Below are 72,089 nucleotides of genomic sequence, written 5' to 3' on the forward strand. Positions count from 1 at the left end.
GACAGCTCGTATGATCTGGTGATTTTCATCCAGATATTAAGAGAATATTTTTCCTGTATCAGATTGAAGATTCAGTTCCTGATTTATTTAAGCTTTTAACTCCTATGTCCCTTATGACATAATAGTCCTTCTTTTTGAAGCTATCCTATTTTATGTAAATACTTAGGTGTTCAATAAACTAGGGAAAGGCAAATGGTAGCTAGACTGCCTAAGAGGTTTAAGGCTCTCAAGTTCAGAGTTACTCTAACCTTCATGCAAAAAGGCAATTTTTAAAATGTTTGTTTCCTACAAGTTTTATCAAAGGATTCAATTTGTCCTTCAATGTGTTTTACCAGTATTCTCCATAAATTTTCCTTTGTCATATTTTAGATTGAAAACAATTTACTGGGGTAGCCCTATCCATTGCAAGACTGTGAGAATACATCACTACAAAATCCATTTTTCATTATTTTGTATTTTTTGAAGGCAGTGGGGAATAACATACTAATTTTGTTTATCTTATATACTCCTTTTGATACTCCTTTAGAAGGCATATATGAAATTTCCAGAAAGGACTAGAAAATTCAAAAATAGAATCCTGCTGCAGAGTAGCTAATAACCTGCTGGTCAGAACATCCTGCTATAACTGGATGACTGAGAATCATTCTGCTTTGATAGCAGAGAGACTCAAAACTGATTCATTCACAACCTAGGTGAAGGCCTTGTTATCTGACCTATGAGGATAGAGCCTTTTCTTAGATCGCCTCTTCCCCTATTCAAATACCATTTTAAAATTACTGAACATTTTCTATTGCAGACAAATGCCCTCCACCAAGAAAATCTAGATCATTTGCCTAGATAAATCTAGAAATGGCTGTTTTTTTGTAATCTTGAATAACGTTCTTCACTCTAGAACCTGACAGCACACATAATATTTATAGGGAGCCGCTATTGTGAGTGCCACTTCATCTAATCTTAACAGACTAGCAGCTGTTTGCAGGGTTCAGAGGACAGTGGTATAATTTGGACATGAATGGGATTAACTTCACTTTATGGCTTCTTCTTTAGTCAAGGAAGCTCAGACATAAAATGTATAGTATACTTAATGAGTTTAGGTCAATTTTATTTATTTTTTTGTTCTATTGAAGCACTGAGGATGGACTTTATAGAGTACAACATTCAAATGCCTCTAAGTGTAGTTTTTTAATACATCTTGGAGGTGTCTCAACCAAATGTTGATGTAACTCAGCACAGTTTAATGCTTTGGCAAGTTGGTTATATTGCCAAAGTCAGATTGTCTGCAGTAATAATAATGTAAAATAATGATGCTGGTGCCTATTATGAATAATTTTAAACATAAAAAATAAATAAAACTACTATCAAAACCCTAAATTCTTGAATTAACTTCCAGGATTGCAGTTTCTAAGGACTCAAACATTCCAAGTTCAGAGAAATCTGGCTATTAATTTTCTTCCTGGTTTTGTGTCAAAAAATTATACATAGCAGAACTATTTGTGTAGAAATCTCTCTTACTTTTGAGATTTTTATTTAGTTTTGTTCTGTTTTGTTTTTGAGATCAAGGTTTTCAAGTGGTATTAGTGAGAACAGTAGCAGTTTAAAATAATTAGTAATCTTTAACTAAGCAGAAGTATCACATTGATTTAAGAAAGTGGTTTTGATCTAGATTTGGCAAAGGGAATAGCCATCTTTGGTATTTTTGTTTGATTTTGACTTACCACTGAATTATTTAGTAATTAAATAGTTTAGAATATTCAGCAAAAACACCAAAAGTTCACCAGAGAAAGATAGAATAAGATTTACAGATATTTGTTTTTAGTGTTCATTGTAATGGGAGTTATGTGACTAAACCCCTTAGTAATCTTGTGAAATTTTAAGTTCTAGGGAGCCAGGGATTAGACTTTTAGCTAGTTCTGGGTACAGACTAGAATGATTTGTGCCAAAAACTGTACATATGACATATGTCATATGACATCTGGAATAAGTCCCAGAAAACTTTGATTGATTGTAAGACTGTTCCAATCTTGAATTCTATCCTGAATCTACTCAAAATTCAGAATCTATATAATATTCAATATTCAGGATATTTCAAAATCCTGAAATAATTTTGATCTAGTCCATGTAGATTCAAGTAGTTTTGAGACTAGTTACATTATACTGAAAATTAGAAGAAATGGGGGAAGTATGTGAGGATTGGGTAGAGAAAATTATTGACAATCAGTAAAATAACTAACAATTAATATCATGTTGTATCTTATGAATGATAGGCTCATTTTTGCCAGAATACCTTTCATATATTCAAGACATTTATGGCTTATAAAATTAGGTAATAAAGTAATAGGTTTTCCTTTGTAAGTAATATTGTACCAGAAGATGGAGCTGAAGAGCTTGTAATCAAGATATCTGCAGCACAAGAAGTTTAAGTTTAATATTGTTCACCTGAGTTTTGTAGTCTCCATTGATGAGATAAAAGAAAAAAAAATTTTGATTGCAGCAATTTTACCATTTTATAGCCCTGTAGCCTTAAAAACATCATTAAACAATATAAAACCGAAAATAAAAACAAATTAAGTCAACCTAAGCAGTTAATGAACACATTTCAATGGGAAAAATTCATGTGGTAATATTTAGATTTTTTGTGTGTGTATGTAATACAAAGTCATTTTACAATCTTGTGGAAGAACTCCTCCCATAGATTCACCTTAATGGATTTACATGTGTATAAGATTAACATGTGTATAAGATTATTTATACCTAAATATTTATGAAATCAGGACTTTGTTGTTTTGTTAAATTGTGAAAACTAAGGAACTAAGGGATACAAGTCTGGAAATTTTGCGTAGGCAGACCTCCTATAGAAACTGGTTCCAATGTACTATGGAATTTTAAAGGAAGATAACTAACACCAATTAGCATCAAGAGCTAATGCAAATTTTGATACTTTAATGGGTGGTCCTTGTGGTCAGTATTTTTTGCAATGCTGTTTTATACTTTTGTTACAAAGTTTTACCAATGAAGTGTGTGAAATATAAATTTAATTTATGGAGTTTCTAAATAAAATATAATGTGTACACTTTTTTAAACACAAATGGCAGCATTTTAAAAAGAATTCTAGTCATTTACAAGCATAGCAAGTTCCCCCTCTCCCTCCCACTAATATTTCAGTCAATAAGGATCTAACTAAACCTGCAAAAATAATACCACAGGTTGAAATAAAATTTAATTTCATTTTTATTCCTCTGTAGCAACATTCTCCAGCATGTACATGTTGCTGCAAATTACCTACTTACTGTAAATATAATGTAAAGAACAATAGTTGGCACATCAGACTGGTTAGAAATGATTTAAGTCTTTCACAAGAATTTAAGTCTTTCACAAGAATTTTCTCTGCTTTTCTATTTTCAGTATAAATCTTAAATGGTTGAAAAGCACTTTAAAGATAAGAAGTACTATTTTGATATTTAATTTGAAAAGTACTATATTCTGTCACCTTAATGCAAAATCTACACTGACTTAAGGACTCCCTAGGGAATTTAGTATTATTTAGCATTAATTCATTGTTGGGTGTCCGAATTTCTCTCCTGATTGAAATATCGCTATTGTCTTCTGGTCCATTTATTCAGAGGAAACAGAAGACCCTTCTTTCCTGAACTTTCTACCCTGTCAACTTTACTTTTTATGTCAGGTCTTTTTACTTTCAACTACAGTGCAAATCCTGCTGCATCATTCTTTGGCAAATACTAAACTCCTTCCAGCCTTTTGTATTCTGCCACCCCCTGTCCAAATGCCAGCCTACCCAAATTGTGAGGCCAGCACATCCATAGCTTTAGTGAGCAATTATCTAATTGAGTTCCTCTAATGGATAACAGTTTGATACAATACTTACCTTCCTTTTGTCAGTGATGTTTAACAGTTCAAGGTTCATGTGCTCTTTTCATCAACAGAAGCTAAGATCATAGATATTCTGACATTTTCCAAGCTGCTCGTAAAAAGGGCTTGGGACTGTATTGACTTGCGGAAAACTGACTCCACAATCAATAAGATTGTAAAGTAGGTATGTTTAAAGTAGGTACATAGAGGGGTAGTCCCACCAAAGTCGTGCACGCCTCTAATGCAACAACTTGCTTCAGTTATATGCAGTAAAGAGATACATATGCATGAAGGTTCACAATACGCCTATACATATTCATAACCTGTCCCTGCTTAGTATTAAGATTAGCTCCAAGAAGTCATTTCCATCAACTCCTCCCCTCTGCACTTGCGCAGTGCCTTCTGCTGGTGGGTGCTGAGGGTTGTGAGGATGAAGTAAGATGTCTTCATCAGGATTGAACTTTTCACCTCATCTCCTTGCGCATGCTCTCTGACGCCTTTGTCACAATCTGGGCCATAACGTTGGTTTGGTCCAGTACTCAGGGTCCTAGGGGCTCCTGTTATCTCGAGTCCTTGCATGTTTGACATTCTTTATCTTGTCCTTTTGTGAACAATCTTCCTTATCTCTGAGCCCTTGGCCACAGTCCAAACCATAAGGTTGGTTTGATCTGGTTCTTGGGGTCCCAGGGGCCCCTGTTATCTGGAGGCCTGAGCGCACCACAGGTACATCACTAATGTTAAGCAATGAGTGTTGCCTACATATTCATTCTTAATCAATCGCTCTCTGATTTCTAAACCCATGTTTCAGTATCTTTGTTAGCAAGCTGGCAAGAAATGTGTATGAAGAAAGGTTCACATTTCTTGGTCTCTCCACTACACAAAAGTGTAGTGAAAAACTTAAAGAAATTGAGATTTTTGAAACAGTATTCCCTCAATAATTATCCTGTTTACTGGAGAAAACAGCACTTGTAGTACTTGATAAATTTGGAATTGCTACTGGAGTGATAGCTATTTAATCTTTCATACAGGAAAGAGCTCCATGGTTGACTTTTTTTTTTTTTCTTTCTTCTTTTTTCCCTAGAACTTCTTTGTACTTTGTAGTTACTGTTGACACTGTCTCTGAACAATAAAATATCAGTAGTTTTAGTCTCACTGTTTGGTTTCCAAGATTATGACATAACAAGGTGTGAGTCTGATTCATCAGTGTTATTGCAAAGTAATATTGCAAAGATAACTCCTTTGGAATCAGTAGAGTTACCACAATTTGGAAGTAAACTACTGTAGTGATGAATCAACAAGAAAATGAGACAGTGTAGGAAGGAATCAGCATTACTTCCACTGCACATAATTCATAAAACAAACAAACAAACAAAAAACTGTTATAACAAAAATAATTTTCTTGTAGAATTCATTTGTAAATGGAAATACCTGAGGAAGAGTCTGAAAAAGGAAGAACTCTCAGAAGACAAAACTGTGAATACTCTAAGTAGTGTTCAATAAAACATGTCTTAATATTTTTCTAGTAATTATTTGTATATCTTTTTTTTTTTTTTTTTTTTTTGCTATTTCACAGTGTGTTGAAATGTTGTAAAAGGGTGCACCATACTAAATAAAAAATCATATTTACATTGGTCATGTTCTGAAATGAGTCATTTTAAGAAATAATTTTTTAAATTACTTTGCAAAATGACTTGAATGACAGAAATTCTGACAGCAATTCAAACACTGTCTATTTCACTCAGTGATTTCGTGAAGTGCCTAAATATTTTGAGCCTTTCTTGAAATGACTATTTCATTGCTACTACAGTCATATAAGCTATTGCTTTGAATGTTCTGTTGTGGAGATCTTTTGTGAAAAGTAAATGTTTCCATGGAGAAATAAGTACCTCAGGAACTTCTTTCCAATAAGGATATTAATAAATAAATAACAGAGTATGAAAATGATCTTATACCTGTGTATATTTATTTGACTTCACCGTTCTAAGTTTTCTAGGAACTTTTGCTAACCTGATTCATTTAGTAGACCTTATCATTTATTATTTTGGCTACTTCTATCCACTGTATATTTGAGATTGCAGGAAATATTTCTTTGGTAGTGTTCATCTTCTGAGCCTCAGTACATCTGTATTCTTTTTATAATAACTTTTTAGAGTATTTTATAGCTATAGGTACTTGTTTCACATTTATTGTTGAGATCCCAGGCTTAGACCTATCTTTTCTAAATGACTCGCTCTAGAATAAGTCAGATATCCCATTAGTCATGGTCTCGAGTATTTCAGAGCATGCTATGATGAGAACAAGTTCCTAGATCTGGCAGCTTTGATGCTGAGAGGAATGGCTTCTGTTTTGGACATTTTCAAAGACTTTGGACATTTTCAAAGACTCTCATGGACATTTTCAAAGACTTCACAGACTGTAAAAATGCTTTACATGTATAAGGCTCTCCTGAGCTCTGAAGCAAACACTGTGGGTACAGTCTCTGTCCTGTTTGGAATCAGTTTAGCAAAGAAACTTCTGTATCATCTGTCTACTATGGGCTATCATGGTATCTAGTTCTTGTCTTTCCAAGCATCAGCCACCTGCACTTTCCACAGCATCAGACAGAGACTCTGTTCTGTCTGTGCTAATAAGGGTTCCATGCACTTCACAGTTCTCACTGATGACTGTGATTCCAGTAATACACCTACTTTTGATGTTACCAGGGGCACCATACCACTATGTTGAGTGTAAAACATGACATTTCATAGACATGACATTCCAGTCCCTTTGCGAATTTATTTATATTTGTTACTTATATAACATGCACAGATCTGTATACATGTATTGTATCCAACTGTATATGGGATTCTTTCTACATTATTAGAACTCTATATTAAGCCAAAGCTTGATTATTGCAAAGAAATACCAATGCCATGTTATCATTCATGCTCATCTATAAAGCAGTGGATTCAAAAATTAGAGAGAGCATATTTGTCCTTTTTTTTTTTTTTTTTTTTTTTTTTTCCTGAAATGTAAAGCTTGACCATGTAGTCTTTTTGTTTAGTGAACTCTCAGGTAAATCAGAAAATTTGGCTTACAAATGAAGTATAGTTACTGCAAATTTATCCAATAAGTCTGTGATTTACATCTGGTTCTACTTGACTGCCTATTTTAACTGTGTAATACCAATAATATCAGGTTCTTCACATTCCTGGTCCAATTAAAGATGACTAATAAGATAAATACGGTGTCAGGGGATGCAGAAGTCATCCCAAAGTCATATCTTTTTCCTTTTATTTTTGATGTAGAAAATTATTTTTTTTCCTTGCCTACAATTGCATCATATTTTCTAATGATTTTGTTATTACACTAATTCCACTGAAAATCACTAACGAAGTCTCACTCACACTTCTCATGGGTCTAGTTTCAGAATCTTCTGTACAGAGAGAAGTAATGCTCCTCAGCCGTGTGACTAAATGAGTGACTGCTATAGTGAAACATTATCTATACTATCTTTCCTTGGGAAAAAATCATCGCATAATGGAATGTGCTTAGAATGACTGAAGGGGCTTTTAAACCTCTCAGAGCTTTAATACCTTCAGTAGGTTTGAGGTGCACAGAATGAATGTTTAAGCCCACACTTCATGAAAATCTAAAGAAGCTAAGAAACTGGTCATAGTTTTTGAGTTGATAGACATAGTTGGTTGAACTAATATTTAGTGTAAGATACCATATTCCTGGGGATATTACTCCAATATCTGAAATAAGAACACAATTAGCTTGTGACCTCATTATTACTGACAGTTGCATTTGCTGTTTTGCATTTTTGTCATTGAGATTAAATTAAGGGGGGAAAAAAGCTGATCTCAAAGGTGAGTGGATAATAAATCTTGCAGACCATTAATAATCTGCTAAAGCCCACAATGCTTTATCTTATGTACTTTTTGTCAAATGGTCGTACTCTCCCAGACATTTTCTAATTAGCCTCTTTCAATCTCCTTCTATTGGTTCTATCAGTTTCATTTCCCTGTATTACACTTAACGCATTTCAAAGCTTGTATTTTTATGCTAAATGTTTCTGCTGCATAATTAATTTGTCTTAAAAGACAGTGTGCACGAATAAAACAGATTAATATTCTTCCCACTCCTTCACAGTCTGAATTTATTTTGGAATATTGTTAAGAAAGCTTTTCTCACTCTATTTCTGTCCTTGAATGTAATTCCCTAGGCAATATTGAATCTTTTCTACAGAGTAGAGCAAAGACTTCAGCTGTTGCTGCAAACTCTCCCAGAACATCGTGATGCTGTACAATTGATGCTGTACAATTCTCTGTAACCTGACCCTATTTTTAAAGTATAAAGGTTATAAATGGTGCTTTTGCAAAATAAGAAAAAGTGATTTAGTGATTTTAACTTTAAACAATAGAGGGTAAACCAAATACACTTAAGCCAAATGTGCCTATACCTTTTGTGCCTATGCCTTTCCCCTCTACCTGTTTCATCTTAAGTTTTTCCCCTTCTCTGCATGGAGTAAAATAAACATGTAAGTCCTAGTACAATGCCCACTGAAGCAGTGGAGAGTTTTCTCTATAACTTCAGTGACCCAGCTATCCCTTGTCGCTTACATGATCGTGTAATTGCATGAGAGCATTCTTTTAAAAGAAGTGACATATTTTTTGCTTCTCAAATATAAAAAAGCATGAAAATAATTTTCTGTTGTTTTAGTTCTGAATTATTATTTGTATGAAAATTGCAGCTCCTCAGACTTTTGTCAGTGTCCTATCTTGCCATCACATTTAACTCTGAAGTTTCCATTTTAACTCTTTCTTTTCTAATGTGACTCTAGGTAGCAGTAATCCTTTGGTTTGGACTCAGTGATTCTGTGATTCAGTCAAAAAGCTGTAATCATATGACAAATGAGAAGTGATTAAATAATTTCAGAATTATTCAGCCACTCTTGACATAGGGATTTAAATGTGTTTTGTTACACTGTAGTGCTTTAGAATATTTTATTTTGACTTACACAGGCATTAAGTTTATAACCCATAAAACAAGGAAAAGGCCTAATTGCTCTGTGCATGGTTTATTTATAACTCAGTGGTCTATGAAGGAATAAGAGTTCATAAAAAGAATGCCAGAGTGTTAAAAACAATGTTTGCCTCATTTTAATTAGGATAAGAATATTAGCTCAGAAGTTTCAGCAATATTGCCATAAAAATACAATGATTGCATTCTAATTTTGAAACGGAAAGATGAAAATTCAATGTTGATTAACAAACCTTGTGTATCAGAGATGATACATATGGATTTGATAGATGGATGGCGTGGTGAATAAGGAATTGACAGGATGGTTGCACTCGAAAGAGTTGTGGTCAACAGCTCAATGTCCAGGTGGAGACCAGTGATGTTCCTCAGGGATTATTATCGGGACTGTTACTTTTTAACATTTTTTGTCAGAGACATGGACAGTGGGATCAAGTGCACCCTCAGCAAGTCTGTCAATGGCACCAAGCTCTGTGGTATGATCGACACGCTGGAGAGTCCTGGACAGGACACATCCAGAGAGTCCTGGACAGGTGGAGAGGTGGGCCTGTGTGAGCCTCATAAACTCATGATGGCCAAGTGTAAGCTCCTGCATCAGGGTTGGGGCATCCCAAGCACAAATACAGGCTGGGTGAAGAATGGATTGAGAGCAGCTCTGAGGAAAGGAACTTGACTGTATTGGTTGATGATAAACTCAAAGCGAGCTGGCAATGTGCACTTGCAGCCCAGAAAGCCAACTGTATCCTGGGCTGCATCAAAAGAAGTATGGCCAGCAGGTCACAGGAGGTAATTCCCCCCTCTGCTCTGCTCCTGTGAGACACCACCTGGAGTACAGCATTCAGCTCTGGAGCCCCCAGTGCAAGAAAGACCTGTCAGGGAAAGTCCAGAAGAGGACCACAAAGCTGATCAAAGAGCTGGAGCACCTTTCCTGTGAAGACAGGCTGAGGGAGATGGGGTTGTTCAGTCTGGAGAAGAGAAGTCTCTGGGGGAGACCTTATAGCAGCCTTCCAGTACTTAAGGAGGGCCTATAAGAAAGCAGGAGAGGGACTTTTTATCAGGAAGTGTAGTGATAGGACAAGGGGTAATGGCTTTAAACTAAAAGTAGGTAGGATTAGATTAAACATTAGGAAGAAATTTTTGACTCTGAGGGTGGTGAGGCACTGGAACAGGTTGCCCGGAGACGTTGTAGATGCCTCATCTTTGGAAAGGTTCAAGGCCAGGTTGGATGAGGCTTTGAGCAACCTGGTCTAATCTCCTTGCCCATGGCATGAGGGGTTGAATTAAATGATTCTTAGGGGTTTCTTCCAACCCAAACCACTCAATTCAATTCAATTCAATGAAGCCACTAGGCCTTGTGAAATTTATATTTGTCTTTGTTCAAAAACGAAGATTGTTATGTATGCTAAGGAAAGCCACCTTTTGCTTACTTTGATACTTCCTCAGTGGTAAGCAAGAGCTGAAGATCTCAGCCTTGTGAAAACAGATTCCAGAAAATCGGCTGCCTCAGTCTTATTTAGTTCATAGGTTTACTGCCTAGATAGACAGTAATGTGTTCTAGGACAGTGAAGTGGGAGTGTTCTTATGTTTTTGCCATTTGAAAGACTAGAGACAAACAATCCTCTTGCCAGAATCTGTAGTGTTAACTTACTATTAAATGGACTTTTATATGGTTAAAGAACTTGATAAAGGAATTAGTGGCACATTCTATTGTAAAACCTCACAGGGATGTTATTTGCAATTAGAAAGTCCAGCTATTGCAAGACATTCTGTGGCTGTATCTGCCAGACACTAGGTCAAGAAAAAAACTTGTGAAATAATAACCTCAAAGGAGTAGCATTGATTTACTTGGGGAAGGGCAAGGAGGACTCAAGATCTTTTTAACATGGGATTTTCTTCATAGAGTAGCTGTATCTGCATATGGACTCATGGAGACATGAGCAGGCATAACTCCAGTATGCAGAGAGTGCTTATGTCAGCATACCTCACTCTGCTTTTTATCAATTTTATCTTGGTTCATCAGTTATCTTCTCCTCCTTATTGAGCCCATGGATCTTGGCATGCTCTCAGTTTCTGGAGGATGCTAACACAGGCTATACAGGAGCATATTTTTTGTGGAACAATCTTGGACCATAATGTGTTTCAAGTTGGCAAATGGAGGTGTCAAGCATGCAAAATATATTTAATTTTGTTGAATGTGTAAAATATTTCCTCCTGAATTCCCTTAAGTGCCACAATTCAGCCCAGAGTCAAGTTTTACATCCAAGTTGTTATAGCAATAGTGATACCTCAGCCATAAAATGGCTTGAACAGTACTGTTGTAATACACTATTAAAATCACTCCCTAAGGTGATACTAGGATCCATTATCACTTTTGAAAGCTACTATGGACACTTGACACTTAAAGTGATACACCAATACATTAATGGTCATCTTTTGCTAACTTACCAGTCAGTCTAATTTAACTTAGCCCTTTCATGAAGCTACAGCTACTGGTCTATATGTAATTAATAATTTTCTTCACTCATAGTCCAATATCCATGTCTTTCAAAAAGTACAATTCAGGGCACTTGTGATGGGTTTCTGTGTGGGAGGAGTAAGGATGGTGGCATTACCTATATGGGTGCTGTCTGAGGGAAGTTGATGTACTACATTTGTCTGATTTATAGTTCTTGTGAACTAATATTTGATACAGAAACAACAAAACAAAAAAAATACAAATGCATAAGAATACATGATGGCAAGAACTGTACACAGAAAGTAAAAATGAACATTAACAAGATAATATTTGCAGTTGTGCTAGATATGGTGGCAAATTACATTTGTTCTGAGAAACTGAGGTCAAAATAATATGAGAAGTGAAGAGTAACATTAATACTCAAAGGTCAGGAAGAAATAATATATGTCCATTTCCTTAGCAGCATATTTTGATTCTGATTTTACTCTGATAATTGGCAGAACAGCATTATCTATATTTAGTAATGGCAACAATAAATGTATGCCACATTCTGTTTAATAATTTTACCCATACATTAGGAAAGCAATTCTATTTATTAAAAAAAATAGAGGTATAAACGTGAATGGAAACACTTTTCCTTAGTAAAGTGAGTCTTTTTTTAAAATGTCTTAAAAAATAAAACACTGGTTTAGTAGAGGTTCCTATAATGATATACCTATATATTACTAAATGTATATATTTAAATTGTTGGTAACCTTGTTAAATGTATATGCCCATGTAGTTAATAGTGCTCTCTTTGGAGACACCAGGAAAGATTAAGACACTAATTGGATATTTTTCTTGAAAGAAATAATTCAGCTTCAGCAAATTGTCCACCAGTGTTGAAGGTTATCAGATAATACATACTTTCCCATACCTTAAGTACCACTTGCCCTGAAATTACATTTCAAATAATTTTACCTTAAGTAATAGAAAAACTGAAATCCCAGAAAAGATATAACACTAAGGATATATGTGAAATGAGGTTATTTCTCTTCCATTTCTTAATGAAAAATTGGTCAGGCTTTAAAAAGAAGTAAGCCTCTGTACTGTTTTGAAGCTAACTGTAAGATCACTTATTTTTGTAATAAAATTATTATTTAGCACTCTTACATGTGGTAACAGACAGCATCAGGTCAACCATTAAGAGTTAACAGTGCATGTAGAATGCATATTAATTTTAATTTTTGGTGGCATCAGTTTCAGAGGTGTAAAACCTGCAGCAGTCAGCTATATCTGGTGTCTAGTCTGTATGTTCCTTTAGGTTTTGGTTTGATTTACAAGCCACATCTGAGACACCTTCCAAATGTTCACAAAAGAAAATACTTTTTGTCCTTACCAGAATGCACTACATTAAATTGTTTTAGGTATAGACTGGAGCTTAAGCAATCCAAGTGAGAATTTATCCAAGTTCCTCAGTCCTAAATATTGATATTAGGGCAACAAAAAATGTTCCTACAAAGGGAAAGATCCCCTTTGGGGAGTGCATCAGTAGTCTTCTTTTCAAAACAGCAAAGATGGAAAGTGGGGCTGAATGAAGTGCTTTGAGAGTCATTAATCTGTGCATGTGTGTACCCAGTTTTTTGATGCATGTCATGATGGTATAGCTCTTCATATTTTTTCAGGGAATCTAAACAGATTCCACCTCTTCTTGGAAACCCAGCTCTTAAGACTAAATCACAGGTATTATGACAGAACTCAGTGAAAAACAAGCAAAAAAAAAAAAAAAACCAAAATCTAGCAAGTAAAATTCCCATTTCTTTTAAGCTTCTTTTCACTCTTTTCTCTGACCTATGACAGTAGTGTGTCATACGTATTCTAGATGGAAGTTTGTTTCAGACAATAAAGTACCATTTTTTTGTCAGTTTTTCATGTAGAAAACAAATCCTAGGCTGATTGACTTGTACAATTTATGATTCATCCTTGGTTACTGAAGCTTAGAGCAGAGAATACATTCTAAAAATGCCATGCTATCAGTGGATTGTCAAGTCATTTCTGATTTAGCCCCTGGCTCTAACCAGTCTGTCCTGCTTTCCAAGATAGTAATAAAAAGATAAGCCCTGTGAGTTAGGAAAAAAAAAAAAAAAAGCTCATTTGTGCATTTGTGTTCAGATTAGCTATTCTTCCAGCATCTCCTTCTATTTTATCTTACAAAAACTGTCATAGATTTGATCAAAAGCAGAAGAAAAAAAAAAGCATAAATATGAAGACAGGTTAACTGCAGAGTTTCTTATTGTGGTAACTCCAGTAGATAAGTCGTGTACAAAAACATCTTTCCACTCACTAAAATCTAATGTACAGTGTACACTCGATGTATATTACATTATTGATCAGGAGTATTAAATATGACACTGAAATGTCAAATACCTTCACCACAAATATAGGAATTCATTTTTATAAGGCTCCTCATAAATGCTGCTATGGTTCCTTAAATTTGATCACATTTAATAAGTCTCATTTTGGCAACCATTGAAATGAGTATGAAAAATATTTTATTGCTAGTAACAGTTTTAAAGGGATATATGAATGTGATCATAATACATACATTGTACACAATATTTTCAACCATTTTCTCTGATATGCCCCTAATAGTAGCCTATAGAGCAATCTGTTTATGAATATATAAATTATATATATTTATATATATATAAATATATATAATTATATATATAATATATATATTAAATATTACATATTTATATATTATATAAATATGTGTATATATACTTATACTTATATATACTTATATATATATATTATATATATACATATATATAATAAATATATACTTATAATATATAATACTTATATATACTTATATATATATTAAATATTACATATTTATAAATTATAAATATAAATTTATGAGTTTATATACAAACTCTAATAATGCAATGTCCTTGTATGTATTTAGTACAAAAAAGAGAAGATCGTCAAGCAGTATGAAGTTTTTGCTTGCTCTACTGGCCCAAGAACATTCAGTAGCGTTGTTTACCAGTGCTAAGTTTTGGTAGGATGTAGAAATGTAGCTCCTTCCCATGCAGGGCTGACCCTTTACAAAGAATCCTTTAGGCTGTGCAAATAAGATTATGGGCTAGGGATTAGAATCTGGTGGCAGATGGTAAACACTGCTGTTTCTTCCTCTATGACAAACATTTTTGAAGTGAAAGTAGTAACATTTTAGTAACATTTTTGACCAAATAAATAAAACTAAAATTGAGAAGATAAGCACCTTTGACAATAGGTAAATTAAGAACTTAGTTTAAATTAGCTTTCTACAAGATACAAAGGAGATAACCATTCTTACAGGGTTTTATTTTTTGTTTGTTTTTTGAATATGAGGCTTAGCTGTGAATAGTAGAGATGTTTGTACCACAACTTGTAACAGAAAAGAAAAAAAACACAACACACAACAACACAGAACCACCACCAACAAAAAAGCAATTGAAATTTCTGTTCCCAAAGAAACCAGGAGTCTGCTGTACATTACAGCATATTTTGTGACCGTCAGTGGTTGGACAATTACATCATATACACAGTTTTTAGTGGAAGTGAGTTGCATAAACTCAGACAAATTTAAATTTTTATTTTTTTTTTTCAAAGGACTGAGCCACTCATTGCATTTTTTTATGGAGGATCAAAGTTGTTGATTGAAGCCTATTTCAGTAAGTAAATTTTCAATTTGTAAAAAACTGAAAATTGGCAGTAGAACAAAGTTCTGGACTAGACTGAGTTAAATTAACCTCTATTTGTTGTGGACTAAAAGGCCACAGTTTGGTTTCATGTGCAACATGTTCCAGTGCCTCACCACCCTCATCGTCAGGAATTTCTTCAAAATATCTAATCTAAACTGTTTAAAGCCTCTTTCTGTTTAAAGCCATTATTCCTTGTCCCATTACCATATTCCCTGACAAAGAGTCCCTCCCCAACTTTCATGTAGGCCCCTTTTAGGTATTAGAAGGCCTCAGTAAGGTCTGCCTGGAGCCTTCTCTTCTCTAGGCTGAACATCCCTATCTCCCTCACAGGAGAGGTGCTCCAGCTCTTTCATCATCCTCGTGGTCCTTCTGTGGACTCACCATAGTAGGTCCATGTCCTTGTGATGGGGTCCCCAGAGCTGAATGCAACACTCAAGGAGGCTCTGAGTAGAGAGAAAAATCAACTCCCTCGCCCTGCTGGCCACGCTTCTTTGGATACAGCCCAGGATACGGTTGGCTTTCTGAGCTGCAAGCACACCTTGCCCACTCATGTTGAGCTTCTCATCAACCAGGACCCCCTGGTAGGTCCTTCTCATCAGGGCTGCTCTCAATCCGTTCTCCACCCAGCCTGTATTTGCACAGCAAATGGTCTGTCTGTCATATATTGTCCCTAATTATGTAATTTTGGCCAGATGTATTTCATTTTTCATCCAGAATACAGGCAAGGAAGAGACCATTGGAAGATGATGAGAATCATACCTTTGCAACTCTGAACCCTCGCATAACAAACTTTTATTTCAGAAAGGTATATTAGATATTGTTTTCATATACACATACATTAAAACGGTATGTAAAGAACAGAGAGCTTCTGTGGGGATGACTGACAGTCACCTGTAGTGTGTCACAGGAAGGCAGCAGGAAGGATTCCAGCACCATCCATCATATTCTGGGTTGCTATAACAATGCACAGTTTGTCAAATATATTTCTGAGTGGTGGGGAGAGAAGATATAATACTACCTCACTTTAAAAAAATAATTATTATTATATAGTGTTTTAACCATTCTTATGAGAGACCTTGCCCCTTTGCTCCACCACCAAAATATGTTCCTTTCATTGTAAAGTAAGAGGGACTTTTACTAAAGGTGGAGCTTTCCAGTATTAGGGAATGTAGTGCACTAAAAATATTCTGAGCATGTTTTTCACAAGGGCTTATGTACTATACAGAGGCTAAATATATTTGGGTGCAAAGGCTGGTACAGTTCTAATCAGTTCAAAATGAAAACACTGCTTTATATGAGACAGCCATTCTCCCTGTTACTGACTTTCTCTATAGAGAAAGAGTGTTTTCTTTACTCCAGTTGAAGAAAAATGTCTGGAGATGAATGAGAAAATGCATAAAGGTGATCATCACGGGAACTGTTAAAAACTTCAGAGAAATGTTTTTGGTACCATGATACTTTAGAACAATATTCTGTCTTGCAGTTATGACATGCTTTAATTTACTTTATTATCATCCACAGTAAATCCTTTAATATTTTAAAAAGTAAATTTTAAAAAGCTGGAAAACAACTAAACAGAGTCAAAGTATTATTTTTATTTATTTATTTATTTATTTATTTAATTCCCATTTTACAGAAGGTTATGAGAGTCTTTCCCTTACAGTAGTTTTTTCTACCAGGCAGTGCTGATCTGTGAAGTACAAACTGATGGCAATGTGGTCTTGCTACCAGCAGCTACATTGCATCAAAATAAGTAAAAGTATATTTTTTGACTTCTGTGGAAGTACATTCTTTTGACTTTTGTGACTTCTTGACAGAGTAAAGTCCTGTAGTGGCACAGCATATGTGTTATGCTATTATTACGCAGTATGAAAGGATTTGAAATTAGTAGTCATATGCAAATGATAGGTCCATGTATGTAATTAAAGATGAATTCTCAGCACCATCTGTGGTGGGCTGTCAGCTTGGTGACTAGGTAGATGAATCTATCGGTATAAAGTATTTTCACTTAAAGCAGAGTACTGATGTATTTTAAATCACGAAGATAAAACCATGAAGCAATCAAATAACTCTTTCTTTGCCTTTGGCTTCTAGTAATAATTCAAAACATTGACCAAATCATCAGCTATGATCACATTTCCTTTAAAACAAATAAATGCTACTTAACACACTTGTAATATATTTACTTTGAAACAGGTACATATTATGTATATATATGTACATATATGTATATATACATATATATAAAAATGTAGTAGATTTACACATGCAATTTCACACCGAAAAGACCACAGGAAATCTGAAAGTTTTTGTTTCCTACCACTGCTACACTGCTACGTTAATGCTTCAAGGTGTTGCTCTAAATCTATGCACAGATGCCTTGTCATTACAACTAGAATATTTTAAAAATAGCATCTGAGAAGTGTCTTTTTTTTCTTTTTTAACAGACAAGTTAGGCTTTTGCAACAGATACAGACAATATGTGATGCTGGCTGTTTTTGCAAACCATCTTAGAGGCAGATGTTAATAATGCAAACCTCAGAGTGCATATGTCTGCTTAGTAACTTCAGGCTGGATTTAGAAGGAATGATGTTAGAGAAAGGAAGGTCAAGTTTTTTAATTAACAAAACGTAAGACATCCAGATTATCAGGGTCAGCACTGATAATATAAACCAGAGTAAGTCCAGAATCAGGTCCCTCTGTGTGTGTGTGTGTGTGTGTGTGTGTGTGTGTGTTTGGGGGGGGGTGGGGTGGTGAAGTTTAGCAGTTAAATGATATGCAAATAAATGGCTTAGATGTATTGTAGAGTATTGAGCACAAAATTTCTATTTTATACTGTAGCTTAGAAGCTATAGGGGATTCCAGATCTCTGTGTTTGGATTACAACTTTAATTTCCTCATTTTCTATTATTTTGACTTAAAATGTTTTGAAGTGATACTAAAACAAAATAAAACTCTTTGACCAGTACCACAATAAGGCTTTTTTCACATACTAGAAATGATTTTAATCCAGATCAGATATTAACTTCCAGATGAATCTCAAAGAACTGTATATATCATATGTAAGATTGTTGCTGTGCCAGGCTGTTACAGCATATTTTCCAGTGTAAATCTATTCTAGTATTTTAATTCAGCTCAAGAATGTTTTTCAAGCTAATTTACCAGTCATACCTATTTATTGTGCTGTTCACACATGTACTGTTCATGTTTCAGATAAATCTTGGAAACCCAAGTTGCATTCCTGTTAGATAAACAGTATGTGTATGTGTACTTTGTGTGTGTACTTCAGGAATACATGTAATGTGGTAACGCTAATGGCCACTCAGTCCTTGGAATCACAGCATAGCTAGTCTGAAAATAAGTCTCCTGAAACATGTGTAGTATGTCCTCTCTACCAGTCCTGACCAGTGGATCTTCTGTTATTGTACTGCACTACCTGATTATGGAGACATTGCTGGAGACAGCCTGCACAGCTTTCTCTTTTAGATGCACTCTTGTATAGCTATGATCTCAGAACTTCTTTCTGCAGTATGTTTTCTAAGCAATGAATTACATGTTTAATCAGTGTTGGTTATGTTCTCTAAAGAGGAGTGGGAACCCATTACAATGCACAGAATGGAGATACAGTTCTGGAGTCTGGACTGCAGCCTACACCTTGGGAACATTTTTGTTTCTAAGTTTAAGTATTTTTGCAACTTTTGAAATTTCATTCCTAGATGAAAAATATGATTCTAATGTAATCAAGTGGCTGTTGGCACTCTGGGGATTATGCAAATGTTAAAGTTTAGTAATGTTTGATTCTGCATTGTGTTTTAGGAAAGAAACACTTGTGTGGACTGAACTGAGATTAAGGATATCTAGGCTCCACTTTTATTTATTGAGACTTGGAAACATTTCAGTTTTGTGTATCAAACAGTAAATGAAGACAGTGATAAATCACTTCTAAAAGAGTTTTGAGAGCTATCACTATAGAAGTAAACAGTGGTTTCTTTATCTTCCTCTCTCCCTTGCTCCCTCCCTCAGTCTCCCCATAGAATATTTACCTTTTAGATTTTTTCCTTTGACATACACTCAATATACACAAGTGCTTCATTCACCTGAATGGACAGCAATGAAAGTTTAGGTGAACAGTCCTGTGACTTAGGCTTCTGAGCCTTCACATGAGAGTTCAAGAGTAAATAGACTAGTGATCTATGACTTTCTCTCTTAGTCTCTTCTATTTCTGAAAGGGGACTCAATGCATTTTTAATGTCCTCTAACTAGTGTTTTTTTTCTCTGCTCTTTGTGCTCCACGTCTATTCCATTTTCTTCAGGGTATTCTGATATTTCACGTGTGAACGGAATTAAATAATCTGCCTTGTAACCTAGAGCTTGGATGACAAAATAGTTTTAATGACTTCTATTTGGATTACATCATAAAAATTAGTAATCTTTTATTACTGTAGATTCATGTTGTTTTAGAAATGCATCTCAGGCCACAGACTGTCTTTAGAGCAAGTCCACAGCATGAAGGAAGATGCCATGCCTCTGCTAAAGTGGTCTTGCAAGTTCTTAGCTCTGTACTGGTAACTGAAGTTTTCTCTGAGCTTTAAGTGCTCATTGATATGATCATACTGAGGCTAAATTGTAGACTGATGATTTTGTACTGTGAACAAGTGAAAATGGCATTTTGTTACTTGAAAAAGGTTGCTTAGGAAGAAGTCTTGAAATTTGAAGTTTTAAGTATGATCATTTATTTTCTTCTCCTATTTAATGCAGTCTTTATCCCCACCATTTATTTTCTGAGATTTTCCAACATACAGCTCTATGGGTTCAATTTTTGAGGCTACTTATTCTGAAAATAACTGATGATAAACTGGGAATGAAAAATTTCTGGTAGAAATGGTAAAGGGGTCAGTGTTATCAGTTGTGGAGGTAGGACTTACGTGCCATAGAAAAGAGGCTTCCTTATTGCCACAGGTATGATCTACCTTTTAAATTAATGTAGAATAATATGGACTATTCTAAGAATTTTGGATGACTTACATGGACTGAAATTGGTGTTTACATATTGCACAGGACAAAAAAGTGTCAAGAAAATACAGAGCATTTTATTATTGTCATAGGACTTTTTAGATTAACTTTATCTGACACTTTTACCTGACCTTCCAAAGAAAAGCCATGACAAACTAGACATTTTTACTTTTTTTTTTTCATTTTATTTTATAACTTCTTTGCTGTAGGTACTTGTAGGTACTTATATAAGGTGCTTATATAAGGGAAAAAAACTGGCAATTTTCCCACCCTGGTTATTTTTGCACTCTATGCTTGGTGACAATGAAGGCAAATTTATTTGAGCTGCCATATAACATGAAAATTTAAACTTTACTTTATCCAAGTCTCACAGTTCAGATATGGTCAGCACAATGTTAAAACTTTTAGAAGTTTTCCTAATGTAGGTCTTTGGTACTTTTCAAAGTGGCAACATTTTAAACATATGTTGAAAGGTTAAAGGTAGTATATAAAATTAAAGTAAGGCAAGTGATATGTATGTTTGATAACAATAAAAATCTGGGGCAGTTCATGTGAACTGATTATAATTAATCCTGACTAAAGGGTATGAAGCCAAAATGAAGAGCCTGGATTCATTTCAACAGCCCTTCCACATTAGATCAAGTGGCCCCATGGATGCATAGGGAACTGAAGCAGCTTGCTGATCCAATGGGCAGCTAAGCCAATGAAGAAAAATAGCTGTTAGCCTATCATGAGACTTGTAGAAGTGTAACGAGAAAGTACCCCCCCATATATTTATTGTACACTGAGATGTCATTAAAAACATGGTTTTCCTTTTAGCTTATCAGGAGCATGGGTTTTTTTTTGGTTGTGCTCTCTGGATTTCATTTTTCTGGACTTTGTATTATTTTTACTAGCTGATGGCTTCGGTGGCTTACGTGCTGTGACGTAGTAGCTAATTTTATATTGAAATAAATTCTTCATCAAGATGGTCTAAATTTTCCAAAAATTGCACTTGCCCTCCATAGGTAAATTTCAATATCCATGTTTCTCAAATCAGCAGAAAAAAAAAACAACAAACAAAAGCAACAAACAAACAAACAAAACTTCTTTTCTGTAGTTTAATGTTTTGCTTGCTTTTCATGAAAAAGGAAACATTCTTCTTACCCTCAGTTCCATGATTTTCTTACATTATTACTGCCAGAGTTCTGAGCCTTTTCAAGTTCCATGTGGTGAAAAGTCATCACTAAGGAGAGCTGAAGTCAAAAAGGCTCTTTCCTGACTTATTTGAAAAAGTAATTGGCACAGGAAACATTTCTAATCAAATCAGAAACAGACCTTCGATTGTACTCTACATCTGTGAAATAGGAAAAAAAGGAAAAAGAAGGGGAAGGAGAGGGGAAGATAGTTGCCCTTCCTCTCTTTTTAAGCCAGATTTTCAAAGAATAATATAAAATTACAATTGAAGGTTTTTTTTTTTTTTTTTTCTTTCACGTGCAGTCTATAAACTGCAGTTTTACAGGCCTACTTAAAATTTGTTCCATAAAAATCAGTCCTTTGCTTTGCATTTTGGGAGCTTAATCTTCTCAGGCTATTGAAGGCTGATCAAATGCTGCATGCGTTTTTCTTTCTCTAGTACAATTTGTTTATTGAGGTTTGACTTTCAGTCAAAGAAATATATATTTTCTTTTAGCAGTTTGGCAGTTGTAGCATGGAACTCTGTTCAGGTTAATTTACTCTATAAAGATTAGCTCCTGTGAGGATGTATGGTACCTGGCCCTTCTGCCTCATAATATAGCATATTTAAGGCCGGTTTGGGTGTTTCTGACTATTCTAAGGTCTGTAGTGTTCACATGTATTTTTCAGTATGTGTTTTTAGATGTTAAATGTGTCTTAAGTATGATCACTTGTGGAAATGAATAAACTTCGAAGCAACTACTTAACCTAGTCCTGTTCCCTCTCATGCTACCCTGAAGGTAAATTAACCACTTTTCTATGGAATCAGGTTCTATCCTATATGATAATACATAGTAAATCTTACACTGCAAAATGTGTCTTTTGTTCTTGTTTCCTCTTACTCAAATTTTATTATTATTACTATTTTTTAATTTGACAGTAAATTAATTTCTTCAAGTTGACTCTGTTTCACCTGTGAAGGTAATTGGTAAGTGATTTCCCTGAGTTTATTTATCTTGAAGCAGCTTTCTTTTTCATATTATTCCAATTTTCTCCCTGTGTCCTGTGGAGGGGTGAACAAGCAAGTAGGTGTGACTTTGGCTGCTAGCCAATCACAATAACCATGTATACTCGGCCTTACAGATCTGATCAGGAATTTACTATGTTGTTGCGGTTTAACCCCAGCAGGCAGCACAGCACCACACAGATGCTCTCACTTTCCCCGAGTGCGATATTGGAGGGAATTGGAAAGGTAAAAGAATAAGAACTTGTGGGCTGAGATAAAGACAGTTTACTAGGTAAAACAAAAGCTGTGCATGCAAGCAAAGCAAAACAATGAATTCATTCACGGGAAGGTCTATGCTACACTGAGCCTGATGGCACCGGATGGGATGTGCCTCTCTCGGAGAGGGGTAAGGATCTTTGGTCAGGAGTTGGCAGGGCTGATAGATAGGGCTTTAAACTAGAGTCGAAGGGGGAAGGGGCTAAAACCAGGCACGCCGGTGAAGACGTAAGGGATGGTATGCTAGAATCAGAAGGGCTGTGTGCCAGTGAGGTCCTTCGGTCAGATCCACAAGGTGCTGAGTGTAAGGAGACGCACCTGAAGTGCTTCTACACGAACGCACGCAGTATGAGGAATAAAATGGATGAGCTAGAAGTCCTGGCCCAGTCCCGCAACTACGACATCATCGGCATAAGCGAAACCTGGTGGGATGAGTCCTGTGACTGGGGTGTTGCGATAGATGGTTACAGGCTCTTCAGGAGGGACAGGCAGGGTAGGCGAGGTGGTGGGGTGGCGATGTATGTGAAGCAGGGCCTGGACTGTGTGGAACTTCAGGTCAGCAATGGCAAAGTTGAGAGCCTCTGTGTAAGGATCAAGGGACGAATGAATAAAGGGGATGTCGTAGTGGGAGTCTATTACAGACCGCCTGGCCAGGACGATAGCGCCGATAAATTATTCTTTACAGAACTAAGAGGGGCCTCAAGATTAACTCCCCTTGTCCTTATGGGGGACTTCAACTTGCCAGACGTTAACTGGGAGTGCCACACGGCTGACAAGAGCAAGTCCAGGAGGTTCATGAAGCACCTAGATGATAACTTCTTGGTGCAGGTGCTAACGGAGCCAACTAGGAAAGGTGCCCTCCTAGACCTGTTGCTAGAAAACAGAGAGGGTCTGGTGGGAGATGTGGTGATTGGTGGCCGCCTTGGTCATAGCGACCATGAAGTGGTTGAGTTCAAAATTTACGGTGACAGAAGGAAAAGTGCCACCAAAACCTCATCCCTAGATATGGGGAAAGCGGACTTCAGGCTGCTCAGGGAACTAGTCAGCAAGGTCCCCTGGGAAACTGCTCTTGAAGGCCTCAATGTCCACCAGTGCTGGTCATTCTTTAAGCGATGCCTCCTAGAAGCACAAGATCAGGCAATTCCTAAATATCGCAAGTCAGGCAGGCGGGGCAGGAGGCCGGCGTGGCTGACCAGGAACATTTTAATGGAGATTAGGCGGAAACAGAGAGTGTTTTGCTACTGGAAGGAGGGCCAGGTGTGATGGAAAGAATACAGGGATGCTGTTCGTGCTTGTAGGGAGAAAGTTCGTGTGGGTAAAGCACACCTAGAGTTGAAGCTGGCTGTGTCTGTGAGAGAAAATAAAAAGGGTTTTTTTAGATATGTGAATGGAAAAAGGAGAACTAAAGAATACATAGGGCCACTCCTTGATAGGGAAGGTCTCCTCACAGACAATGACATAGGCAAAGCAGAGACGCTTAACGCCTTCTTTGCCTCTGTCTTCAATGCCGATGATGGGCTTCGGGACCCAGGGTGCCCTGAGCTGGAGGACCGGGACGGTGGGGATGACAAACTCCCAACTGACCCTGAACGTGTGTGGGATTTGCTACTCCACCTGGATCCCTACAAGTCCATGGGTCCGGATGGGATTCATCCGTGGGTGCTGAAAGAGCTGGCGGACGTCATCGCGGAACCTCTCTCAATTATTTTTCAACGATCCTGGGAATTTGGAGAGGTCCCGGTAGACTGGAAGCTGGCAAATGTTGTGCCAATTTTCAAGAAGGGTCAGAAAGAAGACCCTAGCAATTACAGGCCTGTCAGTCTCATGTCAGTGCCTGGTAAAATCATGGAGAAGATGGTTCTCGAACTTATTGAGGCGCACCTGGGGGACAAAGCAGTCATTGGTCCCAGCCAGCATGGGTTTGTGAAGGGTAGGTCCTGCCTAACTAACCTGATTTCCTTTTATGATAAGATCACCCGTATGGTGGACCAAGGGAAACCAGCTGATGTGATCTTTTTGGACTTCAGCAAGGCTTTTGACACAGTTTCCCATAGGATCCTACTGGACAAAATGTCCACCATACAGCTAAATAAAAACATCATACGATGGGTGAGCAATTGGCTAACGGGCAGGGCCCAAAGGGTTATGGTAAATGGGGCTGCGTCAGGCTGGCGGGCGGTCACCAGTGGGGTCCCTCAAGGCTCCATTTTAGGGCTGGTACTTTTCAATATTTTTATAAACGATCTGGATGTAGGAATAGAAGGTATTTTGAGCAAGTTTGCTGATGACACCAAACTTGGAGGAGTTGTGGACTTGAATGAGGGTGGAAAGGCCTTGCAGAGGGATCTGGATAGGTTGGAGAGCTGGGCGATCACCAACCGCATGAAGTTCAATAAGAGCAAGTGCCGGGTCCTGCACCTGGGACGGGGAAACCCTGGCTGCACGTACAGACTGGGCGATGAGACGCTGGAGAGCAGCCTAGAAGAGAGGGATCTGGGGGTCGTGGTAGACAGCAAGTTGAATATGAGCCAGCAGTGTGCCCTGGCAGCCAGGAGGGCCAACTGTGTCCTGGGGTGCATCAAGCACGGCATCGCTAGTAGGTCAAGGGAGGTGATTGTCCCGCTCTACTCTGCGCTGGTGCGGCCTCACCTCGAGTACTGTGTGCAGTTCTGGGCACCACAGTATAAAAAGGACATGAAACTGTTGGAGAGTGTCCAGAGGAGGGCTACGAAGATGGTGAAAGGCCTGGAGGGGAAGACGTACGAGGAACGGCTGAGGTCACTGGGCCTGTTCAGCCTGGAGAAGAGGAGGCTGAGGGGAGACCTCATCACAGTCTACAACTTCCTCGTAAGGGGGTGTCGAGAGGCAGGAGACCTTTTCTCCATTAACACCAGTGACAGGACCCGTGGGAACGGGGTTAAGCTGAGCCAGGGCAAATTTAGGCTGGACGTCAGGAGGGGGTTCTTCACAGAGAGGGTGGTTGCACACTGGAACAGGCTCCCCAGGGAAGTGGTCACTGCACCGAGCCTGTCTGAATTTAAGAAGAGATTGGACTGTGCACTTAGGCACATGGTCTGAACTTTTGGGTAGACCTGTGTGGTGTCAAGAATTGGACTTGATGATCCTTAAGGGTCCCTTCCAACTCAGGATATTCTATGATTCTATGATTCTATGATTCTCTGCTTCCCATCGGTAGGCAGGTATTCAGCCATTTCCAGGAAAGCAGAGCTCATCACACATAACAGTTTTTTGGGAAGACAAACGCCATCACTCAGTGTTCTCTCCTTCTTTCCCCCAGCTTTCCTTTTCCCCCAAAGGGCTTGTCTGATACCACACTATTGAGGTGAGTAATCATCATCAGAGGAATCATTTCTTTATTGCCAGTCCTTGTGCCTCATTCTCTTTCCCCTTCTAGGGCCCTGCCAACTTGTTTCCCGACCAGCTTGGGTAACACCTCAGTTATTCTTTCCAGACAAGAACAACGTGGAAAGCTAGAATGTAGGTGTAGCATTGTAGTGACAGTATTGATGTGTGCTCTGTGTCTTAACTGATGCCATGAAAACAATGAAGCTAAGAAGAAAAGAAAAGAAAAAAGTTAAAAAAAAAAAAAAGTGAGAGAGAGAGAGAGAGAGGGGAATGTGGGACTAATTAAATGCTCTTTTGGAAGATGCTATGGATAAAAGGTTTTGGAGCATTTCAGCCACTGATTTACTTCCGCTGTGGGGAAACCTTTCATCATCTCCTACTCACCCTACTCATACAGATATAAAATTAAATCACACCATCTGCTCCACATTTGAAAGAAAACATGTACACACTTACCATTTTGGAGTAGGTTTGCCTGGATTCAGCTTGCTGTAATTGGTTCAGAGGATCAGAATTCAAAGCATGTATTAGTCACCATGCACAGCAAAGATGGACTTGGCTGAAATCTAGGATTACTGATGTTTCCTTTCCACTCACCCTCACTTTATCTGCTGAATACAAAAAATTGCCATTAATGTGTAAAACTATCTTTGAGATGATTGTGGACTTCAGATTTATCAAAGACTCATTTTTGAAATTGATTCACTGTGAAGAGTGAAAATGCTGCCAGCAGTGTTTAATAGATAACTTATTTGTTAGATCGAATCCGAAAACGTACTCAATTTTAAACTAAGTGGGATTCTTCCTGGATGAGACTATGAAGAATATAATATTTATGCACACAACATACTGGCAATAGTGTAGAAAAATTTACAAGCAGTTTGGCAAGAAAGACTTACTATTTCTTTACAAAAATTCTACTATCAAAATTCATAGCTAGTGAAATCTATCTCTACAGTGGACAATTTTTTTTGCTTTTATCAACACTTTGTCAAGTTCCATTTTTTTTTCTTTTGGTTAGTTCCTGTTGGTTCCTGAGAAATGTGGGGTTACTGTTTTTCCGAAGCAAAGGAATGTGCATACACTTATATTTTGATTTGGGGGAAATTGGTGCATATGACTTTACAATTTGCTTCTGAAAATCTTCATGAGGAATATTTAACAGAGAAAATGATAACATTTAAGATCAGAATATGTGAAAAAAAATCATTATATGAATTGAATTTTAGAAAAAGGAGAAAATAATTTTTTTTTTTTTTTGGGGGGGGGGGTGAAACATGAGGTGGGTTTTGTGTTGATTTGGTAACCTCAGTTTCTTTCCTTTCTTGTCTCTTTCTGCTAGACTTGTTCTAAACTTATATCCAAGTATAATGTAGAATTTTGTAGTGGTTTTATTTCAAATGAAAATGTTCTTGCTTGCTATTGATATATTCCCTTGGGGAGAAAAAAAAAAGAAAGAAAAAAAAGAAAAAAGACAATTAAAACAAAATTGTTTTGATTGTATTAAAAATTTCATATTGCTGAAGTGACCCTTTTTGGAGATTTTACCGAGCATTAGATCAGGTTAAAGCTGAGTGGATAATTCAAATCATTCAGAATTTAAACCTACATTTTGTTCCCTGTGTTATGAGTTTTTGGTGGCCCACAAGAACATAAAACAACCGTGTTTCACTGAAAGTTCAAAGAAATTAGTGCAAAATTTCCTATACTATTTTGAGTTTACTTGTCTTTCTGCAGATTTCTTACCAACCATAAACATCTGAAAAACCTCCAAATACATCTTCCTTATTTTACACGTTATATTAAATATTAGCTGTCATTACTACTGCTGAAATTATTTCAGTTAGTATAGCAAATATCTATGAAGAATGCAGTGTCAGTAGTAATGCAGTTCTGAGAGATGAGAGAAACAAAAGTAGTTATTTGCAAAAATTAAACATATACATTATTTCTCTGGTATAGTTATGTGTTCCCAATTAGTAGTACATTTTTCATGAAACAAAATTATATTTTTTTCCCCAAGTGTTTAATTATCTCATATGTATAGAACTGTTTTGAATGAAGCAAACACCAAGCAGATTCAAAGAAAGAAAAAAAAAGTGCTGGCTAATATATTTTGATTGTAGACTATGTACAAACAGGTATGCATTTATTTTAAAATTTCAGCTATCTTTAACATCATACCTTATGGATACTGAAATTCAGACTGAGGAATATTAAATCAAAAGCAGACATAAAATAGTCCCTTTAAATTCTCCTAATTCAGATGCAAACTTTTTTTTTTTTTTTTTTTTTTTTTTTTTTTTTTTTTTTTTTTTTTTTTTTTTTCCTATTGATGAAACGGCAAATATTTATTTATCCAGCTACCTCAATATTCTCCACCATTGTTATTCGCAATGATCCCTGCAGTGAGAAGTGGTCAGTGACCCTAGTGCAGGGTGAACTACAGCAGTCTCACAGAGTTGCCTGTTATTCATCACTGTCATTGAACAACTGTGACAACAAAGTGACATTTTGTTAAAAGCTCACATTTTTCCCAGTGGGTTATCATACAGGTGGAATAAAATCTTTTCTTAAAGACCAACCACATCTTTTCTCCATCTGAAAGGTCACTTTTATTTGTTCTTGCTTATTTTTCTGAAAGATAAAGTTAAAAAATGAAGAGGAAATCCCAGCACTACCAAATGGTAGTATTTCTGTGTAAATGTCTCCTTCTAAGCACTCTAACTTGCTCTTGAACCAACTTGGAACCAGATTTATTTTATTTTGCTTCTTTGTTAGGTGGTTTCAGCTGCTGATTGTCTGAGTATGTGAGATGAACTTTGCTTCTACTTGTTTTCTGTGCTATTTATATATACATGTATACACACATTATATACATACATAATGTGCTAGCAACATTTTTGAATGTTGCTAGTACTGAAATTTTTTAAATTGTTTAACAGTTGGTGGAGTTGCTTTTACATCTCTGAAATTGTGAAGTTGAGTTGTAATCTTTCCTCCTTTTGGATTTGTATGAGCAGCTAATTTTTTGGACAGAGCACTGAGAAGTTATTTTCAAGTCTCTCCAGGTGAATTCCTTTCCCACATATACACACCTTTCAAGTGAAGCTGAGATTAAGTATATTTTGTAATAAAATGAAGCCTATTTCCTGCACTGCAGTTTGGGTTCATTGTGTCTCTGTCACTGTGCACATCCTAGAAGAGGCTGGATCTCCTTCCTGTTCCCTCCCATGCTGATCAGAGGGGGTATAATGATTACATTCAACCTGCTTGCTGTACTTCTGCTAATGCAGCCCAGGATACTATTGGCCTTCCTTTTCACCAGAGTACACTGCTGATTCACATTCAATTTTTTGTTAACCAACACTCCCAAACAATCTTCTGTAAAGCTGCTTTGTAGCTGATTGGCCTCCTGATCCTCCATGAGCTCCTTTCCACAGACTGCAGCTCTGGCCTGGGGCCTGCTCCTGCAGGGGCTCTCCATGGGCCGCAGCCTCCTCCAGGCCACAACCACCTGCTCCACCGGGGGCTCCTCCATGGGCTGCAGTGTGGACATCTGCTCCATGTGGGACCCATGGGCTGCACGGGGACAGCCTGCTCCACCAACCAGGGGCCTCTCCACAGGCTGCAGGGGAACTGCTGCTGTGTGCCTGGAGCTCCTTCTGCCCTTCTACACTGACCTGGGGGGCTGCTGGGCTGGTTCTCACTCCTCTCTCACAGCTGCTGTTGTGCAGCAGGTTTTTTTGTTTGCTTGTTTTTGTTTTTCCCCTTTCTTCAATCTGCTCTCCCAGAGACCCAGACAGCATCACTCACTGGCTTGGCTCTGGCCAGTGGCCGGTCCCTTTTGGAGCCCACTGGAGCTGGCTCTGATTTGACATGGGGCAGCTGCTGGGCTCTGCTCACAGAGGCCACCCCTTCAGCCCCTCTGCTACCAAAACCTTGCCGTGTAAACACAATATATCTGATGCTCTTGTTGGTGACTTTGCAGTATATAGTTGAGAAACAAGCCATCAGAATTTAAAATTTTTCTTTAAATAGAAAGATTCTCTTGCAGAATCTTTCTGTTAGCAGAGATGATTAACTGGTGGTGATGTAAAATAAGCAATATGCAGAATGTGTCACAAAGTCATTTAAGTAGGGGATACACGTAGTTAATTCTTAAATCTAAAATCAGTTGTTTTTTGTTTTGAAGGAAAAGGCTTCCTAATGCTGTGTTGAGTGCTGTGACAGAGTAAATTAAAAGAAGTTAGTGTATTTCTCATGACTGCTATGAAAAGGAACACTTGTATGTGTTGTCATTTCTTCCAGGTTCACCCCAGATTTTCATTAGCTTGGCAGCTGTCCTAGTGAAAGGAAGTCTGTTTTAATAGGTATTTGAAAGGCAATCAGGCACAGAGTCTTCTCAGTAAAACACTGTTGTTCTAGTACTGCTGAGTTTTGGGGTTGACATGCAAAACCTGAAAATTCACTCCTTGGTGAACTAGTAATTTGACAATTTAGATTCTAGGGAGATTCAGCACTCAATGTGAAGCACTAATGCAGCTTTCAGGAACAGAAATTCTGAACATAGAATTGGTTATCCTTGAAACAGAAAACATTTTAAATCTCTTCTGTGGACAGGAGTTGCTTCTGTGTTATTTCACATAACCCATTAAAAATTTCATGCCTGGAGAAAACACATAGTGCTATGTTATTTCTCTGATATAGTTCTTTGGAATAGGTTTGCCACCATTTTATGAAGCTGCCTACAGAATTTTTAATAAAAGATCTCAAAGGCAAATCAGTGTGTTAACCTGCGTAGAAGTCTGCAGTGAGTCATTAGTCAAGTAGCTGATTATATATTATGTGGAAAACAGAATATTAACTGGTTTGCAGCTGCATGTATTGTTAGAAACAAAGCATAACATGACAGAAAAACACAAGTATTGTGTGTGGCAAGATGCTCCTTTCCTCAGGTATGGCATGGGACAATAAGACAACAAAACATTTATGCGACCTGCTTGCATAACCATTTTATGCAAATAAAACTGTGATTTATCATACTGTGGTCCTTAAAGATATCAATGGTTCATAGGTGATACACAGCTGTGCTGAGCCACTCAGTCATTTTTAGTGGTTTAGATTAGATATTAGAAAGAAATTATGTACTGTGAGGGTGACGAGACACTGGACCATGTTGCCCAGAGAAGCTGTGGATGCCCAATCCCTAGAGGTATTTAAGGCCAGGCTGGCTGGGGTTTGGGCAGTGTGGTGTAGTGGAAGGTGTCCCTGCCCATGGCAGGGGTTGTTGGAACTTAAGGTTCTCTTCCAACCCAAGCTATCCTATGATATACTGTTCTATGATTCTGTTTTTAATCAGGGAACAGACTTTTAGACTTTTAAGAACTGTACTTTCTTTCATAGCTCAAGCATATGTGGTTCTCACTGGCAGGATGACTCTTATTATTGCTTTGGTTCCATAGAAAGGCAGTCTTACCACAAGAGAAGATTTTTCTTTTTCCTCATTTTCATTCGTATTTTATGTATTACAGCCTGACAGGTTGACCTTTTAAGGTTGCGTGCTGTGAAATGTTACTACTAAGGAGAGTTTATATCAAAACAGGATCTTTTCTAGTCCTTATTAAAAATATTGAAAAATTTCTAATTAAGCTACAGAACTGTGTATTATTAGAAACTTGCACATAAAAAAAAGGATACTATTTCCCTTCATGTACCTAGAAAGACAGGTAGTGCCAACTGAACTTCTGAAATTGTATGTAGAGTTCATCAGTGGTCACCACAAATGGTATTCAGTTTTGAAAAACATCAGTTTTGTTAGAAATAATTGTTTTGCTTTAGTATTATAACCTTATATACCAAATTGGGAAAATCAGTATGCCTTTGCACATCTGCATTTGTTTTTATATTAACAGTGGGGTTGAGTTTCCTGCCTTTTTAGCCCAACTGCTTCAAATGTCAGTTTTATATACTTGCTGACTTTTTATTTCTATTTTTTCTTAAATGGTCTGCTTTATGAACATAACTTTATAGATTTGTGAACTTTGAATATATATATATATATTTAATCTGTCTTCATCAGATTAACTGCTGTGAAAGGATGAGGAAGTTTTTTGAATAATAAAATGTAAAATAAGATAAAAGGGAATGTATAGAGACTGGTTACAGGCAAAAATATTTTTGAACTATATTTTTCAATATAGTTATTATTCTAAATACTCAATACTGTTCTTACTGTTCTTACACCCTAATAAGGTGAGGAAAACCTCTTGTTATTTTCAGTTAAGAGATAAGACTTATTAAGTTTTGTTTTCCATGAAACCTATATAAAAAGCTTGGAGGACTTGGATCACTTGGTCCAAGTGGTTAAGCTTGGACAACTAAACCCAAGACAGGCAAAAATCCAGTATACCTTCTGTTATGATATTCTTCTAGAGAAAGGTATTCTGTTTTAAAAATGATAAGAAACTAACCATACATGCAAAAAGCTCTAGGAGGAAGCTAACTGTTAAAGGAAAAAAAAAAAAAAAGAAGTCTTTACAGAAAATTCTTTGTGCTTTTAAGCCTTACCTGTTGGTTTATATATAAATTCCAATGATCCTCTGAAAGAACTGTCTGTTACAGTGTTTAAAAGTATCCAATAATTTTTAAAGTATATTTTTCTTTCAGTTATTACCCTAGTACATACTATAGTTTTTATTCTGTCCATTTGATGTCCCTAAGATACTAGAATTAAAACTGAATTGATCAGTGGATACATTCAATTTAGACTTCCTAGCACAAATTAGAAAATTCTTTTACCAGGTCCTTTATATTTCTTGTTGTGTTTTCAACTTCTACATTTAAAATGTTCTAAGACTAAAGCTTCTCTCTCAGAGTTTAATATTCAAAATGAAATACATTTTTGTTCTTGAGTTAGGTCAAAACTTTTAAGCAGCTTCACTAATAATATGAGGGCAGTTTTTTCTCTGCTCATTTGCCTATCTTGTATGGATCTATTTGGACTGGCAGATTTATTGGCAGTAATTTTTATTTGTAATCATCTCAAAAAACATTGCATGCTTATCTCAGCCATATTTTTTAGCATCTGACCAGTTGTATTTCATAAATAACAGCTGCAGAGACATTGCATCATTTTTCTTTAACTGAAGCTGTATGTATTTATCATTACAATTTAATTTGGATCTCTATGACAGTTAGCTTTGTAGCTGTCTTGAGTGCATAACAGGACAGAGAAGACAAAATGCGGTTTAAATAGCATGTCAGTGATTACAGTCTGGCAAGAAACTGAGTAGAGCACATCTGCATTCTTCCCACAACTTGTTTGATACTATTTTCAGGGGGCACTGAAGTCAGTCTTCCTTCTTGCCACTTGGTCCCAGTCTGCTTGCAATCATGCAGTCTGCTTTTTCGCAGGGCGTGGTAGGTGAAATGATGCTGCACAGTAGTGGAAACTGGAAACCTTGAACTTCTATCCAGCTTTAGGAAAGCATCTTCTAATGCCCATTTCCCCATAATTTATTGGGGGATGGACTCTCTTATGCAAAAAGTGTTTTTATAGAAAATCTAGCTGACACTGGGGAAAGAACATAATATATTAATTTGACAGTTAAACTGTCTTTCTTACTTTCCAGCTCCAAATCAAAGATTGGTGGCAGGTATGATGAGGAAAAAGAAGAGCATGTAAGTCATTTTCTAGTCCTGGAGTTAACAGTATATAATAAGATCTTTTGGGGAACAAGTGAGTAACCACCGAAGTTAAGAGGATAACTAAGGGAAGGATTAGCATTGGATTTGGCCTTTCTTCCTACGTAGCCAGTTTTTTATTGGGATAAACTGATATGGCCACACTACAGAAACCATAATTTAAGTCATGTACAATCATCATCACATTCTGAGATATATTTTTTTTTGTAAGCTAATGTTTATAGCCTCTTGAAAATGAGCATGATGAGTGACCAGAATTCAGTGTTTCAGTCCAATTACTTGGCCTCATACCAAACTTTCTTTTCTAGTCTCTAAACGGTTCACACCCTTCTATCACATCTGCAAGAAAATTTATTTTGCTCATGCAGCAGGAGATGCAGACTTGCCTCTGTCAAACCAAGTGACTAACAAACTTTCTTTCAGATACTGAACTCAGGGATTCTCTAGTCAAGTAAGAAAATGTCAAATGCTTTCAAATGCTTTCAGGATTTGAAGTCATCTTAGCTAGATTATAATTATCTAAGCACTCTTTCAATACAAGCCACAACTCTATTACACCTTATAACCATTTCATGAAGCTTTTCAAAATGAAACACTTAAAAAAAATAAATTAAAAATAATAAACAACAGAAATCTTATAATGATAAAAGTCTGATCTTCCACTGACTTCTGGCAGAATTTATTTATTTATTTATAGAATCTTTTTGAAAGTAGATGGACAACCTGAATTGATTTCATTGGTATTCATGAAGTCTGTCCCTTCCAGTGGAGGTAGAATATGGCTTAAGCTGCATTTCTTTTAATACTTAAGAAAATACTTAAGTGTCACTTAAGATACAACAGTTTTTCTTAATGAACAAAGATTCATTTTAGAAAAAATGAAGTAAAATGATATGCTTAATATAGTTTTTGGAATTTGTGTTTATGATGTTCAAGGCTCAAAGGGCTGTAATTAAAATTATTTTATTTATAAGAAAGGAAGCTCTGTTGTATCAAACAGTGCTTAAAGGGAACATTCTAGAAAATAGGGTATTCAGGCATGCTGATATCCAGGGGAGCAGATAGACTAATGCTGTTCTGTATGAAGACTTAATCAGTTAAGACAGTTGTGTTCCCTTGCAATCAAGGGGACTTGAAAGAACAGGTCAGCTTCAGTATAAGAAGGCAGTGCAGAATGAAGTACTATGGAAAAGGAACAGTTTTTATATTTCTGGACATTTTACTTTATTAAGCTGTAGGATTTATTGATATTTTGACCTTTTTTTCCCTCCTTATTTCTGTTTCCTGAGCAGTGGGTCTTTGCAATGTGATTTTTTTATTATTATTATTTCTTTGATAATTTGAAATTTTAAAATAGGTGATCTCTCTATAACTTTCATCACAACTTCAGTATATTGCAGAATATTGGTTCTGAAAATAATTTTACTCTTCAGCAGTTTGAATGAGCCATTCAGGAATGAGTCGTTGTCAAGATAATACACTGCTCTTTGACAAAGAGCTCTTTGAGAAAAATAGTGTCATTTAAAGCTACTATATATAAAGTTATTCATTAAATACATAAACTTTATTATATACATTTCATATTTTAAAACTGAAATTACTAACTAAAAATATTCTCAATGTGTGTAAAAAAAGCTAGATAAGCAGAGATTAAAGATAAGATAAACTAGCTAATCTGTTGTTGAGTTTTCAGGCTGTAATTATTAACTATCTACTGACCTAAGGGAGGTCATAGTCTTCAAGACAATACCTAAGGAGAGATGAAAGCAAAGATGATGGTGTCAGAAGCCTGCACACCAATTTAGAAGTTAAAAAGAGGTAAGGAAATATTGTAAACTCTGCCACTTTCTAGCACAATGATAACTTTGTCACTGTGTTCTGAAACTCCTTACTGTATGGAAGTTAGTGACTATTCCACAAATAAGAAGTCATTTTTCTGTCCCAAAATAGCAATAAAAAAGAATGGGCTTTTTATTAGTAATTTCATGCTTATCTCAAATACTGGTTGCTGAGAACACTGGAAGGTAGAGCTTTAGACATTGCCTTTGTCCATAGATGGCTATAGGAAAGTTAGTAAATGAATCTTATGTTCTTTGTTCTTTTTTACTGACTTGATGGTAATTTAGTTCACTATAAAATAGTATAATTTTCAAATGAGTTAGGGATGGACTTGAGCATCTTCAATGCTGTGGATGGGTAATCTCACATTGAGGTGTTCTGTACAAAGAATACTGATATGATTTTTATTTATTTATTTTGGTTATGTTTCTCCTGATCCATTTAGAGATGTCTTTTGAGAACATACCTTAAATCATATCACCAGCAGATTTCAAAGCCATTTTGTGAATACTAACAAGATGTAGGCATGAGATAAGTCCCTGGACTGCCATTTAGCAGGACTGAAGCATTTTGGTCATGACCAAGAGCAAAAATTTAGATACCTGATAACTTTGATTTTGCAAATATGGATACCCAAAATTCGTGAGCAGCTTCCACTCTTAGAAATACACACTCAGCTGCTATCTAGGCCTCAAATTTAGATTTATATTTAAGATGACTTGTCAATTCATCCTACCTGTTACCTTGTGTGTCTAATTCAAAATATGTAATATATCTTCCTGATATTTTAAGAGCTCTAACTTGTTATCTGCATTGATGTAGGTAATTAGATGCATACCTTCTGATCACTGATTATAAGTACAGTCACATACATGACAGATTATACCTTAAAATGTAGTAACAGATAAATCCTATATGAACTATTTTAGTGAAATTAAGTTAATTAAACCATTTCAAAGCAATTCTTAGGAAGAAATAGATATAGGAGGCTTGTGTGTGTTCAACAGTAATGCAATTCAGTGCAGTAACCTCTTTTCTAGCATATGAGTTTTCAAAAGAAAAAACGAAAGAGTTCATTTTCAGGAATTCCATTAACTGAGGTAAATCAGCCAAACATCTCTTCTCTTATACTAGGCATTTATTGCACTAGGCAAATGATTTTTAAGGCTAACCACGCAGTTTTCTTTGGAAAATAATGCAGTGTAGGTTGTATCAACACATTTTTGCCATTCAGATATCTTGTGGTAGACAAAACAAGCCTGTAAACAAATGAAATATATCTGCATGCATGAAGTACACAAAAAATAAGAACGTGACAATGTTTAGAGGAGCCCAGCATTTTGTATACACAAATAAACTTCTCAGTAGCAACTTGAGTGTGTTCTGAAGTGCAATGCTTTAGGCCTTTCTTTGCTTAGCCAGGGAGTAGGATTTAATGCCATGACAAAAATTCAAGCACTGAGGCAAGCTGTTGATATAAAATTGACTGCTGTATGAGCAACACAGGGATTTTGTTTTGCTTTTCTCTGAAGCACTGGCATAGGCAAGATAGCAGACTTTATGCACCAATGCTCTGATAGGGTGTAGCAAATCTCATCTTTTGAAAATTTGCTGCTTGCATGGCTATCAGAATAAAGAGATTTTAAAGCACTTAGCTATAGGTGCTAGGGTTTTTATCTTTTATTCTTATTTCTGCTCTCTGCTGCAAAGGTAAATTATTTTCCTCTAAGAAACAGATACCTTATGCAACGTTTATCATATTAAATAATGTTCTCTCAGATCTAAGTCACCATTGGAGGACAAGAAGATAGGGTGAGTCAGAAAATCCGTTTTTGTCTGGAATTTAACGCCAACGTGTATGTCTGTATGCTTGATACTAAGCAAGCTGTTGCAATCTGATTAGAATGACTAGCTTCCATAGACAGCTAGAGGAAAAGAAAATAGAAGCAAGTGAAAACAGTTACAGGACCAAACAGGTAAGTCTTGGTCATTAATAGGCAGGAAAGAACATTCAAATGCTTCCTATATGGTGTATCAGGGCTTGTTACTGCATAATCTCTAATCAGAGGAAGAGAAAAAGGAGGGCAGATTGGGGTTTCTTGGTTTACTGATATGTCTCTGGAATAATGGCTGATGGTTTCGTAGATGCTTATAAGAAGCAGTCTGGAAAGAATAACTCAGTCATGAAATCTCCATGTTCTCTATTCTACCTCAGTTTGTAAATCTCTGTAATCTCTGCAACGGTACTGAGATATTTTAGGAGAGGGTTTGAATTGGTTATTACAAGTAGTATTGTGACAAACAGAAAATGAAATTATTAATTCTGCAAACTTGCTCTTAATTCTAAGTAGTCTGGACTACTCTAGCTCAGGTACTTCTTTCATAACAATTATAAACATTGTTATATTCAAACATTCTGAGAATATGCAAGGTATGGAATGTGAAACAAGCAATGCTTACATAAAACTTTAATGTTGTTAGGCTGTCTAACATAAAGCTTGGAGTGTGCTAACAGGCATGGTAATTCAGGTAACCTGTGAATTTTAGAGCAGGAGGTCATAGCTTTCAAACCAGTCTTACCCTACACTTAAATAAAATAAAGTAAAATAAAAATTCAAGGCTCAGTAGCTTTGGCAAATACTTTTGCCAGTTGAAAAGACTAATACCAAAACACCCATGCTTCAGCTGGAATATACACTATTTTAGTTTACTAGTGCTTTGGTTTGTCAGCCTGTGAACTCATATTCTGTACAGTATCATTTGTCAGAAGTCCATTTCACTTTTACAGTCCCTCTGGTTTCCTACTGCTGAATTATGGTTTTCTCCAATTCTTTTATGTAAGAAATTCTTGGTAATAAAAGTAGTATATGGTACCAAAGTTAACGTGTTTCTGATTGGATTTTCTTTTTCTTATAATCATAGAACAGTTTGGGAGGGACACTGAACAATCATCAGATCCAATATTTCAATAATTTAATTATTGTCTTATAATAATTACCTTTTGTTTCTATCCTGTGGAGAAATGAGTTTAAAATTTCTTTTTTTGTTTTCTTTCCAATTGTTAATCTTACTCAGGCACTAAACCATGCGGGAAAAAAAAAGTTTTGGGGAAAGCACTGTGTTCTTATTTGCTTGTGAATTAGTTAAAATATGGCCATATCGCTCTCTATCCAGGCTCTTAATTTAATTTAATTTGGTAAAGTTTAGAAACCTCTTAATATGAAATAGCTGCCTCTGTGATAAATAAGACTACCTATTCACTTGCGTTTAAGTGTTGGGAGTGTATCCCAGGCTTACTGTAGAAATTTGCTTTCAAAATAGTAATGGTTCCTTATACAAATCCCATTTTGTGTCTGTGTATGTGGTTTTGCTTGAACACATATAGGAAGAAATTTCATAAAATTCCTTATCTGAACTTACTTTGTATCTTAGAGCTCAACAGGGTATGTCCATTATTTTTTTAAAGTCATGAAGGATATAGACTATTGTTTTGGGATGGCAGTCATTTCTGTTTGTTTTCTTAAAATGCTTAGCACAGTACAGCTGTGGCTCTGAAGGGCAGAAACATTTGAATAGGATGAATAATTAATAATTTATATAACTTAAACTGATTCAAACCTGACACAGCATGGAGCTTAACATTAGAACCAAATTTATCCTCAGCTGTAAGCATAACGGCACTCTTAAAAAGTTTTGCTGTTCAAGAGCTCTAGTCTGAGATGTGTAAGGGGTTTACATGGGGGATGAGCAGTTTTTAAGATTTGGCTTTCCTCCTGTGGAGAGTCTTACAGTATTATGCAGGAATGGTAAGAGGTAGATGTATGTAGAATGTAATAAGGATTTAGAAGATTAGTAGATTGCTGCTGGGAGAAAATTCTTCTGATGTCATGAAGTCACTACTAGATAAGGTAATGGAATAGTCTGTGAAAAAGGGTGTTGCCATTGCATATAATTTTCCTGGAATGCAGCTGAGGCGTAAGATTTGCTATGACTAATAGGATTGAAAAAAAACAGAATACAGACATTCTTCTTGTAAGTTAGTGAGGAATCTTTTGATCCTTGATCATCCCTGAGCTGAGAGCTCACTATAAAAGGCTGAAAGTGAACGACATGCTCTAAAAAGATTTTGATCTTTGTGACTTTTGGAAGGTGAATAGAATATAATTCCTTTGCTCATTGGGGCTGCAGATTTTAGTTTTGTTTCACTCCAGTGTTTCTAGGCAGTGCTAAAAAGGTGTGTTATTTCCACCAGGTTGGGTGGCACTAGAGACTGAACTGATTAGAACAGATGGATATATGATTTGTAAAAATAAATAAATAAAGATGTCAGGAAGCTTTTAAACCACATCATAAGCATTCTTAACAGGAAAAGAGAAACTAAATGACTGTTAAAATTTCAGAGATTATTCCTCCAGAAGGATGCCTCCAGTAAGGCATGCTATTGGAAGAGTAAACCATGGAAGCTTCTTGGGCTATTTTCACAACTTTTAAGGATAAAAAGCTCATAACACTCCATTAGATGGCATTGCACTCAAAGTTTTTTTGTGAGAGGAATTGGAAAAAATGTGTATTGTTGGGTACTGTTTACCATATTCCTTGAGGTAAATTAAATACATATTTGTGCTTAAAGAGAGTTAATGAACAACTCAGTAATTCAACACTAGTTGAACTAATAGTTCAACTACAACTACTAGTTCAGCTACTAGCGTTAAACTACTACTGCCCTAAGCAGTTCAGCAAGAAGCCTGTGACACCACAGCATGAGATGATTCCTTATATACAATTGTGCCAGCATCAATCAAATCATTACAATTCAATACTGCAGCATTTCTTATCCTATCTGCAAGGGAATTTACACTGTCTTATGTGGAGTTTATGTGCTTCCAGCATTCCTGTTTCAGTTCAGGCTGGTTGTGGAGGTAGGCCCTTATATTGCCAGGCTAAGTTATTCCTCGGTTATGAATTGCCATTGCTGAGCAGTTACAATTTGAATTTTCCCTTCAATATACAAAGCCAAAATTATACTGCTAATCTAATTTTATTACTAATCTAATCTAGACTAATTAAATCTAATCTAATAAATACAGCAAACCACTGCTACTAACAGTTACAATGTTAGTAGCACTCCCAGATCTGGCCAAATGATCTAATTACCACAGAAGTCTCATTAATATTATAGTTTAAACTGTTATATAGAAATATCAGTCCCCTTCCTCCAGTGGTATGCTCACATTCCAATGATCCTCTTGCTCCTAGGGTGGTGCTTCAGTGTTTGTTTCATGCAGATGTATTTTACCTACATATGTTGATTTGGTGAAGATTTGTCAGAATTGGCACTAGAGTAGTAGTTACGAGTCTAATGGAGTCCCACATTAATGCTCAGTTGACTAGTATAGTATAGAGGAAGGCAGAATACAGTATAGGTAACTTACTGATATTTATTAATGGCATAATAGAGCAGGTGGAAATATGAACTAAAGATAAGTCCTTAAGAGTGTCACTGTGTAGAGAAAAACACATGCAACTCCAATATTACTAAGATGTCTGAGTTAGACTAGTTTGGCTTCTTCTGAAGGTGTGAATAACAGTACACTGTGGATGCATTTTTAGAAATGTTTTCCTACAATTATTTCTATTGTGCTGTCAATTCTGTTAAATGTCTCTAGAGAGATACAAATAATCCCCTGAAGTATGCCCTAATCCTTTTGTGTGAACGTGCTCTTCTTTGCTGATGTTTGAATATCAGCTCTTTGCACCTACTGCTTTATCTTTTCCCTCATGAGATCTACTTCTCTGAATTTGTTGACTAAAGGCACTTCTTAGCTTTTGGTGTTACTCATTTCTTTCCTAATGTGTTATACTGAGTATTGTTGGTTACATGTACCTGATATTTTTTTGTTTCTTTCCTCTTACCCCAGTGACTTTAAAACTACTTAAATGTACTTTCAAGATGTAGCAGCTTTCGTATGAGAAACTGCAATATTATATATCCAAACTGCTGAAAGTATGCATTTACTTACATTTGAAATGTGTAATCACATCTCACCTGGAAAAGCTTTCCTGTGAAACTGGTATCAAAGACACAGGTTTTAGGTTGTTTGAATAAGTGCTTGGCTACCTTAGCTTAGAGTTCTAGGGTACAATCACCAGTGGAAAAAAAATGATCCATAGAATAAATGCATAGTCATAATGTCTGGGTCTTTTAAGAATTGCCTTAATTTTCATGATCTAAACAGATTTTAACCTAGCTATTGAAGTAGAAACTTGCAGTTCAAGTATAATCAAAGCTTTTTCAGCTGCATTTACTGGTGAAATGCATTTATATCAAGGGTTATGTTTCGCAGCAATTACAGCTCTTCGTGTTCTGCCTGTTTTCCCATACTGGCTGTGTACCCAACACACCCCATTCTGATCCTTTCCTCTGGTTGTATTGTATTACCTGTCTTCTGCACCCTTTGCTTTTACATCAGATGGAATCACTGAAATAGAAAACTTAGGCAAAAATGTTCTTATTTAGTTTACTTCATTAAAATATTTTTGCGATTTCTTAAATCTACTTCATGCTTTTGTCTTTGGCTAAATCCTAGTGTTGCAATACACCAAATGTAGTAAGTCTGAGTGGAAATGCTTTACTGAACTTAAATTAAATATGTTTAGAAGAACACTAATCACCACACTTCTACAAAAAAATAAATTGAGCCTGTGAAACAATATGCCTGGTAGTGCTAACTGGTATCTGTTGTTCGTAATGCTTAATAACTTTTATTTATTTATTTATTTTTTCCCAAACTGAAAAGGCACTTGGCTATCTGTTGTGGTCATGCTGTTACTGCAACTTAATGTTGACATGCTGGGGCATGCACAGATGACCAGTTCAACATTTTCTCTCCATTTATGTATGTGGTTAGTACAACACGTTTTTATGGTGATGTCAATTTGGCACAAGTGTACATCTATTTCAAAAAAAATAAAAAATAAAAAAAAAATGCAGATTTGCTAACCTCTTCAGTACACTCACTTTTGCAGGGAAGGCTTTCATAAAATGTGATCATGGGATACCTTTTATGTGAGAGAATGTTACACTGAAAAAAAAAAAGTCTAGTATTTCTCTCTAGCACAAGAACATTCTTTGAGATCATGAAATTCTGCCAGAACTAGTCCTTTAACGTAGCAGCATTCATTCTGGAAATTTCATTGTTTTTATATCCCTCTGGTAGATTATGAACCTTAGGAAAATATCTGAGGCGGGAAACAGGTAGGTTGTTTCTTTTTTCTGTGGCAGAAGCACAATTTTTCCCAATCTGAGAGATTAGGACATACTTTTATGACTCATACTTTTGTCTCCCAAACAGGGAAAGGCAAATCTTTAAAAGCTGTCATCCCATTTGCTAATACAGACCAAAACAACCTTGTCTTCTCACAGCAGCAGATATTTTCTTCATCAAAGTCCCAGAGAAGACCAGCCAAAGACATTTTTTTTTGTCTCCCATGCTTTGTATGTACCAGTGTAAACATTTGCTTTTTTTGGCTACTGTTTTAGCAAAACATGGCTTCTGATTATGAGGTGGTTAAATCATGTTCCAGTAACAGTTTATCTGCCACTATTGCTACCACATTGAACAGGAGTACTTCAATATCCATGTTTTCTTTTTGATAAAAGTTAGGGATTATTAATAATATCTGTAAGCTTTGACTAATTCTTCTGTATTTCTGTAGTCTCATATCTGTCCCTTTTTGTTGATAACATAAAACAAACATAAAGTTATCATTCATCCCACATTTATATCTTTTTGAACCTCAAGCAGTTAGGTTTGTTATTGTCATGTGAAAGGTAGCAGGAAAACACAGTTGTGATTTTTAATCCCTTTAAAAGACATACATGTATGTGTGTGTAAATAAAATGAGTAAAGTTCATTTCTGCAACTGGTGTTTTGCTATTGCAGTAAATGCAGAGACTGATTTAAAAAAATTTATCCACACAATATAGTCAATTATTATTTGAATACTATTTAAATATTATGACAGCCTTCCTAAAACATTGGTTTTCTCTTACTGAATAAGGGAAGAAAATCTTATATCTTCCCTTTTTTGGAGATCTTGAAGCAAATGGAATATTTTGGGGAAGAAAAAAAAAAAAAAAGGATAAATTTTTCAGTGTATTCATTTCATATTTTTGCCTATGGTCCAGAATCCAAGTAACCAAAATGGTTAGAAATCACTGACTCTGTCAGTCATTTATATGATCACTATAGAATCAACTGGCTAACAAAATCATATTGCATCTCTTAGCATGAGTCTTTAATTCCTTTTATGAACTTCAACCAGGCAAGCAGAGCTTCCTTGCTGGGATTAGCATTGTGTGTGCCTTTACATTTGTTACCTCCTGTGAAACTGTACAGTCAGTATAGTAATTTTGGACTGCTTTAGGCCTCTCTTGCCTGATTTTTATATGAATGTCAATGATGAAGCTTCTCAACTTGCTAATCTGAGTCATAAATGGATCTGGGATGGACGACTGTATGATCCATTCTTCTTTAAAGTGATGCTGTCTTTAGTGGACCTGCTTGAATTAACAGTGACTTCAGTTTCCCTTTAGTTGCTGGCAACTCCATGTTAAAAGGTCCTCTTCATTTGGGACTAAAGATATCAGACATGAAGCACAAAAGTTTGTTCACAATCCAAACTCCAAGAGCAGGAGTATTAGCATAGAGAGAAAAAAAATAAAATAAAATCCTGTCTTAGCATGAGACAGATAAGTTAGCATCTAGACCTGATTGTGGATTCTAGGTGTCCAAAATGCTGTGTGTCTCTGGAGTAGTCCAAATGGCCCTTTCCTGCTTGAATATGACATGTGAATGTTGGTGGGACTGCTGGTGTGAAAGACTGATCTTAAATCCTTGCCCAGGAGAGGCAATGAATGAACAGGGTCTCCAGAGGTCAGAGTTAGCAGGTCATGATGTGGAGCTCAGCTGCATTTTAACTTCTCTCTCTCCCTGGAGATGTAGTAGAATCACTTAATCTCCTGTTTATCATGCTGGGAACACCCACCAGTAGGTCCCCAGTGTATGGATTACAACTCAGCTTGCTCTTTTCCTTGGTAGCATCCTGAGATGTGTCATGTAGAGTCAGAGGGGCCAGTTATTCATCTCATCATTGCAACCCTTATGCTTTAGTAGACCTAAAATAAACTTTTTTTTTTTTTTTTTTTTTCTTCCCCCCCTCCCCCCTTCTCTGGCTTTCAAAACAGTTTCTCAGCTGATTGTCTGTAAAACTACTGCCCTCCTGGGCAGCTGGCTTTGTATGTTTGTATGTATATCTCGTTCCTCTAAAACATCAGGAGGTATTCCAACTACAATGTGGCTGGATGGTCACAAAACAAGACCATAAGAGATTTATAAATAAGACTTGAGCAGCTGGCTGCCAGCCTAATTTTCAAGCATCTTTCTTTGCCCTGCATATGTTGTGGAAGTGAAGATGTCTGTTAGGAAAGGTTTCCTTTCAAAAACAACATAACAAAAATAATAATAAAACAATCAAACAAAAATCCATAAAACTACAAAGCAGGACATTCTAAGAACGTAGTGTTAATGTTTCTTTGTTGTAACCAGACATTATTTAGCATGATTTTTGATATGCTTTAAGTGAGGAATGATGGACAAAAAAATGTAAAATCTGAATGCATAAGGAAAAAAAATAACAGGAAAATCTAATTATCTTCCCTTCCAGCCCCCAGTGTCCAGATAGTTGGTGTATAAAGCTAGATTGACACAAAGAATGAAATACCAGAACAGATCAGTTTCCTGATGCAGCAGGTGAAAGTTGGAAGACCCACTGATTACCACATATTGAACTTTATAAAAGTTCTATGAAGGTTTTAATTCCCAAGGAGAAAATTAGGCTTCCTAGTGAGGTGGCTGATAGCTTGGCTGTTAGCATTCAAGAGGCATTTGGACAATGTCCTTGATAATGCATTAAATTCTGGTTAGCCCTGAAGGAGTCAGGCAGTTGGACTAGGTGATCTTTGAAGGTCCCTTCCAAGTGCCTTCCCAGTGTTCTGTTCTATTTGTTGTTTATAACTGTGCCTCCCCCACCCCCATGCTCTACTTGTGCTTACATAAGCAGTTTAGGTGAATAATGTGTTGGCATAGCCTGAGATCTGTGTTCATCTGAAGTACAGATGATTGCGATATCAACACTTGTAACGTGCTTGAACATCCTTGTTGGAATTATAGGATGCAGCTGTACAACCAGCTCAACTTTTCAGTGCCAGGAGGTGATGCAGAGCATGCAAGTGCACACAAGTGCAAATATAGGCCCTTCATAAGCCTAACCCCAAATGTGCAGATGTTTCTGAATACCATTTTACTTTTTACCAGTTAAGACCCCTTATGGATTGTGTTTCTGTTGAACACCGATGGGAGATAACTGTCAGAAGGAGTCCTCTTTCCTCTCCACAATACTTATAAAGCAGGACCTAGTCAGAATACAGCCTCATTTGGTCAGACTGTCTTATTATTTCTGTCTACTCATGTCCAATGTCAATACTGCTAAAATTAAAGATTTTTTCTGTTATCTCTAATTTAATGGACTAGTACTACTTTTTTGAGATGTTACCTGTCTGCTTAAAAATTAAGGAAATATGTGCCCTCCTCAAAACCTGGAAGTCTACAGACTTTTATGACATCTTCAACTAGAAATGGGGAAGTGGATGAGGAAGTCATGTTCAGAGAGGTTAAGTGAAATCAATAGGAAGCTGTGTGCGTCAACAGTCAGATCTGGATTAGTGCAGTGATGTTACTGAAATATTTACTGTGTCATTTACAGACAAATCTCCTAGACTCCATACAGTCCTCATATATGAAACTGAATATTTAACTGTTTTGTTGTTTCAACTCATATTTCTAAAAGATGATATGAAGGACTGGAAGCTATTGATATATGCATAGATATAGTATCCTTCCTTAAGGTTTACTGTGTCTTTTTTCCTCCTCATTCTTAATACCAGAATCACAATATAGGATCAATTTAGTCTCCTTACATTCTAACTTTAGCAGAGCAGCAAGAAACAAAAATTACTGTAGATAACATTTTATAATATTTCAGGCTGTGTTGATAGCAGTGAAAATCCAAATGTTTGAGTGCACAGATATGCCTTTAAGCAGTTGAGTTTTGAGGTCTAGTATCAAGTGCCTAAAATATCTCTGTGCTTTGTCATGTTCTAAGCGCATTTGTTCAACAAAATATTCTTCATCCCTTGATCTCTTCACCATAAATTGCTATGTCCTTCTGGGTATTTCAAACAGCTCCCTCCTTCCCTCCTTCCCACCTGTACCATTCTTGTACATCAAAAATTAAATCAATGAAAAAAAATGCATGATTTGTTAGTATTTTCAATCAGCCCCAATACTGGATTCCAATCTTTGGGTCAGATTGTTATCAAGTAGTTAACTGTTTAACCAACTGAATGTTCAAGCATAATCAGGTTGATTATGTTCAAGTGGTTGAAAGTTCAATGCACAAAGATAAACAGGATAACAATTATCTTCCTAAATGCCTTTACATGAACCACAGGAGGTGCTTGTACTCAAGACTAGAGTCCTGAATAATTTGTATCATCAAGACAATTCTGTTTTTAGCTGCGTAATGTGTTTTGGAAAACAAACAAACAAACAAACAAAAAAAACCAACAAACAACAACAACAACAACAACAACAACAACAAAAAACAAAAAACAAACAACAAAAAAAAACAAACAGCATGGAAATTATTGAAGTCAATTTTTATGTTAATCCTCAGACTGCTGTGAGTAGGAGTAGGAGATGAATGTGATTTCTGACTTTCAGCAAATGAAAGTCAAGCAGTTAAAATTCTGAGCTCTGAAAATGCAAGACAACTGCTTATTCCAGGTATTCATTAAAAAGAAGATCCTAGTATATCCCAAAGATTAAAAATGAATGTTGTAAAAGAAAATTAGTTTACAACTAAGACAGAAAGAAAACATAGTGGCTAAAATAATGTTTTCTTTTTTCTGTTCTTTAGGGTAGGCAAAGCTCTTGCCCCTTACATATCATACCATACTGTTGTTGCACCTCTTAATACATTTTGAACATGTTCCCATCCAGTAAGTTTTGTACCTGGAACAGTGGGGAGAGGAGGAACTGAAGGACTCTTGTAACAAAAACAGAGATCTTGGGAAAGAGATAGCTTGTCATTTCTAGCTGGTAATAGTACAAAAGGCTTGGAATGTGCCTGTATACTACAAATATGTCATTAAGTTAGGATTTTAGACATTTTGTTTTAATGGACTTTGAATACACATTATATTTAAATATTTGGTATATGTATCTCTTTAGTCCTTAGTTTTTTATCCTCAAATTGTATTTTTTTACTAAGAAGTCTCTTATATAGAGGTGCATTTGGTTCAAGGCACAGGTAACACCACAGCCAGTAATTTGACATACTTTTTAAAAAGAGTATCTTAGGATGCATGTAGGCTGAAGAGGTAAAATCTTGTAGGCCTTGATTGAGCAAAACTGTTCATATTCATGAAAATTTGCATGAGGAAGGACTGAAGGGAAAAATACTGAATTGGTATGAAAATTAACTTCACAGGATTTCTGATAGTAAAGATGCAAATATTTTTTTTTTATTATTTTTATTTTTTCCTTTTTCAGCTTGGCATCCAGGTGAATTATTCATTCACTGATTAGCAAAGTTCTTATACAAAGTAGAAGACCATTGATATTAGTGCACTGTTTTCCAGAGCAATGCTTGAATGTTGCTACAAATGTATTAGATAGTTTATGAAGTTCTAACTTCAAATGCTCCCAGCCTGAAGGTAATATATCTATCTTCATCGTGGTGTTGGGCACACAGGTGATTTATTAAACACCTGTGGCTCATGTGTTGGAAGTATTATAGGCTAGATGCCATGGTGGATTACTCTGAGTAGTGCTGAGAATCAGAAAAGCACAGAAGATTTTTTTTTCCTTTTTTAATCATCTTGAGTCCTTAAAGGCTTAAAGAAATTGCATGAGTTAACTGTTCAGAAATGGGAAACTCCTATGAACCACCACAATTGAAGTAATTTATGCTTAATCATCATAAGAAAGGGCAAATATGTTAAACCAATAATGTAGGTATAGACATTGCTTATTTTTTTTTTCATGAAAATAGTTTCATACTTCTTTTTCCAGTGGAATCTAAACCAGTCCTGCAGTTAAATTATTATTTTTATCCAATGGGAAATTTTAAAATTGTTATTTTTTACAGCTTAATTTTAGAGGAATATTCTCTTCATAAAGGTCATACGCAAATGCTACAAAGCACTGAGGTCCCAAATGCATTTTAATAGGCATGTTGACATTCCTATTGTGTGTGTAGGGTAAATCATAACCCTATGTTTTGTTTTGTTTTGTTTTGTTTTGTTTTGTTTTTTCTTTTAAATGTTTTACTAAAAAAAGGAAAAATGTTGTCCAGTTTAGATATGCTTATGTTAGAAACTATATTAGGTGTTATTGTTGAAGCTTTTTGTCAACACTTTAGAGCTAGGTGTTTTGTCTGAGTATTACCTCAAAAAATTTACCCATTTGTCCCATGAATTTGAAATACTTTGACTTGATTCAGTTAGAATCTAATGAAATTCAGTTTCAACACAAAGCTTAGAAAAATCTAAAAAGAGAAATAAAATGAAAGAGACCAAAATCCAAAATATGCTTTTTTTTTTTTGTTGTTGTTGTTCTTAGTATGCCTTTGCTATCTGTCCTCTAAAAGAAGTACATAATAATAATAATATGGGATATAGTAATAATATAGGATTATAGACAATAGAAGAATTACACCGTTGTTGGGCTAATCATTGAAACAGGAAGAAATTAATGAAGTCAGGTAACAAGATGAACAAGTTTAAAACAGTGGTTTTTATTTCACAGCGCTTTTAAGATAGGGCTTCAGAAAAACAGTGATACCTTGTTGCAAGACCTAGTGATACCTGAAAAAGTAGGTTGCTTCAGAGGCTTGAGTCAAGCCTGAATTCCCCATTTTCTTGATTGTACTTCATATATTTTTGTGATCTTTCCTGTTGATGGAAGGTTCCTTGGTAACAGTAGATGATGATTTGAAGTATGGAAATTTTGCTGGATATATGTAATTTAAACATTATCTTTTAGTAGACACAGATTCTTGCTGGTAAACATTAGTTCAAAATAGAGATCTAAGTACAAGAAAAAGTTAATCATAATAAACAGCATGTAATGATTCCTTCTGTAAATTGTCATTGATTACACTGAAGATTATATGCTCTTCTGGTTAATGATTCGTAATGCAAATACGAAAAATGAAATGCATACTTATTATTTCTTGTATAAATACATTTTCTAGTAAATGATTTGCAAAATTCTCACCCAATCTGATATTTTCTGAACAATTGCACCTGAAGGCATTTGTCCAAAATGTTTTCCTGTGAATTTCAAGTGCATTTCTTCTTCTTCTGAAATACTTGGGATATTCAACATCCAGCTACAGAAAAACAACAACAAAAACAACATATCGTATACTGTAATAAAGAAAGCTTTCACAGGAAACAAGTGTTTCACGTTGTAGGTGAGAAGTTTTCCATCTCAATATCTATTAATTGAAGATATTTCTGTAATTGGTTTTGGTTAATATTTGTAAATAAGGAGGTGTGAAAGACAGTGTTTTGAATGAGCAGGAGGTTTCAAAAGGTGTACCAGAAAAGGACGTGATTTAATGTTGTACAAAATAAAACAAACAAACAAACAAAAAAATCACCTGATGACAATGGTGTTATACCTATCACCAATCACAAGTTTAATTAGTTTTAATATGTCATTTCCTCTGCAGTTTCACCTTGTCTTCAGTTCACCTACTTCTATTCAGATGGGTCACTTACCTCACTAGAAATTTGTCACAGTTGTCCTTGATTATTCCTCATACATAGGGATCTCCTAAGTATAAATGAATACTTTTACACGGAGGTTCCTATGTATTCCAATGCTTTTTGGTTTTGTATTCAGTATGATTTGCATTCACTAGGGAGCAAATACCTTCTTGGAACCATTTGAGAGGTACCTCACATTTATAGAAAGAGCACTCCAGTTGGTAATTTGAAACAAACAGACAAACAAAAACCCATTGCTTTCTCCCCTTCCAAGAAAGAATCATCTGAAACTGTTTCCTTGCATAAAACTTGTTAGTAAGTTCTCTGTCTTGTGTGACAGTTTCCAGTACTTTCTATGGCTAACACAAATGTGAGAATACAAGGTACCCCATGTTCTCAGGCAAAAAGACATTGTCAAAGTCTAACTGTCAAAAGAAAAACTGTTGATAAGTAAAATAGCAGCAATCCCAATGACCAGATGGTGCTCATAGAAAACTTGAAAGAGTTAATCATTTTGTTCTATAGGCTGGTAGCAAAAATATGTTTTCTATATTTAAATAAGACACTTTACTGAAGAGTTTCAGAGTAATTGCAATTTTCTTAAAACTTGTTGTCAAAATCATATTAAATAATGTTCCATGGCCATGTTCCCAGAACTAGGGAATTTGGTTCAAATGTTAAATGATGGTAATTTAGAAAGACTCTTTAAATACAGGTAGAAGAGAACACCAACTTGTTTGGAAGAACACTCAATGACAGCTCCATGCCTTCTTTCAATACTGTCTTTTATTCAGTCCAAACCTTTCTTCCTTGTCTTTTCTGTTGAATATTTCTCCCTGTGGATGATGCAGAGCATTATCTTCTGTCATCATCTGGCCAGGTGTTTAGCAATATAGAAGATTTAAAAATATATATTTAAGTATTAAAGAAAAAAATTGAAGTAGACTGTGCAGTTGTATATTGAAGAAAAACATATTTTAGTATTTTTTTTTGAACTCCAATTTCAGTGATACTCAGAGTGTTTTCAGAAGAGCCATGATTCTTAGATTGAAGAAATCCTAATGCATTCACTATTGCTTTATACACCAGATCATAGTTTAGATAGCTATGAAAACCTTTTTCACACTTTAACACAGTTTTCTGTTTTCATTTTCAAAATACATTTGACTCATAAAATAATTGCTTGAAAATTCTACTACAGAATTTGAATGCTTGCTAGTTAAAGTTTATCTTTTACTGAGCTTTATATTGTGTGATATTATATATGCTGGAGCTTACACAATAGTGTAAGCTTTTGTTGGCTTGCACTCCCTTGTTGTTGATCATTTCATTTCATTTCATTTCATTTCATTTTATTTTATTTTATTTTATTTTATTTTATTTTATTTTATTTTATTTTATTTTATTTTATTTATTTATTTATTTTTTTAAAAAAGGAAAAAACAGAATGAGCCTGTTTTGTTTCCGTTGTCTGGCTAAATTGTGTGATGCCCCTTCCCTTCATGTCAGTGCTATTGCTAAGCTTACAAACAACGAGATACTATCAAAAATACTTATTTCAGTGTTTTAGCACAGAGACATTGCTATTAATGTTATTTTATATTTTATTTTTCGTTCTTTTTACTTTTCTTTTTGCTGCTTGATGGAGAAGTGTATATTCTTTTATTCAGAAACAAACAAGATCCATGAAGTTCTTAAGCATAAGAGATGCCCCATTGGTCTTCTCTGGATTATCTTCTCTGGGTAGCCTATAAAATGTAAGAGGTACTTATTGCAACCTAGTACTTCTTGTTGTGAACAGCAGTGATTCTGTGATTCTTCAGTTATACATTAATCTCTTTTAGTATTCTGTTGCCTTCTAGAGTCAAAGTAAACAAGAGATAAGAGTTTCTACTATTATGGGCAGGCAGCTCTCTTCTCCTTTTTTTTCTTGTCTGTCTTGTCTGACAGTTCAACTATAAAGCTTTTTCAGAGAGTGTTTTGTCAATATATACACATGAATACATAAATATTATTTAACTCCTAAGATAACAGCATTATAAGCATTATGTCATAATACTCTGAGAGTATTATTTTCTCCATGAAATGCATGGAAGAGGGATTTATTTTATGAATAGTGTAAGAATAAATATCTTTACACAAATTATTAAAGAAGATAGGTATTAACAAAAGTTTGTTGGGATTGCTACCCTCAGACTAACATTTTCAAACGTATTTGATAATGAAGTCCTTCATTCTTGTCAATAGTAATGGAGTTTTTAATGAGTATTTAGGCCCTTAAGATTTTTTGCCTATTGTTTAATTATAATAACAAAATTATTTTAAAATTATCTATACCTATTTGTGGATTTAGGAAGCAATGTGTGATTTATGCTAGCTATTCTTCAGTCTAAGAAATGTGGTGTTAAAGGCAGTGGAGAATAAACCTCAATTAAAATCAAAGACAATACAAACATTAGTAAAATTGATAGTATGTCATGTACTTAGTTATGTTGAATCGTAAACTGAATTGTGTTCAGTTTTGGGCCCCTCACTACAAGAAGGACATCGAGGTGCTTGAGCGGGTCCAGAGAAGGGCGACGAAGCTGGTGAGGGGCCTGGAGAACAAGTCCTACGAGGAGCGTCTGAGGGAGCTGGGCTTTTTCAGCCTGGAGAGAAGGAGGCTCAGGGGCGACCTTATCGCTCTCTATAGGTACCTCAAGGGAGGCTGTAGAGAGGTGGTCTATTCTCCCATGTGCCTGGTGACAGGATGAGGGGGAATGGGCTTAAGTTGCACCAGGGGAGTTTTATGTTGGATCTTAGGAAGAACTTCTTTACCGAAAGGGTTGTTAGACGTTGGAACAGGCTACCCAGGGAAGTGTTTGAGTCACCATCCCTGGAGGTCTTTAAAAGACGTTTAGATGTAGAGCTTAGCGATATGGTTTAGTGGGGACTGTTAGTGTTAGGTCAGAGGTTGGACTCGATGATCTTGAGGTCTCTTCCAACCTAGAAATTCTGTGATTCTGTGATTCTGTAACTTATGGGCAGCGAGATTAAATCAGCATAAAACTAATATAAAAGAATCAGGTAAATGAGAAAGGGAAGCTTTTTTTTTTTTTTTTTTTTTTTTTTTTTTTTTCCCCTTTATGTTAGATTTTCAATTTATCTCTTTTTGTCTCTCTTGCTGCAACAACATTGACTTTTTTGTTTCTCTTTTGTTCTTCCATTGTCACAAGTTCTACTCAAAGCCATGAAGTCTGCAATTTAACTGGAGATAATATTACATCAGTCATGTCACCTTACTTTCAGTAATGAATGTCTGTTTCTCTAGTTTACTCTTGTACAACATGACAAAAACAAAAGAAAACAACCAAATGAAGGCATTGGCTGATCTTCCTTCCTAGTCCTTTTTCCTCATAGGAGAGGACTACAGTGTTTCTGATGGATTTACCCTTGGAAGACAAATGAGAACATTCAGACTTTTGTGGATTGGAAATCAATGTGCATAAAGCAAGAAAAATGGGCAATGTTATCAAGCAAATAGTTTACACAGTCTGTGAACTCCAGAAAAAAAAAAAAAAAAAGTAATTTTACTATCCTGAGTTAAACTGGCAAACTGCAGCATTATCAATTCCAACTATATTCCCAACTCTTACTAGTTCAGATATACACCTTTATTTTAAAGCATTGCCCTTTCTGCCACAAACACAGTGCTTGGGGTTGCCTTACAGTGGTCCCAGATATGTATTGATAGAAGTTTAGTGTTTGTTTGGATACTACATAATTACTTAAAAAAAAAAAGTATGTAAAAAAAAGTTCTGTATTTGAAATAATTGCCCACACTTTTCATGCGAAATTTGTCATCTTTCTTTTTTAAAGCTTATACTGTGAAATTTTCTCATGTTGATACACTCAGGTCCCTTATTGGGAACTGTATTAGGAAAACTATTTGTAGCTCACCGCATTCAACTAAATCCAGTAGAGCTCTTTCATGATGTATGAGTCCTATAACCAATTACAGAACAGAGCATTTGCTGCTCGTTTACATCACAGAATGTGACCTTTGCATTGGTTAGGCTTTGTACCTGTTGACAGTGCTTTGTAAGCATAAAGTTGTCTATTCTTATTCTTAGTCTGTCCTGGTGTCTTCCATGTGTAGAATGTAATTACAAAGTGTAATTCTGCAGAATATCTGTTAAGTGAAAAAGTTTAGGTAGAATCTCGGCTCTATTAAAGTAGATTAAAAATTCCATTGCCTGGAATGAAGTTAAAGTCTCCAATTGTGTTTTTGTACAAAATAGGCTAAGAAGAAGCACAAAAAAATGTTGATCAGTTGTGGGTATTTTTTATCTCAAATGTAAGTTGTCTAAAGAAACTAAGCTTAGACAGCTTAATTTCCATGGTTTAAAATCTTCTGACCCTTTTAATAGTAAATTCTCAAATTATCCAAAAAAGGTATGATTTCTGTCATTGAAAACTCTAATTTCTTATAAAAAAATCAAGGGTAAATCTCTAGAAAATAGTCATTTCAGTCAAATCAGGCTAGATTTTTTGGCACTGAAGCTCCTAGTCTCTATTTGAAAACGTGTTCCTTTATTTATGAGATTTAAGAGTTTAATGAAAGTAATTGCCTTGAAGAGGATGCTCTTTCATTAATGCAGAAGTAACTGTAGGTCAATTTTAAAGGACTTTTTGCAGTCAAATTATTTTGATCTGCCAGAAAACGTATTCAGATCTATATGAAGATTTTACCTATTCAAATTTATTTGAATAACAGAAAGTCAGACCATTTGCTTACTGAATATATAAAGAGACATTAGGTTTAAATTTCTAAAAGCATACTGCTGGCTTTACATTTGTACATTATAAGTAAAATTACAGATACCACAGAGAAAAGGTTTGGATTATTCTCTAGGAAAGCAGGGTTGGGCATTCTTTGTGAGACAAAGAAGATTCTAAAGCTAAAAACAAACCATGTCTACTGCTCTTCAGTCTCTTTTCTAGAACACTATCCACATTAGCTTGAAAAATTGACAGGATAACATATAGGTAACAAATTAAACTTATTCTTTTGCTTGTAAATAATGCTACGATCAACTTTACAAATTGAGTTCTATTTTCTGCTTATCTTCTGTTTTCAAAAGAATTTAAAATCTGCCAAATTGAGAACACGCAACCAAAGCACACTTGGTTTATTTTGTCTGGAGTACATAATAACTTTCCTTAGTTTGCTGGCCATGCTCTTTGAAATAAATTATGCTTGTTTTGTAATATTAGACAATGCCTGTTGATAGTATAGCACCTTGTCATGCACTTCAAAAATGTTTGTGAACACTGACAGCTCTAGAGTCTTGAATTTTGATTAAGGAATAAAACTTTGAAAATACTGTTTGCTTCTCAAAAATGTTCATTATAAATACCTTTATCACACTTTGATTTTAGTTTCCTTTAATCATCTTCATCACTTAAAGGTGAAAAGGCAAATTAAGTACTAGGAGCTATTGGGAAAGTAATAGAAAACATTCAAGCCCGTGCCCACATCTAGAATAATGCATGCAATTCTAATTTCTTTACCAAACAAAGTGCATTAGAAGTATGGAACAACTTAGAGGAAGCTAAATGGTGTAAGACATAAATAGGTGTTCATACAAAGATATTTTTACTGATGTGGAGGAATAATATGGAGTGAAGAAGGAAACAGAGTAGAAGCAGTATTAGAATTATGTTAGAAATGGGCTAAATTCAGAAATTATAAGATACTAACACATCATTTTCAAGGTCATCCCAAGGGACAATTAAGTGAAAAGTGACATAACTTTTTATTATTCTATGATTCAATGAAAGCAAAGGACATATTCCTTTATGAGCGTGAGGTTGTAGCATGTTTTTTTTTTCTTCATATTTGATTCTTCAGTCAACTGATTTAATATTTTTTGCATTAATATCTAAAGCTGGAAATGATCAATAGAGATGAATAATGCAAAAATGGCCATTATATCAGACAGTCTGTGATATGGATTATAAGTGACATACAGGAATGAATAAAGGGCTGAATAATGATAAGGAGAGAACTAAACAATAATGGAGAAAAATGTTTTCCCAGACTAACACACACAGTTCAAACCCCTGGGTACACCAAGGAGGAAATAAAATCTTTAGGCATTTTCCAGCCTCTAATCAATGAGTCAATCTTCAGAAAATGAGTCAATCTTCATTAAACTATGTTTCAGAAACATCAGCAGATCTCCTGGAGAGGTTTCTGTTTTGGGTATTTAGGGATGAAGAAGTGAGAGGTGTTCATTTTCTTAGAAAATATAATGAAAAATATTTTCCCCTGAAGGAAAATGTATTCCAAATTAAAGCATACATAAAAAAGTTTAAATTAAGAAAGGTAAAAAAATATCAGTTAACAGAGGTGGCCTTTTTTATAGCAACTCTTGCTGACTAAAGACTGCATGAGGACAGAATATTTTTAGATAACAGTCTTCACATATTGCAGACAACGTTGTTCTTCACTTGAAAATATCCCATTTTTAGACTTTCACAAAAAATGAAATTTAAGGCATAAATGTCATTTTCCATAGATATACAAAACTCATATATATAATTGTGATAACAGGTCCTAAAGAGCAAAACGTATTATTATTATTATTATTTTAATTAAATATGCATCCTTCACTAGTAATGGCTTGGGGTGTGGAGAGGGAGTAAACTCAGCTGCTATTTGAAAGCAGTAAGGATGGAAAGAAAAATGAGGGATTACACATCTAATAGCTTAGGCCTTGACTCAGAGTTCACATATTGATTGTTTTAGAGTCATCTTCTGTTCTAATTTCAGAGACACATTTGATTCTCTTCACCCACTGTGTATATGGAAATACTGTATCTAGCAGTAGAAGAAAAAATCCTTGCTTATGTTAAACAGTTGTGTATTTCTGTTTCCTTTTAAAGGAAACAGAAAGGGATTGATGAATAATTGGCCCAGACTCTTACTATCAACATCAGTAAGGAAGAGATCAGTGTAAGTTCAATTTAGTGATAAAGGAACCAAGCAACATTATTTTCTCAGATGATAGAATGATTATGTAGTGAGATCAATGCATGTTCATGGGAAAGGCTGTTGGAATCATCTTATTGCAATATAGTTTTGCTTTGTTGGTCATGTCTTTCTCTCTGCTCTCATCACTGGCTTTCCAAGTTCTAGTGAAAACCAAATCAATTTTATTTTTTAATGAACAAAAGGATTTTTCAAGTAAAACATGAGAAATAAAATTACTTTCATGTCTTATTAATTTATTTTTGATTTTTCTTTGCAGTGCATGTGCTATTTCAGAAACTGAGTGGAATTAGCTTTTTAGCTAATTAGCTTTAAGTAGCAGTATTTTTGATTATTACTATTCTTATTGGGGTAATTTCTATGTCAAATGTTTATTGCTTGTGCAAATATTTGCACACACAAGGAAAGCTTAAGCTGAAGGACCACTAACTAGGCCCTAAATACTGTTGGGAATGTTTTAACAATTAGTGTCAATAAAGAACAGTCCTGTCTGCCTCTGGGTCCTGCACTGGCAATTTAATTATTGAATCACAGATGCAGTGTGTCCCAGTCTCCCCCTCATTCTATTCAATTTATCAAGTCTTCAGAAAATACTCCTCAAATTTATGAACCTGTTTGCCTTTGTTATTCTGGACTTCTATTTCTAACAGTTACAGCCTTTTTTTTGTCTTCTTCGAGATTAATTTAACACTGGTATAGGTGTGACTGTCCCTGTGAATGGCTGGTGAGGAATGTTTTAATTACTCATGAAGTGTCAATAAGAAAGCTATTTGTGTTTGTATGAAGTCTTTGATGTCTGGGGGTTTCAGAACAACTGATAACAACTAGTGACTGTTATGGGATACTATGCAAGCCTCTGATATCTGGCCAGGTGGCCAAGAGATTAAGAAGAAGAAAAAAAAAGAAGCTGAAGGACGGCTAGGAGACAAGACCTGCAGGGGATGCTGTGTAAACTTGACACGGTGCCAAGGAAGTACAAAGGGGAAGGACAAGAAAAAAACTTGGAGAGGAAGACTACGAGTCATCAGCATGAAAGACCCCTAGAGACCCCCAGAGGGACCACCGGAGACTGATGCGCATGCTCCAGTAGGAGGGACTGGACCCCGGAAGCTAATTATAATAAACTATTTTTTTTAGAAGTAGTAATGAATATGTATTAGTCTAGGAGCATAAAAACCAGCTACTTGATGTAACTGGGGTGCGTCCTGGTGGAGCGGAGACTCCCGGTGCACCCAGTGCTGTTTGCTTACCTCTATTCTTTTAATAAATCCTATTTTTTTATTTAATCCTATTTTGAAGACTGAGCCATTTCTAACAATACTGTTGTTAGTGTTGCAGGGCTAATGTGAAATATTATCTTGTGGTGTTTCTTTGTATGTGTGAATTTATTGTGAAGTCAACCACTGAGTTGAAAAAAAATGGTTTGAAAATGCAGAATAATTGGGGATTTTTCTAGATAAAATTGCCTGGAATTTGTTGGATTATTTGCAGATAGGACTTTGAACTGTGACGTTGGTTTAATCAATATATTTATTAGCCTCAGGCCTCTGTGCTCTTGCCTTTTGCCACACCTTACTATTTATTTATTTATTTATTGACTGGATATCTACTTTGAGAAATGATCTGTCTTTTCATATGGACTTCAGGGTATGTGCCATATTTGGGATTATTTTCATTACATTCTATCTACTGTACGAGTTGCCTTAAAACCAAAGTATTTTATAAAGAGGAAAAATTAAACTGTCAATGGGTTGCAACAACTTTAGGGACTTCCAAAGATATCCTATAGAATCTTTGTAGGCTTGTCAGTGAGAGGGAGATGTTTAGGAAATAAAGGCTAGTGATTGGGAAAGGCTTTTATTAATTTCAATATCTGCTTGTAAAGGAAAAATTAACAAGTCAATCGTAAAACTATGTAGTATTTTCTTCATGATAGATAGCAAGAATTTATTTTACAAATGAGGTAGATGATCTGGAGAAAATGATAGAAAAGGAAACCAACCTACTATTAATGTGAGAATGGCTATGAGAGACCAAAAAGACAGAACAGTGAAGAAAAGGCAAATGTGATTGTAGAATGCCCAGCAAGATATTTCCAACTGACAGAAAAACACTACTGAAGAAGATTGGTGAGATCTCATTTAGGAAGCCATACATGATCCGAGTCACCAATTCAGGAAAGATGAGGCCTGGAGAGATGCAGAGAACCTAGAAGGAATGAAAAATTTGTAAAAGAATAAAAGTACTTAACAGGTTTAGGCATAAGGGAGACTGACAGGAGGGTGGTATTATATGCATATTAAAAATGTGTCAGAAGTATGAATACTTCAGAGAGAAGTGCTTTGAAAGATAGAAAGCATATACAAGTACATTTTAACTAGCCATAGATACACCTATTCTGAAAATTAAAAGTAGATTTATAAATATCTCTATATATTATATATCTATATAATATATATATATATATAGATATAATATTTTTATATAGTGCATTAGAAGTATGGAACAACTTAGAGGAAGCTGAATGGTGTAAGACATATATAACATATATTATATATATAATAAATATATATATTATATTTATATATAATATAAATATATATTATATATACACACATATATATAATATAATATATATTATATCTATATAATATATATATAGATATGTAATATATATATATAAGAGAGCAGTCAAATAATTGCAAAAATTCTGTAGGTACTGAGGTCATACAGCACATGAAAGATTTTATGTTTTGCTAAGTATTTGACAATTTTTATTTCTATATATATTTAACCTTTGTTATCAGTAATGACTTAAAAAGTAGGCTTTGCATGGTTTGAGACTCATTTTCAGGCCCTGCAGACATGCACTCATTCAGACATGCATTCATTAGACTCCATGATGCATTAGAGCTACTTGTCTGCTCTTGGGTATTATGAATACAAACATGATTCAGCTGTTTACAGAGTCAGCACTGAATATGCATATGTGAATTACCAGGTGGTTACTTTGTATTAAGTATGAAAGATCAATGGCATGGTGTATTCTTATTTTATTATCTGTTTATTTTAAAGCACTTTATTTAGTGCTAGGGGAGTAGGTTCCCCTGAAGCTATAAACAGATGTTACAGATGTTAAGTCTGAGCATTTACACTTCATAATGCTCTTGTTCTTTCTGCTACTAGAAGGAAAAAAGGAAGCACCAGGAAGGGCGTGTGAGATGAATTGTGTGGGACTTGGGTGTTACATGGTTGACATGGGCATTTTGCCAGATCCAAAAACATCTCTTCTGTTGTAGTTCACACCTAAACAACATGAAAATCAGAATGTAAATGATATTCTAATATAAAAATAATTTCAAAATTAATATGTTCATCTTGAATCCATATATATCTTAAAAAACAAATGAACAACAACAACAACAACAAAAAATCTTACACTCTAAATATTAGTGAGTATGGATACATTTTGGCGACTGTTTTAAAGCTTAAAGTTAAATTTCCACTCAGCTTGGACAACTGACTTCTGACATTTAACTTTGGACAGATTTTAACTGGTCACATTTACCTCAGGTGATTGATATTCCATAGATACTAAATGTAGACCTGATAGCATTTCATAATTGTCACATTTCTCCATCAATTTTTACTGTATGACCTTACTTCAGGTATCTTTATAACTTTAAAATGCAAGCATAGTGACATTTCCTCCCTTTCCCCTCTCCATATGCTCTCTCTTTTAGATATCTATTTTTCCTGCTATTTCAGCTAAAATAGCTTAGCTATTTTCTGAAACAGAATTAATGAAATATACTTATTATCCATGCTAATAAAATCATATAACCATTTAATCCAAATGGTCTCATATCCTTTGTATGTTAGAGCAGAGGCTTGAGATCAGAAGAACTATATTTTGCCTGGGATGACTTTTTCCATCTTTACGAAATTTGCCTCTCAAGTCACTAGTCTCTGAAAAATCTCATTTTACAGATGTTTACTTGAAACATATGAAGTTTGGTAGCTCAAGTCTCTGAAAATGCCCTTGGCACTAAGCTTTTTCTGGAAATGCAACTTCTGAGTCAACTGTTACTATTATCATTCCTCCCCTCTGCAACTCATTTTCCTGCATGGATTTTGACAATGGAGACCACAGCCTGCATTCCTCACTATCTCCCTAATATAATAGCATCTGCAAATGGTATCTGTGGGCTGATAGGAGAGCGGATTCCATTCCATCTGGATCAGAATGACTGACCTTGATTGGTTATGTTGTTGTTGGTTCTTCGTTACAGAAGACAGTAAAACATTGATTGCTTAGGACACTGCAGCTCACATAGAAAACTGTCCTCTTGAATGTGGATTGCACAGAACACAAATGAGACCCATCCTTTACACAGTGAACCAATTTGTTGTATAGTTTAATTAAATCCAAGATCTGAAGTCCATATATTTAGATGTACTTTTCTGACTTTACAAAAACTGAATTTGAGAAGGCTTTCCAGATAGGTGACTGACAGGATGAAACATTCAAGATCTAATTTTTTATCAGCATTGGATTACTTTATTTTTATATTTTATTCTTCTTCTGCATTTTTTTTTTCTAGTGAAAGGAGGAGGAATAAAAAAGGAAGTGATCTCTTTAAAAAAAAAAAAATACAGAAAATGAATTTCCTTAAATCATAGTGATGAACATAGTGCAAGAACTGGGAATTACTAGAAGAGAAATTGTGCCCTTTCAGGAAATGAAAGGCCTTTTACTCAGCACTATGTTTAGATATGTAGTGAGGAAAGGGAATTAAAATTAATACTGAAAATGGGCTCACTTAGCAATGGAGCATATAGATCTCACCTCAGCCTACTCACATATTGTGCATTCAAATTGCTTTTGGTACATACCTACATACCATTCCCTAGTTATGACATCTTTATTTGATGTTGTTATAATGAATGAGATAACTTCACTTTTCTGCCCCTTCATCTTTTTTTTTTATCCCCCCCCCCCTTTTTTTTTTTTTTTTTTTTTTTTTTTGCACTTAATTATTAAGTACAAAGTGTTAAACATGGAAATTTTAATATTGGAGGAAACTTTTTTTTTATGACTCCATCTTTCTTTTTGGTATATCTCTCAAGCTCCATTTGCTTTATACATGTGAAAAGGTTGCAAAACATATACCATTCTGAATCATATTTTCCAAACCAGTTTTGTCATCTTCATTTTTCTCATCTGCTTGGGTTTCAATTTGTCTCTTTAAAATGTCATGTCCCAAACTGAATCCAATCAGTCCTGCTGTTGAAACTTGAGTATTGCTGAGCAGAGCAGAAGGATTATTGTACTGGTTTGACACATACTGTTACGGTTAATATAATCAAGTGTAGCGTTTGTCTTTTTTATTTATTTATTTATTTTTTTTTTTTCAGTATAAGCATCTTATATTTGATTCTCAAGCAATTTATATTTTAATGTGTAATAACATATCTACATTTGTAGGAATGTTCCTTGGCCTACATTTCTTGTAAGTATTTGCTTTTAGTTCAATATTCACTAGCATTGCAAAGTTTTGGACTGTAAAAACATATATTTTAAATGTAATAGTCTATGGAAAACTAAGGCAAAATAATTTGGTTTGACAGGTAATATACCGAGAATATGTTACAGATTAAATGATTTTTTACTTTTATTTTTATTTCTTAAAGATAAGTAAAATACATGAACGGTTTAAAATAGGAAAGTATTTTTAACGCTCCCCACCAGAGAGAGCTGTTTATCCGAAGTACTAGGAGCAGTTTGGAATTGCGATGTGGTTTTAAGTAGATGCAGGAAAACTGATGAGAAGATGATCAAAAAAGTGACTCCAGGAAAGAAAAAAAAAAAAAAGGCATAACTTGGTTAGGTCATGCAGCAATCAAGATGTGAAATAGTTAAATTCAGGTGAAAAGTTGAAAAGACACACCATGGAAATATGTTTAGCAAGTGGTCTTGACTGAAAAGATAGTTCTGCCCTAGAAACCTGTGGCCTGGCAGTAGAGAAAGTTATTGGGTAAATTAAGTAATGCAAGTTGCTAAATGCCTTAGCATAACTGAGGCATTCATTTGTAGATGTACAAATTAGCAAGTCTTAGTTCATTAGTCAGATACCTGATATAGATCAATTACAGTTTTTTTTATTTTTTTATTTTTTATTTATTTTTATTTATTTTTTATTTATTTTTTATTTTTTTATGGTAGATCAGCATCCCAAATCTAATGTTTTCATTGTTTAATGAATCTGCAGTAACTTCACTGAGCATTATCATAGATAGCAGTGAGTTACAGCATTTTAATCATTTTGACTTACTGCAGTAGTATGCAATAACATTGCTATTAATTCAAGAAGAATGAACACAGTAATGGTGACATTTGAAACCAAAGGGATAGTAGACACCCATTGGTTGTGTTCAAAAATTTGCTACCACAATGGTTTCAGCTACAGATGCTACCTCCTGAGTGCTGAAATTGATTTCAAAATCAATAGTTGAAATAAATTGAAACTGCTACTCTAGGTCACTTTACTTTTTCACCACCAAATGGGCATGCAGCCATGCACTCTGCTGCAGATGTAAGTAATGTAATAGTTTGACACTGAGGTAGGAGGGAAAAGGCTAAACTAACTTATCTTGGCTATTAGATGGTTGCATGTAGTATGCCTGATTGTTTCTTATATGAGGAGAAATATTAGGAAACCCCCATAAGATGCTACTATCACTTATATTGCTGTAGAACCTAGTTAACCCAACAGATCAGACTGCTGTGAGTGTACACTGTACATGTAAATATTTTCTTGGTTTCAACATATTCAAATAAATAAAAGTCTACATATTTTAATTTCTACTCAGTCTTTGAGACGGTGATATTTTCCCCTTTGCAATAAACCAAGTATTTTGACTTCTTAATTTGTAAATTCTAAGGATGCAACAGGCTGATTTTTCTGTTCTCTCTCCTTTGACAAGGCTGGCCAACTTAAATATCCCCCTCCCCCAAAAACAACTAGAACACTTCAAGTTCCTATTGACTCTCAGAGAAGACTATATACAATTTTACTAGTGACTGTTGATCAGAGAAAAAAAGATAGAACTTTTCTGAAATCCTAAGTTTCAGAGGGAGGTCAAGAGCATGTGGAGGTCATAGGAAGACATTCAAAGCTCACAGATGTTAAAAATATCAGGAAATCAGAAATATGAGATAACCATTAATTGACTGTTGTTAATGCAAATGTTCTAATATTTACTTAAACATGGTCAATCTCAAAGAAAGATATTATCTGTAATGTAATTAATCCATGGATGTACCTGTACCTGGAGATTTAGGTAATATTTTTTATTTGTTATGTTTTGTTTGGTTTATTTAACTAAACTACTTTTACTGTCTCTGCAATATTTATTTGTGAATGCTGAAATGCATTTTCCCTATAACTTAAAAAAAAAAAAAAAATCTCCTTTTATCTCTGAAACAACCTTAGGTTTAGGCAACCAAGATTAAGACAAATTTTCTTCATTTGTCTGAATAGCATGGTAATCCATGGCATTCTTTTACTACTGAGGGTAAACTGAATGGTGTTTGAGGACCAGCTGTAAAACACACTGGGTAGCCCCAGTTCCCATTGCATGTTAAATTTTTATTCTTGTTTTTCAGAATAATCCAGAATGGCTATTCTACAGTAACTCCCCTATGGGTACTATAATTCCACATTATGAATATTTTTCTAGGGACTAAATTTGGCCATGTAGGCGGCTAGTGGAGAACAGCTATTAGACTTTAAATTCAGTCCCTATTTCATCTCAGTGGCTTCCAGCTGCAATCAAGCCCTTACCATTCCGTATTCCTCATTTGTGCAAAATCCTGAAAGAGAAGTCAAGAGAAGCTTGAATAAGAACAGGTTAAAATTAAAAAGAGAAGTCTGTTGAGAAGTTAAGATTAAAATTAAAAGAGAAGTCTGTTGCCTCCCTGGGGCTTGGGTGAGAGACTTTGCCAAGAAAGTCAAGCGCCTGGTACGGCCCACTGACTACTACCCGCTACTGGTCTTTCAGGCTGTTAGTGATGAAGTAGCAATGAGAAGTCCGAAGGCGATCAAAAGAGACTTTAGGGATTTGGGGCGACTACTTAGAGGATCAGGGGCGCAGGTTGTGTTTGCCTCTGTCCTTCCTATAGGGGGGATTGAAGCTGAAAGGCGTGCTGTTCACATAAACTCGTGGCTTCAAGACTGGTGTGACCGGCAGAACTTTGGGTTCTTTGATCACGGGAAGGTCTATGCTACACCGGGCCTGATGGCACCGGATGGGATGCGCCTCTCTCGGAGAGGGGTAAGGATCTTTGGTCAGGAGTTGGCAGGGCTGATAGATAGGGCTTTAAACTAGAGTCGAAGGGGGAAGGGGCTAAAACCAGGCACGCCGGTGAAGACGTAAGGGATGGTACGCTAGAATCAGAAGGGCTGTGTGCCAGAAAGGTCCTTCGGTCAGATCCACAAGGTGCTGAGTGTAAGGAGATGCACCTGAAGTGCTTCTACACGAACGCACGCAGTATGAGGAATAAAATGGATGAGCTAGAAGTCCTGGCCCAGTCCCGCAACTACGACATCATCGGCATAAGCGAAACCTGGTGGGATGAGTCCTGTGACTGGGGTGTTGCGATAGATGGTTACAGGCTCTTCAGGAGGGACAGGCAGGGTAGGCGAGGTGGTGGGGTGGCGATGTATGTGAAGCAGGGCCTGGACTGTGTGGAACTTCAGGTCAGCAATGGCAAAGTTGAGAGCCTCTGTGTAAGGATCAAGGGACGAATGAATAAAGGGGATGTCGTAGTGGGAGTCTATTACAGACCGCCTGGCCAGGACGATAGCGCCGATAAATTATTCTTTACAGAACTAAGAGGGGCCTCAAGATTAACTCCCCTTGTCCTTATGGGGGACTTCAACTTGCCAGACGTTAACTGGGAGTGCCACACGGCTGACAAGAGCAAGTCCAGGAGGTTCATGAAGCACCTAGATGATAACTTCTTGGTGCAGGTGCTAACGGAGCCAACTAGGAAAGGTGCCCTCCTAGACCTGTTGCTAGAAAACAGAGAGGGTCTGGTGGGAGATGTGGTGATTGGTGGCCGCCTTGGTCATAGCGACCATGAAGTGGTTGAGTTCAAAATTTACGGTGACAGAAGGAAAAGTGCCACCAAAACCTCATCCCTAGATATGGGGAAAGCGGACTTCAGGCTGCTCAGGGAACTAGTCAGCAAGGTCCCCTGGGAAACTGCTCTTGAAGGCCTCAATGTCCACCAGTGCTGGTCATTCTTTAAGCGATGCCTCCTAGAAGCACAAGATCAGGCAATTCCTAAATATCGCAAGTCAGGCAGGCGGGGCAGGAGGCCGGCGTGGCTGACCAGGAACATTTTAATGGAGATTAGGCGGAAACAGAGAGTGTTTTGCTACTGGAAGGAGGGCCAGGTGTGATGGAAAGAATACAGGGATGCTGTTCGTGCTTGTAGGGAGAAAGTTCGTGTGGGTAAAGCACACCTAGAGTTGAAGCTGGCTGTGTCTGTGAGAGAAAATAAAAAGGGTTTTTTTAGATATGTGAATGGAAAAAGGAGAACTAAAGAATACATAGGGCCACTCCTTGATAGGGAAGGTCTCCTCACAGACAATGACATAGGCAAAGCAGAGACGCTTAACGCCTTCTTTGCCTCTGTCTTCAATGCCGATGATGGGCTTCGGGACCCAGGGTGCCCTGAGCTGGAGGACCGGGACGGTGGGGATGACAAACTCCCAACTGACCCTGAACGTGTGTGGGATTTGCTACTCCACCTGGATCCCTACAAGTCCATGGGTCCGGATGGGATTCATCCGTGGGTGCTGAAAGAGCTGGCGGACGTCATCGCGGAACCTCTCTCAATTATTTTTCAACGATCCTGGGAATTTGGAGAGGTCCCGGTAGACTGGAAGCTGGCAAATGTTGTGCCAATTTTCAAGAAGGGTCAGAAAGAAGACCCTAGCAATTACAGGCCTGTCAGTCTCATGTCAGTGCCTGGTAAAATCATGGAGAAGATGGTTCTCGAACTTATTGAGGCGCACCTGGGGGACAAAGCAGTCATTGGTCCCAGCCAGCATGGGTTTGTGAAGGGTAGGTCCTGCCTAACTAACCTGATTTCCTTTTATGATAAGATCACCCGTATGGTGGACCAAGGGAAACCAGCTGATGTGATCTTTTTGGACTTCAGCAAGGCTTTTGACACAGTTTCCCATAGGATCCTACTGGACAAAATGTCCACCATACAGCTAAATAAAAACATCATACGATGGGTGAGCAATTGGCTAACGGGCAGGGCCCAAAGGGTTATGGTAAATGGGGCTGCGTCAGGCTGGCGGGCGGTCACCAGTGGGGTCCCTCAAGGCTCCATTTTAGGGCCGGTACTTTTCAATATTTTTGTAAACGATCTGGATGTAGGAATAGAAGGTATTTTGAGCAAGTTTGCTGATGACACCAAACTTGGAGGAGTTGTGGACTTGAATGAGGGTGGAAAGGCCTTGCAGAGGGATCTGGATAGGTTGGAAAGCTGGGCGATCACCAACCGCATGAAGTTTAATAAGAGCAAGTGCCGGGTCCTGCACCTGGGACAGGGAAACCCTGGCTGCACGTACAGACTGGGCGATGAGACGCTGGAGAGCAGCCTAGAAGAGAGGGATCTGGGGGTCGTGGTAGACAGCAAGTTGAATATGAGCCAGCAGTGTGCCCTGGCAGCCAGGAGGGCCAACCGTGTCCTGGGGTGCATCAAGCACGGCATTGCTAGTAGGTCAAGGGAGGTGATTGTCCCGCTCTACTCTGCGCTGGTGCGGCCTCACCTCGAGTACTGTGTGCAGTTCTGGGCACCACAGTATAAAAAGGACATGAAACTGTTGGAGAGTGTCCAGAGGAGGGCTACGAAGATGGTGAAAGGCCTGGAGGGGAAGACGTACGAAGAACGGCTGAGGTCACTGGGCCTGTTCAGCCTGGAGAAGAGGAGGCTGAGGGGAGACCTCATCACAGTCTACAACTTCCTCGTAAGGGGGTGTCGAGAGGCAGGAGACCTTTTCTCCATTAACACCAGTGACAGGACCCGTGGGAACGGGGTTAAGCTGAGGCAGGGGAAATTTAGGCTTGACGTCAGGAGGGGGTTCTTCACAGAGAGGGTGGTTGCACACTGGAACAGGCTCCCCAGGGAAGTGGTCACTGCACCGAGCCTGTCTGAATTTAAGAAGAGATTGGACTGTGAACTTAGGCACATGGTCTGAACTTTTGGGTAGACCTGTGCGGTGTCAAGAGTTGGACTTGATGATCCTTAAGGGTCCCTTCCAACTCAGGATATTCTATGATATTCTATATAATTTGCCAAAGTGTGCTGTTGATGTGTTTCTCCCAGTCAGTGGCTTGTAAGGGTATCTCCCCATAGCAGTGTGCTAAGAAACACGCAAAAGTAGTCCCATTTACTTTTTATTAAATTATTCAAAGAAACAATTGAAAGCAAGTTTGGCCCGTTACCCTAATTAAAACTTGTATTTCTGTCTCATCTGTTAAGTCTTTGCACCATTGAAGATCTTTATGAAGAAGGCTAACAGTGAGTCAAAGTTCCTCCTACCTCCTATGCTGTGAGCAAGAGATCTATGTGGAGTGTGGAGGAATGGTTAAGTAAAATAGGACATGTGGATGTTGGGCAGTTAGGAGGCAATGGGCTAGTAAAGTACCGTACTCAACTCACATGAGTCTTGCACGTACGCAGCTGGCTGAGAGCCAATCAGGCTCAAGGACACGATGCCTTTGAGCGATGGGGAAAGTCCCTAAGGCGGGATGGTGGCTAAAAGAAGGAGGAACTACCTGAAAAGAGCGGGAAATGTTAGCCAATCCTGAGCTTAGTTTTTGCAATATGTATGAGTTGACTATGTTCGAACTAGATAAAAGGCGACAGAGCTATCCATTGAAGTTGAAGTTCACTGTTCACTCATATTGAGCGTCTGTGTCTTCCTTCCGTCGACAACAGTGGAGGGGTCCATTTCTTGAAAAGATACAAGGAGAAGGCTCAAGATTTATATTATAACAAGAGAAACCTGTGGAAATTAATTGAAGTCATGTACTGGAATAACTTACAAAAAATGCAGGTAAATCTGTGCTGTATGCCCAACCACTGGACTACACGTAGTAGAGTCTCTAGTCAGTAATGATTTGTTATACAGTGTTATGTGTAGAGTAATAAACTTCCATCTCAAATGATTACCATGTTACTATATACAAAAGCCCAAATTAAGTGTGTTTTGTTTTGTTTTGTTTGTTTGTTTTTAAATATTATTTAGATTTTGTATGCCCATTTATGCCTTGTGATTAGGGGGAAGGATATAATCTTATGTTTTTATCCAAAGACCAAAAGTGAGAAATCTATGTAAAGTACTTTGATAAGAATGCAAATATTCTGATTTTGGTTACATTATGTTAATGATTTAAACCTACTCCTTTATGAAAATCTATTTAAAGATAAAAACAAACAAACAAAAAACACCTAAATGGCAGCTAGAATCTTAAAAATCATGTTGGACCTTAACATACTGCTTGGATTGCTGTGCTGCTTCTTTGTACTATTTAAGATTTAGAATAAAAATATTTAGTTGCATTCAGGCACTTTCTGAATTTCTGTTTTACTCAGGAACAGGTTGAGTATTCTTTAACTCTCCCATGCAAGACAGAAACTGAGGCTAACCTGTATTTTGCTCCCAGATAGGTAAGCTGGTGCTTTCATGTGTACTCCACATTATGTGATGTATTTTAAGTTCTGTTTATATTGGACTTTATTATAAAGTATTAGTAAAGTATTACTAAAGTTTTCTTTACCCACAGAATACTCCCTGCGCACTGTTGAAAATTAAGATGTTTATGGCTATCACAAAGTATACTGTGAAATATATATATATATATATATATATATATATATATATATATATATATATATATATATATATATATTTCTGTCAATGAAACTTAAGTTGCATGTAGTATCAGTATAGGTTACAAACTGAGGTTTTGTGTTTTTTTTTTTTTTAAGTTGTGATTTAAATATTTCTTCTCATTTATATTCACTGTACTTTTCATCTTTAGATTCAGTGTACTTTGAGGAAGGGTTATAAATAAATGGGAAAGTTTTAAGATAAAATTGATGAAAGACTTATTTGGTGTTTGAGATTCTTGCTCAAGTAGCTAAGAAAGTCTTTGGAACAGAACCAATCTTTCTGTGAAAGCTTTATTGATTACACAGAGAAAAGTCCATTTTAAACACTTTCATAACACTGCACTGCCTGAGGAAGCAAAATCTATTACACTTAGATTATGAACTTTTTGTTTATGAACTCAGTTGTCTTAGTGGACAGCTGGAAGAGACTAGCATTATAATTCCTTCTGTCTATAAAGCAGAGTTACTAAAAAGCCCCTATTTTTCCCATTTTTGTACTGCTGTTTTCAAAAACATATGTAGCATAAAATGTTTTGCCATGTGCTCCAGCTGCACTCAGTGCATGCGGGCTCACGGAGTGTTCTTTCAGGACAGACAGTTTCTCAGGTCCAGACCCTTGGGGCAATGTGTGTACCACACACATCTAGTGGATAAGATCTGAGCTGCAGTCCCTGATTAATATTTTTATAATTACTCAAGTTGCTTCAGGCATTAATCCAGCTATAGTTGATTTAGTTGTGTTAGGAGCATGACTGAAATACATCTATGATTAAATAAGGTGTGAAATAAGTTACATATCCTCCCACCAACAAAAAAAAATAAAAATAAAAAACATCACTCAATGTGAATGCTGCTTCATACCAATAAATTTCATTTCTCTTTGGCCTAAGGAGAGATATAAGCATGAAAGATGAGGGAGAATAAAGGGAGTATTTCTCTTTGCTTTCACTCAGGCTGGGTGCATAATAGGCTGAAGTTGAGATGTGTGTCTGTTTGGAAGCTTCCTTCCCTTGCAAGGAAAGGCTGCAAGAAATCTCCACGTCATAGGAAGAATTACAAATGCTGGTGCTGAGGGAGTAGGAAAATAGTAGTGCAAGATACAATGAGGCTCAGAAAGGGCACAGTTTCTCAGTTTAAACTAGCAGTGGCTCTGAAACTTGTGAGCTGTGCAGGTCATTTTGGCATGCAGGGTTTGAGGTTGGAGTCACTGGGGATGAACTAATTCTTGGAGACCAGAAAAGGTGAATTGCACATATACCGCATGTTCACATATTTCTTGTGAACCTGGCCTGACATTTGACACCTCATTTGGACAGAAATGATGTGACCTAGCACTGTGTCTTTTTTCAATTCGTGCTCACCTGATCAAACCAGCTGAAGCTGGTACCTGGAAGTGCTTTCACTCCCAGGAACTGCGCAGTTGATTAAATTGACTCAGAACCAACATCTTCAAACAATGCTTTTTTCCTTCCCTCAAAGGCTTAAAGCATGTAGAGAAAGGATGAAAATGATAAAAAGCCTTACTTACTTTCACCTAAATCTTTCCTTGGAGCTTACAGTTCTTTTTGGTCCAACTGACCCTCATTTCTGACTGCGAGAAACACTGTGCTGTTCACAGCATGTTTTCTCTGTCTCTTGTAATACCTTTTGCCAGCCTTATGACTTTTAATGACTCCTTGGAGTTTTTTTAGCAAGAAAATAGAAAGGGATGTGAGAAAGATTTCTTGCC

The sequence above is a fragment of the Aythya fuligula genome, chromosome 4, assembly GCF_009819795.1.
Source record: "Aythya fuligula isolate bAytFul2 chromosome 4, bAytFul2.pri, whole genome shotgun sequence".
In the NCBI taxonomy this organism is placed as follows: domain Eukaryota; kingdom Metazoa; phylum Chordata; class Aves; order Anseriformes; family Anatidae; genus Aythya; species Aythya fuligula.